The following is a 72,089-nucleotide window of genomic DNA, read 5'->3' as shown; positions in this document are numbered from 1 at the left end:
TTTCCTCTACATGGGAAGAGCATGTGGCCCAGGAGACACAGTTGTGGCCTTGGGAAAACAAGCTGCTACCCTGCAGATCCTAAAACTGGGCGTCTTTGCCTGTTGGCTGCCATGTTATACCACACAGTAGCCAAGAGTCTTGACTGACAGCACTTTCTGTTGAATTAATTAAATGATAGTGAGCTTTGTTCAGGGTCTGGCTTAATTTCAACCTGATCTTCATCCTCACCAGTACTCTGCATCATGAAATCCAAATCCTGGTTTTGCTGTACCTCCAGCATGTTGTCAATCACCCCGAGAGTTGTCATAAATATCCTAAAATATTAACATTAATTAAGTGACAAATATTTACCATTTATGCCTTTGAGGATTTCAACATTGTTACAGCTGCAATCAGACAAGCTATGACAGGGTATCAGTCTCAACTCTTAAAGAAAAAAAAAATCTGAGAATCACAGATGTGTACCCTAAATGCCATGAATGGCTAGAATTCAGAGGGAATAATTTTTTCAGGGGTTGAGGTGAGCACGTGGGTAAATTTCTCTAAATGCAACTAGTTGTATTTCTTCAATCGATTTTTTTTTTTTTAACTAAGAATTTGACCTTTTTTTTTTTTTTTTCTTGTTAAATGATTTCAGCTCAGGCTTTGCCATTCTGTTGTTTGCTATGAGCAGAGATTAGGTTGTTCCCGTGCGTGTTGATGAGAGCGAACGCCGCCATCATGGGCTGACACCGTGCCACTGCATGCCCCGCTCCTGGGGGCGGTTCATAAACCGTCTTTGATGATTTGATGACATAACCTTTAGATCTGAAATTGCACTTGCACTGGACTGTCAGGAAAAGCTCTTTTTGCCATACATTACCTCTGATTTTTTTTTTTAAGAAAGCATATATTGCTCTTTGGATTTTTGAAGTCTTTCTGGTGTATTTAAATAATTTCTTGAGCAAATGTTTTAGGAATCCATTGAATTGTTTCTATTATCTTGACTAAGCTTTTTCTCTTTCGAAATTGACATAAAGGTGTTTGATAGCTCAAAGAATAGATTGAACATTTAAATATCTGGTGCATTTAGATGACAGTTTTTCTTTTTCTTTTCTTTTCTTTCTTTTTGTTTTTTGTAAATATAAATCTTTCACAAATTTCTTTCTAAAGTCTACCAAATATAGTACTACTCTAAAAATACTCTCAGATTTTTGTAATTAAATGACTGGCCTAGAGTATACATTTGGTAGTATCATGCCGTAGCTTTGTTCTTACTTCCCTTACATCTACCCACCTTTTTGAAATGCCGCTTATTCAGAGTCAGGGTGGGTTAGTATAGGAACCATCCTTGGGATGCTACTTGCGTGACAATTTCCTGCTTGGTTCTGTCAGTTTGGGAAGATGAGCTAGCAGAATATTCTGCAGGCCCGTACAGTTATGAAACTTTAATTAGCACTTTTCCACCGAGAGAACACGGTGAACGGAGAGCCCCAAGGGAATAAGACGTTCAAGTCGAATGCGAAGGGGTTGAGGGTGCTGACGCTCCAGGATATGCAGTGCTTCCTCAGTGACCCGGAACCCAGTGCGTCCAAGGGAAGACCTTCCAGTTTGCTCCATCAGATGAAACTGTGGTTCTTTTAAAAGGCAGCACCACACACCACTATGAAGTTTGTTTCCTACCTCACGGGTCTTGTGAATCTTCAGAGAGGATCTCCTCCTTTTTTTTGGTCAAGTATGAAAGGGGTTGTGGGGGGAAGAGCCAGAAAGCTCAGTTTCATCATTTCTGGCCCCTCTCAGTACAGTGTGTAGGACCTATGGCACATGTGTTGGATTTTATATATAAAATTCCCTTTATCTGAAAATTTCTTTTGCTTCGATTTCAATATTTATTTTTTTTTCCTGGTGTATGCGTGTGTATGGATGTATTCTCAAAACTACTTTGGAATTAGTCAAATTATTGAGGACGAAAGAAGTCATGAGCTTTGTGAATGTTTAGGACTTCCACGCTGTTATGTAGGGGAGGAAAATGCAAGATGTGAATGGGGAGAGTGGGGTGAGCTTCAGCCCAGGGAGGTTAATTCCTAGGTGGGTGCAGACTGGTAGAGTAATGAAATTTCAGGGCAAGTGAGGGCTACTTAATGTTTGTTGATTTTGATGGTTTCGAAGAATCAGCTTTTGGTTTCACTGTTTTTCTGTATTTTCTATTTAATTTCTGTTTTAATCTTCATTATTTCTTCTGTTTGATTCCTTTTTTTCTAGCTCCTTCAGGTAGAAAGCTGGGTTATTGACTAGATGTCTTGCTTCTTTTTTACTGTAGACATTTGCAGCTACAAATTTCCTTCTGTGTGCTGCTTTAGCCGCGCCTCCTGAACTTTGGTACGTTGTGTTTTTGTTTTCACTTACAACAAGGTATTTTCTAATTTCTCCTTTCATTTCTCCATTGACCCATTGGTTATTGAGAAGTGTGTTGTTTGATATCCACCTATTTGTGAATTTCATACATATCCTTCTGTGCTTATTTTCTAATTTCATTTGGTTATGGTTGGTGGGCATACTTTATGTTATTCTAGTCCTTTCAAATCTACTGAAGCTTGTTTTATGGCATCCTGTGGTTGTTCCGTCTGTGTGCCCTTGAGAAGAATGTCTATTTTACTGTTATTGGGTAGAGTGTTTTATAGATGGTGGTTAGGTCTAGCTGATTTATAGTGTTGTTCAAATCTTCTGTTTCCATGTTGATCTTCTGCCTACTTGTTCTATCCATTATTGACAGTGTGGCATTCAAATCTCCAACTACTGACCTTGAATTGTTTATTTTTCCATGCAGTTCTGTCAGTTTTGCTTCCTATATTTGGGGTCTGTTGATAGGTACTATCTGGTTTCTTTTAGATAGTGTTTTATTGTTCCTGCTTATTTTTCATTATTTATTATGCTTTTGATCATATTAATCTTAGTTGGTTTGTCAATCATGTCCTATATCTGCATTATCAGGTGTTTTCGAACATCTAAACCTACTATCTACACATCATCGTGTCTAGTGATCTCATGAAACTAAATAGTTTCCTCATACATTTTGTGATTTTTCATTGCAAGCTCATGCTTAGAGGACTTAATTTGTAGGAAAGTTATGCAGCCTGGATTGAAAGTATGTGATTTTTTTTTTGCATCTGTCAGATGCTCTAAGGATATTACCAGTTATATGAAGCCATACAACAGGCCATTATTTTATGTATATTTGTGTTGTAAAGGGGTCCTGCAGAAAGCTTATATTCCATCTCTAAAACTGTGTAAGCATAAGCCCCATGAGATACTTTCTTCCCACCGAGAGGCCAAACCAAAACAAAAAAACCTTCTTTCCTTTATCCTTGTGCTATTGGGTTGATATTTTCTAGTTGACTCTTTTACAGAATGTAGAGCTTTTCCAGGAACTTGGCTTTTATACAAAAGTCTTAGTTCTGTTGCTCACCATAAGAAGGATCAAGATCTCATTTCATTCTCCTCTGAGGTCATTAAAACCAAAATCCCTTAGTTACCAAGACCAAAAAACACCCTTAGGGCCGCTGCAGGATCAGCTCAGGTCCTTATCTCTTTGGGTTTTAGTTTTCTCTTTGTTTTTGACATCTGGGAATTTCCTTCCCTAGGATCATGGCTACGCATATAATAGGATGTTTGTAATATTTGTAAAGACTTTTCAGGTTATCTAGTTCAGACTATTGCCAGAAATAAAAGTCAGGTCACTTTCTTTTTATTTTTTGAGAATAAAATTGCTTTAACAAAGAAATTCAATTCAGAATGAGAAATAGAAAATCACCTAATCACAACACTAATAATAGCTGTGGGCGAGATCCACCGATGAATATCTACCAAGAGCCAGAGGGAGCCACCAATAACACCTCCTTTCCTGACAAGTAGACCCTGCACACTCTGTTCACACATTTGCCCCTCTAAGAAGCCCTCACTGCAAAACTCAGGCTGGCCTCCTGTGAGGTGGCCCCCCCACACCTCTTCCTTCCTTGATAGAAAAGCACAGAATTTATCCTCTCTCAAGACCAACAAGAATTGAGTGTGATTATGGACACAGCCCAGGTTATTAACTTGTTCTTACAGAGCAACATTCACTCCTAGCTTTTGTTAAGAGCCAAAATTCTTCTCCCACCTGTGAGCAATATATCATTGATGACATTGGCAAGAGAGGCTCCCTTGGTGGGCATGGAGGTGGGCCTCATGGTTCAGGTGGTCCAGATCCATGGAATAGATATCAGGGCTATTTCCCAGGAACCTGAATATGACTACTGCTGACAGCCACAAAACTGATTTATGTCTGAGGACACACAGAGGGAGAGGGACATCTGCTTCAACAGCCATTGACAGCTTCCCCCAAGTTTTGGTGTGTAATATTTGTGGTATAGATCCAATAGTTTCTGAGAGATTTACTTTTAAATGTCCCCAAATTTTAGTGTTTTATTAATTTCTCTTATGATCCTCTCTCTTTTTTTTTTTTTTGCTCACTATATTTATTATTGTGTACTTAAATAGTTTATCTCTCTCATGAGTAAAACTAATGGCTTCCCAGATGTCTTTCACCACTGAATTGTACCAAGCATTTAGAGGATTGCTACCAATTCTTCACAAACTTTTTTTAAAAAATGGAAGAGGATGATGCCCTTTCCCTCCTCATTTTATGAGACTAATCTTATCCTGATACTTGAAGCGGACAAAGATATCACAAGAAAACTACAGATCAATATCTTTTATAAATATGGCTACAAAAGTCTTCAATAAAATACCAGCAAACTGAATCCAGCAGTATAGAAAAGAATCATATGCTATGGCAAGTGGGATTTATCTTACGGATGTAAGACTGGTTCAACACCTGAAAATCAATTAATAAAATACATCATATCAATATAATTTTTTAAGTGACATGATCTTTTCATTAGGTGAGAAAAAAAAGCATTTGACAAAGTCCAAAACCCTTTCATGATAAAAACATTCAACAAACTAGGAATAAAAGAGGATTTCCTCAACTTGATAAAAGACATCTCTGAAAAATCCAAGGCTAATTTATATTTAATGGTAAATGACTTGATGCTTTTTCCCTAAGACCAGAAACAAGACAAGGATGCCCCCTCTCACCACTTCTATTCAACATTGTATTGGACATTCTAACCAGAGTAATTAGGCAAGAAAAGTAGATAAAAAGGGATCATTTTAGAAAGAAAGAAGAGAAACTATCTCCATTCACAACTATAGGAAATCCTACAGAATCCAGTAAAAAAGTATTAAATTAATAAACAAGTTCAGTATATACAATATTAATGTACAAAAATCAATTGTGTATGTATACATTTATAAGAACAATCAAAAAGTGAACTGTATTCACAATAGCATCCAAAAGAATAAGTTACCTAGAAATAAATATGACCAAAAAAGTGCAAGCATATACCTTGAAAACTTAAAAGCAAGCAAATAACCAACCAAACAAAATATTGTTGAACGTAATTAAAGAAGGTCTAAATAAATGGGAAAATGTCTTGTGTTCATGGATGGATCAGAAGATTTAACATTTTTAAAATGACAGTATTCCCAGCCTACTCCATAGACTCAACACAATCCCTATTGGAATCCCAGGTGACTTCTTTGTGAAAATTGCCAAGCTGATTCTAATACTAGTATGAAATTGAAGGGGCCTCAGAATAACTAATACAATTCTGGAAAGGAACACAGTAGGAGAACTCTCATTTCTTAATTTTAAAACTTACTGCAAGGCAATGGTAACCGGGCAGTGCAGTACTATCATGAACACAGACATAGAGGTCAATAGCAGAAGTCAGAGTCAGAGGCCGGAAATAAACCCACACATCTCTAGAGAATTGATTTTGACAAAGTTGTCAAGACTACTCAATAGGAAAAGTGTCATCTTTTCAACAAATGGACCTGGAATAAATGGATATCCATGGACAAATGAATAAAATTGTGCCCTTACCTCATACCACATACAAAGATTAACTCAAAATGGATCAAAGATCTGAATTTAAGAGCTAAAACTATAAAACTTTTGGAAGAAAATATAGAGGTAAATCTTTATGACCTAGGGTTTGACAAAAGATTCTTGGATAGAACACCAAAATCATGAGAAACAAAAGAAAAAATAATTGCATATCAGCAAAATTATTAACTTTTGTGCTTCACGGATCACCACTAAGAAAGTAAAAGAGGCAAACCACACAATGGGAGAAGATGCTTGAGAATCATATATCTGATATGGGACTTGTAGCTAGAATATATAAAGAATTCCTTGAATTCTTACAACTCAACAACTTAAAAAAAAATTGCAATTCAAAAATGGGCAAAGGAGATGAAGAGATAATTCTCCGAAGAAGATATAAAAATGGCCAATGCACTCATGAAAAAAAATGCTTGATGTCGTTAATCATCAGGGAAATGTAAATCAAAACCACAATGAGATACCCCTTCATACCCACTAGGATGGCTAGGATGGCTAGAATAAAAAAGTGAGATAACCACAAATAGTGATGAGGGTGTGGAGAGACTGAAGCCCTCCACAGCAGGTGAGAATATAAAATGGTGCAGCCACTTTGACAGTTTCTCAAATGATTAAACATACACGAACCTCATGACTCAGGAATGACACTCCCAGCTATATACCCGAGAAATGAAAGCATATGTTCACACAAAAAACTTGTACGCTGATGTTTATAGCAGCATTATTTATAGCCAAAAGATGGAAGCAACCCAAATGTCCATCAATGAATGAGTGAAGGGATAAATGAAATGTATATTCACACAATAGAATATTATTTGTCCACAAAAAAATTTGTCGACCAACACATGCTGCAACTTGAATGAATCTTGAAAACATGGTAAGCAAAAGAAGCTAATCACAAAAGTCCTCATATTTTACCATACCATTCATGTAAAAGTCCAGATAGAAAGTAGACTTTGGTTGCTTAAACTGGAGGGAGACTTAGGAATGAGGCTTCCTTTTGAGGTGATGAAATAGTCTAAAATTGTGGTGATGTTTGCACTTACCTGTGAATATACTAAAAACTATTGAATTACATATTTTAAATGGCTGAATTGTATGATATGTGAATTATATTTCAATAAAGCTGTTAAAAAATAAGCTGTAAAAATGCTATGGGTCTCTGGGGGCTTAAGTGGGTACGAGAAGAATAAATGAAACAAGATGGGATTGGGAGGGAGACAAACCATAAGTGACTCTTAATCTCACAAAACAAACTGAGGGTTGCTGGGGGGGGAGGGGGTTTGGGAGAAGGGGGTGGGATTATGGACATTGGGGAGGGTATGTGCTTTGGTGAGTGCTGTGAAGTGTGTAAACCTGGTGATTCACAGACCTGTACCCCTGGGGATAAAAATATATGTTTATAAAAAATAAAAATTTAAAAAAAAATGCTATGGGTCTCATTATATCTTGAAAAAAAAATTTTATTTTTACTCAATTCTGGGTGTACCTGGGTGGTTTAGTTAGTTAAACATCCGACTCTTGGTTTTGGCTTCAATTACGATCTCAGGGTCGTGAGATAGAGCCCTGCCTCAGGCTTCTCGCCGGGCATGGAGCCTGGTTAAGAAAAAAAAAAGTAATTCTAACTGATAGTAATATATGTATAATAGTGCTCTTTTAGCTTGAATTTTCTTGATTATCTTTTTTCATATTTGATTTTCAACCTCTCTGTTGTTTTTACGGCTTATGTGTGTGTGTGTGTTTTAAAATCTGCTTGGCTCTTTGTAAATCCAGGCTGACAATTTTATTTTAATTAGAAAAGTTGATTTGTTATTATTGATTGTGACTGTGTGTGTAGAATATTTTTTGCCATCTTATTTTGAACTACTTGCCCTGGTTTGTTTCTCCCTGCTTCCTTTTCTTTCATTCTTCTAGATTTATTTGTCCCCCACCTCTTTTATGTTTTCTTCTTTTACTAATTTGATGTTCTACACTCTAATTCTATTCTTTTATTAGTAACTTAGACATTTTAATATGCATATTTATTTTAATAAAATTTAAACTAAATTATCAATCGTGTACTTACCTATATCTTGAACAACATGAAGAGGTTCAAATACCTTAAGTTAATGATCACCCCCTTGATATCTATAGTTGATCAACATTTTAGGATTTTTTTTTTATTTCCACACTTTAGACATTATTCTTATTTTTAAAACAATAATTTATAGCTAGCTCCAAGTTTGCCATTTTCTTTTAAGATTTTATTTATTGATTTGACAGACAGATCACAAGCAGGCAGAAAGGCAGGCAGAGGGAGAGGAAGGGAAGTAAGCTCCCTGCCGAGCAGAGAGCCTGATATGGGACTTGATCCCAGGACCCCGGGATCATGACCTGAGCCAAAGGCAGAGGCTTTAACCCACTGAGCCACCCAGGCGCCCTGCCATCTTTTTGTTACTCTTTTTTTTTTTTTTTGCATCTCAGACATTTTCAGTGATCATTATTTTCATGATTGAAGTGTGTCCTTCTCTCCAGTGAGTGTCGGTTACTAGTCAGTTACTACCAGATGGGTTTTTGTTGTTAGCATTTGTCTCAAATGCCTTTATTATCTTGTGTGTGAAAAATAACTGTGCTGAGTGTAATGATGCTCAGTTGGCACTTATTTTTTCCCAGAACTTTGAAAATACCATTTTACAGTTTCTTGGCTTTCCCCTCCCCTCACTCAAGAAATCAGCAGTGATTCTCTTGCAGATAATCTATCTTTTCTGTCTGACTGATTTTAACATCTTCTCATTGTCTTTGTTCTATAATTGTGCTTAATTTTTCTATGTCTTTCTCTTCATTCTGTTGGGAATTGTTGGACTTCCTGATTCTGAGATTGGTGACTTTCTTCAATTTAGGGAAAAATCTCAGCCATTCTTTGAATAATAACTTTCCTTTATTACTTTTACAAACTCAAATATAAATTACAATTAGATGTATGTTGGAATTTTTCACTTTATGTCCTATATCCCTTAACCTCTACATCATATTTTTATTATCTTTGCAGAATACTTGGGAAACATCTCCTGTGTGTTATCTAGTTCACAATGATCTCTTCAGCTGACATTCAATTTAGAATCTGTGTAGTTCTAGTTTCATTTATATTTCTTATTTCTGGAGTTTTGTTTGGTATTATTTCCAACCAGGTATTTTGGTGATCTTTTGTTCCTTCATTATGCTTTCAGTATCTTATTTTTTTCTTAAAATATTAAAAAATATATATATATTCTATTCAGTCTCTGATAATTCTAACATCTGCTCTCTTTGCAGGTATTATTGTATAGTTTGTTTTTCCTTGCAGATTTTTGTTCACAGAAGCATTCTTGTTGTGCTTCATGTATTTTTATTGTAAATACATGTTCTTTGCAATACATTTAAAATTTTTTTGCTGAAACAATATAGTATCCTACATTTTTTATACTTTGTATCAGGAGGGTTTCTCTACATATCTAGTCTTAGATATTGCCAGAAACAGAAGACCAGTCATCCTTTTATCTTAAATTTATTACATTATTTTGTTTCAAATGTGTCTCTTATTAAATATTTGCATTTTGTTTACTAAACTGATTTGAGATACCTTAGTAGATGCTTAACCTTAATACATTCAACATATGTCTGATATTTTTTGTTCTATTTCTGTTATTTTAATTTGTTATTTTTATGTTTTCTAATTTTTCTTTGGCTGCTTTTTGCAATATTACTGTGGCCTGCCTTGGTCTTTTTGGGAGCATGTTTTGTTTCACACTTACTTTTATTCTACTGGTGTTTGATGAAAAAAATCATGTTTCTCTGAATATATTTACTCTCTTCCTATACAAGGTAGGAAATGTGTTATGTTTACCTATATATTTTCTCTGACATCCCTTATGCATTATATCTTCATGAAATGATTTAGCCATCTAGATGTATACTTTTAAATTTTATTTTTATATTGTGTATTATATATTTTAAGAATTATCTTTTAAATGTGCATTAAATATACTTACATTGTATTTGTTTAGACATCTCTAAATTTTACTGGATTTATCTACTCACTACTTGGTGTTGTTCCCAAGAGCACTTCCCAAAGAACCACCTACATGCAAATCTCCATCCCAGACCTACAACGGTAGGGCTCTCTCTCAGCTGTGTAGGGCAAATATTTTCTACAAACAATTTAATTAAAATTTTTATTATGAATTTATGTGCCCATGTGAGGGATAGTGAATTGTCAATGAAGATTTAGAGCAGTGGGTAGAGAGGAGGGACTTAAGTCTTGTGGCTTATTACCCAGTGAGTACATACTAATAGTCTCCGCAGTGGCCAAGCACCATATCTTCCTGAACATGTCTTGAACGCCTCTCATCCTGTTCTTTATTAGTGTTCTATTTACTGTCAAATATAGAGTGCCTGACTAATTTCCTGTCTCTCACCAGGAGAAAAAGCCAGTTATTATGTTATTTTATACGATGCTATGTCTATTATATACGATGCTATGTCTCTTCCGAACCTGTTTGTAGTAAAACCGTGTAGATCTTTTTGACTCTAAAGTTCCCTAATGCCTTTGTCTTGTGTTGGTTATATTGTTATTCATGATGCTGCTTTATCCAGAGCTGCCTGTCAATACTGGTTTCCAAGGACTCTCAAAGGCTGTTACTGTGCTGTGTTTTAGCTGCCCACAAACACCAAGTCTTCCTCCGAGTATGAAAAAAATTGTGAATAATTTGTTTTCTGGTCATGTTAAATTTACACCTTGAAATTTTGTAGCATAAATGGAGAATGACACCTCTTCCAACCACATCTTCCCTTGAACTCTTTAGCTGTGTTCATTACATTCGCAGAATGTGATGTCTTTCAATGTTGACAGCACCCCTGCTACAAACAGACAGGATCGCTGAAGGACCTGTAAGCGAAGCAAGAAAAGTGGTCCCATTCCCACAGGAGTGTCTGCTTCTCATCCAGCACAGCTTCAGACTGATCCAGAAAAGCATGATGCCACCAATTCCATTCAGCAAGAGAGGACACTGAGAGGCTCTTTGGCATTTTAGAACAATGATCTCAAAAGGCCTTGGAAGAGCTTGGCCTGGCCACCCCCAGATGATGGCCTAACACAAGGTGCTGAACCTGGTGGTGGCCACACAAGGTGAAGGATGCCTGCCTCCACACTTGTCGGCATGTGGATACTGGATGGATAAACATGGATGTTTGGTTCCCTGTATGTAGCCTAAGCCCAAGAGTTGATGGTAGTCCAGACACCTGAACTTAGTGTGTACCCAACAAGAGTGAAGGTCACCCAAAATCAGTGTGTCAGCACTATTCTGGTGGTTCAGTTTTACCCTCTGCCATGGAAGAAATAATGCACTGGCCAATGGAAGTATTCTGCTCATGATGTTACTCTTTTAGAACCTGAGGTCCCAGGACAATTCCAAAGGTGTAAGAACCAGGGGGACATCGTGTAGATTTCTAGGAGGATTGTCTCTGGACAAACTCTGAATCCACTCTTAGAGATTCAAAAGAGCAGTGTTTCCTCCACCAACTGTTCCTTTGTTCCCCCTCAGTTTTAGGCTGTTTCTATGAGCTTAGAGGTTTGGGGAGGGAACATTCTGCTGGGAAATCTCACCTATCCTAGCTTTCCAGGGAGGTTTTTCCTTCATTTGTGGTGGAACAGAAATTGGTGTTGAATTCCTCCACCTGGATAATTAAAATTACCAAACACCCTCAAGGTCTTCCCTATTTTCTCATAGGGGTTTTTGTTGTTTTTGTTTTTCCTCTGTCTTTTGACTATTGCAGTGGGAATTCGGGGAAAAAAGAATTAAATTCATGGTCTTAAATGGTAATTAATTATTGTTATTTCTTATTTTATTAGTGAGTCTATCCTATCCATACCCCTGTCTCCCATTTTTGAGGGGTTCTATAGTGCTTGCCATTTGGCACTGAGCACTAGACTGGTCTTCAAACTTAAGCAGAAAATCTGCAGAGATGGATCCTATATCTTGCTGAATATGGGTACCTTCTCAAAGTAGAGATACCCAGCCTAGCACCTGATCTGTGGATCTAAGAATTTTAAGGTAACCTATGGTGATCATCCCAATGGAACCTTCTTATTGTCCGGAATTCCAAGATGGCCTGGATTCTCATGTCCCAAAATGATGGGGGTGGGGGGTTGTCTTTGAATATAATTTATTTAAATATACTCCTTTTATTCATACACAATTCAGGGACATCTTTGACAAGATATCCTCAAACCGCTGATACCCTCTGAGGTCAGATAATCCCCATGAGGTAAAATTGTTAATTGAATAAGAAGGATTGGCCATAGAAAAAATGCTTGGGGTTTAGCCTTTGATCCATAGGAGAGCCCCATGTAATCTGCCTCCAGGCCTCCTTGTGTCTTAGGGGACTGACTCTTCTCTGGGGAAGGATCTGCATTTACTTTCTGAGCGTGCATTAGGAGGCAGAGTCAATCTAATCAGACTCCTCTCTTCTCTCAGCCCTGCTTGGACCCCCCGGCCCACCAGCTGCCTGCGGAACATCACAGCAGAGGGCCCGATTATGCCTTGGAGCCACTGTCACTGCCCCTGCCTAGCGGCTGTGCTTGAATCTCACACTCTGGCATCCTTTCACTTACTCTTTCAAGTTTTCTGACATTTTAAAAAAAAATTGTCCTCCCTTCTTATCATTAATGTGCCTTATTAGCATCTTGATGAAAGATTGAATGGAACCTGCATGGGTTCATCTGCTGCACCTACCACTGGGACCAGGCAGGATAAAGAGAGGCTCTAAGGCTGTCCTGGCTGTGAGGCAAAGGTGGATCAGCTGGAGATGCAGGCGTGACATGGGCTACCGCAGCCACCTCGGGTCATGTGACTCCTGACTGCAGCTCGGCGAGGCGAGAGGAGTCCCGTAATGAGCTCAGACCGACCCTCCCTTCTCTGTGGTTAAGTTTATTTAGGGCACCTCCAGCCTGTCAAGTCTATTTGTTCTTTGCCGAATGCTTTTTAGGGGTTAAAGAGAGAGTTTAGGAAAGACCTAGTGCATTCAAACTGAGGCCTTTTGCTAGCGATTCCCACACATAAGCCATTTGGGTGTATCCTCTCTCTGTCTTTGGGGTTCTTCCTTGGAAGTAAGGAAGGCAAACTCCAAAGACAACCATAACTCTTTCCACCTGCCTTCATCTCACTAGTCTCTTCTTGCACTTTGTATGTGAGGCCATCTTGAACAGTTGCCCAGCATCTTGGGACTTTCCAGGAGATGATGTCATTCTCTCCTTAAGTATTAAAAACAAGGCCCTTAATTTTTTTATCTTACAAACAAAGCAAATGTTTGTTGTAGAGAACTAGAAAATATTAAAAAAAAAAAAAAACTAAGAAAATCACCTTGGTTGCACTATTCAATTATTATGAATGTTTCAATATTGTTGCCTTCTATTTGCTTTTCCATGTTTATATTTAATTTTTACCCATGTAATATTACCCTAAAAACCATTTTGTAGTTTTTACTTAACAATATGCCCTGGGTATTTTATCATGATTTCCTTCCTTCCTTCCTTCCTTCCCTCATTTAAAATAATATCCACACCCAACATGGGACTTGAACTCACAACCCAGAGATCAAGAGTCATATACTCTACCGACTGAGCCAGGCAGGTACCCTTGTAACTCCATTTTTAATGGCTGCATTATATTCCACTTACAAAGATACCATAAGGTAATTTTCCAATTTTTGGTTGTTGAATATTTAGGTCTTCTTCCTTCTTTGATTTTATTATTATAAAAATGCATTGTGATGGCATAAGCCCCATTTTGTATACATCCTTGATCAGGTCCTTATTATAAATTCACAGAAGTAAATGCTGGATCATAGTGCATAGACATTCCATGCTTTTTAAAAATACCAAATTGTCCTTCAGGAAGTCTATACTAACTTCATATCTCTGCTTGAGGTGTTCAGCTCACTGGGCTAAAGTTACATTATCAACTTTTACATACTGAAGTTTATACACACACACACACACTAAATTTTCTATAAAAAACATTCAGGAACTCTATTGTTTTAATTTATATGAATTTGATAACAGAACATTGGACATTTAAAAATGATTTATTTCTCATCTTTTGTGCCACATCTATTAATGTCCTTTTTTAAAAAAGATTTTTATTTATTTATTTGACAGAGAGAAAGATCACAAGTAGGCAGAGCAGCAGGTAGAGAGAGGTGGAAGCAGGCTCCCTGCTGAGCAGAAAGTCCAACATGGGGCTCAATCCCAGGACCCTGAGATCATGACCTGAGATGAAGGCAGAGGCTTACCCCACTGAGCCACCCAGGCATCCCATGTCCTTTCTTTTATTATCCCTATATTCATATTTTACATAATGATTGATTTGGAAGAGCTTCTATATATTCATGATACTTCTTCTTTACCTGTTTCTGTATTTCCTTTACAGTTTTTTTTGACATGTCCTAAACTAATTTTGAAAGCATTAAGTTCATACCAAATTTGTTTAACAGACAAATTTTAGATTCTATTACCTGCTGGGCACTGTCCCAGACAACAGGAACATAGCAGTGACACAGGAGACAATGCCCTCTCTCCTGGGTTTCATTTCTCCTGGAGTGTGGAGTCTTCACACAGTAGACAAATAAAACACGTGAAAGGTCGGATAATAAACACCAGGAAGCAAAGCAAAGTGGTGCAAGGGGGTGGTGAATGACCTGAGTGTGACTCTAGCTGAAGTGGCCAGGGATGATGAAAGCTTCAGAGCAGAGAGTGGAGGTAAGGGGAGTCAGCTGTGGGGCCAGCTGGAGAAGTGTCTGAGGCGGAGGGAACAGCAAAGGTGGACATTCAGAGGTGAAAGAGTGCTGGATGTGTGAAAGGGGGCGAGGCTCCCAGTGTGGCGGGAGCAGTGCGAAGATGACGGCGAGAAAACCAGGAGGTGGTGTGTGGGGGGCTGCTCTCACCTGCTCAGTGGAGCCCTACGTCGCATGCTCAGGACGTTCGCCAGCCCATTGTTAAACAGCCATTGCTAAAAATAAAATTAGGTAAACTAATAACTAATTACATTGCATTAAAAGGGAAGGAACAAATACTCGGATTTCATCACTTTGTAACAGTTTTTCTACATTTGACCATTTTTTCTGCGTTCGAGGCCAGCTGTGTCTACCGCACCACGGGGTGTGTTCCCGCGCCTGTCTTCACCGCTCTGCGCTCAGTGACATCATGTTGGTAGCTTGAAGTCTGTGCGGGGGAGAATGTTTGCACCACGGAAATCAGCATCTACAAAGCAGGGCTTCCCTTGTTGTTTTGTGTGAGCAGACTCACAGCGATGGGGGAAATGTTAAGGATGCGGATGAAACTAGGAAGCGTGTCCTGTCTGCACCTGCCGTGCTGTGAAGAACACAAAAACATGGAGGATATAATCCTCCAGGACTTAAAAATTATTATCAGCAAAAAACTGTTTGCATCACTGATGAACAACAGAAATTCCACCTCATATTTTCCCTTTTTCCCTACTTTAATGTGAAGATTTATACCAACCAACATTAATTTCAGAACTATCTCGTTGGTCCAATGCAGGCATAGGTTTGCTCAGGATGCAGGAGTCTGGCAAAAAAACAAAACAAAAAATGGAAGCATTCTGTGAGAATTAATTTGGTATGTGGAACTGACAATGGTGAAAACTGTAGAGTTTATTAGTATTTGCAAATTGTGTGTCATACATCCTTTTTATCAGTAGAATTTATAATAAACAGGAATGTATGGACATACTTTTTTTTTTTTTTTTTTTTTTTTTTTGGAGAACTGGTTGTCCATCTTTTACCAATACACCACTAGAGACAGGGGCAGAATGTAACGGCCTTTGTGGACCAAGGTAAGTATATTTATTCTAAGTGTGATTGGAAGCTCTTTGGAGAGTTCTGAGCAGAGGAATGGTGTGGCTGGGTCACTGGGTTGCCAAGAATTATCCTGGCTGCCATATTGAAAATTGGCGGAAGGAGGTAAGAGGGGACACAGGGAGACAAGTGTAAAGGCTCTTCTGGTGATCCATAGGAGAGATGACAATTGGGGTGACAACAAATCAGTGATGAGAAGTGTTTGTGTTCAAGATACATGTTGCAGGTATGTCCACAAGATTTCCTAACGGGTTAGGTATAGGGTTCAAGAGAAAGACAGAGGGATTAAAAATCTCTCTAGGGCTTTTGACGGGAGCAATAGAAAGGATGAAGGTGCCTGCACTCAGTTTGGGGAGCTAGGGAGGAAAGTGTTTGCGATGTTTATATGGCATCCGAGGAGAATGTCAAGCAGACACATACTCAGGCTTGAGAATCTGGAGTTTTAGGAGAAATAGGAGCTAGAAATGAAAACTTATGGTTCAGACACTCAGAGAAGGTCTTTGAAGCCTGCAAAGAAATGAGACCCCCCCAGGGCTGAGTGTAACAGAGAGGAGAGAGTTTCAGGATGGAGCCCTGGAGCACCCCAGCTCTGAGACTGCAGACGTGGAGGGGATGCAAAAGCGCTGAGAGGGCGTGACACCTTTCATTCTTGCAGGTAAACGATCTTTGGTGTCTGACTCTTTCAGCTCTTTCTGCATCAATAATAAATCATCTTAATTCCTCTACTTTATGATAGATTTTAATATCAGGTGGAGTAAGCCCCTGTCATCGGCTTTCATAATTTTCTTAGCCAGTCCTTTGTGTCCGTTTTTCTTTATGGTAATTTTTATGGCTAGTCTGCTATGTTTGTTTTTCTAGACAATGGTGTTCCAGTTTTACACATTTGGAGGCTGAATTCTAAATCATTTATGGGTTAATTGGTACTTTATGACATTAAGTCTTTCTTCCTAAGAAATGTTATTTCTCTATGCTTATTCAAATATACTTTTATGGGCCTTTGTAAAGTTTTAAATTCTTTTTTATAAAGGCCCTAAACAATTTTTGATAAGTTTATTCCTATACATCTATTTTTTCTATCATAAATTGAATCCTTTCTCCTCATTGTTTTTCTAGCCAGTTATTGCTAGTATATAAGGAAGTTTTTATTTTTATATATTCAATTTTTAATAACCAACTTACTGAATGCTCTTACTCATAATAAAGGATTTTTAGTTAACTGGGATTTACCAATGATAATCATTCATAATAATAATGTGCAATCTTATTTTTAAATATTTATATCTGTTCTTTATTATTTTGTGTTTTTTATTTCAATAACCAAACTTTTTCACAGTTGAGAAAACTGGGCTGAAAACAGACACCATTTATATTTTTCCTGAGTTTCAATGTAAAAGGCTTCTATTATTTCAGTGTTAACTATGCCATTAGCTAGTTAGGTTTAGATTAGTTCTCAAACTTTGGTGTGTATAAGAATTTGTTGGGTTTCCATAAAAAAATGGAGGATCTTGGAATTCATTGCCAGGGTCTAGGTTTAGGATGAGGTTCAGGATTCTACATCTTTGGCAAGCAACCTGTTCTATTCCAGGTTGGACCATTCTGTCTAAGACATAGTCTTGCTTTTATTTAACTCCATGCTTATTTGAATCTTTTTTTTTTTTTTTTTTTAATTTTTTATTTTTTATAAACATATATTTTTTATATACATATATTTTTATCCCCAGGTCTGTGAATCACCAGGTTTACACACTTCACAGCACTCACCAAATCACATACCCTCCCCAATGTCCATAATCCCACCCCCTTCTCCCCAACCCCCTCCCCCCGGCAACCCTCAGTTTGTTTTGTGAGATTAAGAGTCACTTATGGTTTGTCTCCCTCCCAATCCCATCTTGTTTCATTTATTCTTCTACCCACTTAAGCCTCTATGTTGCATCACCACTTCCTCATATCAGGGAGATCATATGATAGTTGTCTTTCTCTGCTTGACTTATTTCGCTAAGCATGATACGCTCTAGTTCCATCCATGTTGTCGCAAATGGCAAGATTTCATTTCTTTTGATGGCTGCATAGTATTCCATTGTGTATATATACCACATCTTCTTGATCCATTCATCTGTTGATGGACATCTAGGTTCTTTCCATAGTTTGGCTATTGTGGACATTGCTGCTATAAACATTCGGGTGCATGTGTCCCTTTGGATCACTACATTTGTATCTTTAGGGTAAATACCCAATAGTGCAATTGCTGGGTCATAGGGCAGTTCTATTTTCAACATTTTGAGGAACCTCCATGCTGTTTTCCAGAGTGGCTGCACCAGCTTGCATTCCCACCAACAGTGTAGGAGGGTTCCCCTTTCTCCGCATCCTCGCCAGCATCTGTCATTTCCTGACTTGTTGATTTTAGCCATTCTGACTGGTGTGAGGTGATATCTCATTGTGGTTTTGATTTGTATTTCCCTGATGCCGAGTGATATGGAGCACTTTTTCATGTGTCTGTTCGCCATCTGGATGTCTTCTTTGCAGAAATGTCTGTTCATGTCTTCTGCCCATTTCTTGATTGGATTATTTGTTCTTTGGGTGTTGAGTTTGCTAAGTTCTTTATAGATTCTGGACACTAGTCCTTTATCTGATATGTCGTTTGCAAATATCTTCTCCCATTCTGTCAGTTGTCTTTTGATTTTGTTAACTGTTTCCTTTGCTGTGCAAAAGCTTTTGATCTTGATGAAATCCCAGTAGTTCATTTTTTCCCTTGCTTCCCTTGCCTTTTGCGTTGTTCCTAGGAAGATGTTGCTGCGGCAGAGGTCGAAGAGGTTGCTGCCCATGTTCTCCTCAAGGATTTTGATGGATTCCTTTCGTACATTGAGGTCCTTCATCCATTTTGAGTCTATTTTTGTGTGTGGTGTAAGGAAATGGTCCAATTTCATTTTTCTGCATGTGGCTGTCCAATTTTCCCAGCACCATTTATTGAAAAGGCTGTCTTTTTTCCATTGGACATTCTTTCCTGCTTTGTCGAAGATTAGTTGACCATAGAGTTGAGGGTCTATTTCTGGGCTCTCTATTCTGTTCCATTGATCTATGTGTCTGTTTTTGTGCCAGTACCATGCTGTCTTGATGATGACAGCTTTGTAATAGAGCTTGAAGTCCGAAATTGTGATGCCACCAACGTTGGCTTTCTTTTTCAATATCCCTTTGGCTATTCGAGGTCTTTTCTGGTTCCATATAAATTTTAGAATTATTTGTTCCATTTCTTTGAAAAAGATGGATGGTACTTTGATAGGAATTGCATTAAATGTGTAGATTGCTTTAGGTAGCATAGACATTTTCACAATATTTATTCTTCCAATCCAGGAGCATGGAACATTTTTCCATTTCTTTGTGTCTTCCTCAATTTCTTTCATGAGTACTTTATAGTTTTCTGAGTATAGATTCTGTGTCTCTTTGGTTAGGTTTATTCCTAGGTATCTTATGGTTTTGGATGCAATTGTAAATGGGATTGACTCCTTAATATCTCTTTCTTCTGTCTTGCTGTTGGTGTAGAGAAATGCAACTGATTTCTGTGCATTGATTTTATATCCTGACACTTTACTGAATTCCTGTATAAGTTCTAGCAGTTTTGGAGTGGAGTCTTTTGGGTTTTCCACATATAGTATCATATCATCTGCGAAGAGTGATAATTTGACTTCTTCTTTGCCGATTTGGATGCCTTTAATTTCCTTTTGTTGTCTGATTGCTGAGGCTAGGACCTCTAGTACGATGTTGAATAGCAGTGGTGATAATGGACATCCCTGCCGTGTTCCTGACCTTAGCGGAAAAGCTTTCAGTTTTTCTCCATTGAGAATGATATTTGCGGTGGGTTTTTCATAGATGGCTTTGATGATATTGAGGTATGTGCCCTCTATCCCTACACTTTGAAGAGTTTTGATCAGGAAGGGATGTTGTACTTTATCAAATGCTTTTTCAGCATCTATTGAGAGTATCATATGGTTCTTGTTCTTACTTTTATTGATGTGTTGTATCACATTGACTGATTTGCGGATGTTGAACCAACCTTGCAGCCCTGGAATAAATCCCACTTGGTCGTGGTGAATAATCTTTTTAATGTACTGTTGAATCCGATTGGCTAGTATTTTGTTGAGTATTTTCGCATCTGTGTTCATCAAGGATATCGGTCTATAGCTCTCTTTTTTGGTGGGATCCTTGTCTGGTTTTGGGATCAAGGTGATGCTGGCCTCATAAAATGAGTTTGGAAGTTTTCCTTCCATTTCTATTTTTTGGAACAGTTTCAGGAGAATAGGAATTAGTTCTTCTTTAAATGTTTGGTAGAATTCCCCCGGGAAGCCGTCTGGCCCTGGGCTTTTGTTTGTTTGGAGATTTTTAATGACTGTTTCAATCTCCTTACTGGTTATGGGTCTGTTCAGGCTTTCTATTTCTTCATGGTTCAGTTGTGGTAGTTTATATGTTTCTAGGAATGCATCCATTTCTTCCAGATTGTCAAATTTATTGCCGTAGAGTTGCTCATAGTATGTTCTTATAATAGTTTGTATTTCCTTGGTGTTAGTTGTGATCTCTCCTCTTTCATTCATGATTTTATTTATTTGGGTCCTTTCTCTTTTCTTTTTGATAAGTCGGGCCAGGGGTTTATCAATTTTATTAATTCTTTCAAGGAACCAGCTCCTAGTTTCGTTGATTTGTTCTATTGTTTTTTTGGTTTCTATTTCATTGATTTCTGCTCTGATCTTTATGATTTCTCTTCTCCTGCTGGGCTTAGGGTTTCTTTCTTGTTCTTTCTCCAGCTCCTTTAGGTGTAGGGTTAGGTTGTGTACCTGAGACCTTTCTTGTTTCTTGAGAAAGGCTTGTACCGCTATATATTTTCCTCTCAGGACTGCCTTTGTTGTGTCCCACAGATTTTGAACCGTTGTATTTTCATTATCATTTGTTTCCATGATTTTTTTCAATTCTTCTTTAATTTCCCGGTTGACCCATTCATTCTTTAGAAGGATACTGTTTAGTCTCCATGTATTTGGGTTCTTTCCAAACTTCCTTTTGTGGTTGAGTTCTAGCTTTAGAGCATTGTGGTCTGAAAATATGCAGGGAATGATCCCAATCTTTTGATACCGGTTGAGTCCTGATTTAGGACCGAGGATGTGATCTATTCTGGAGAATGTTCCATGTGCACTAGAGAAGAATGTGTATTCTGTTGCTTTGGGATGAAATATTCTGAATATATCTGTGATGTCCATCTGGTCCAGTGTGTCATTTAAGGCCTTTATTTCCTTGCTGATCTTTTGCTTGGATGACCTGTCCATTTCAGTGAGGGGAATATTAAAGTCCCCTACTATTATTGTATTGTTGTTTATGTGTTTCTTTGATTTTGTTATTAATTGGTTTATATAGTTGGCTGCTCCCACGTTGGGGGCATAGATATTTAAAATTGTTAAATCTTCTTGTTGGACAGACCCTTTGAGTATGATATAGTGTCCTTCCTCATCTCTTATTACAGTCTTTGGCTTAAAATCTAATTGATCTGATATAAGGATTGCCACTCCTGCTTTCTTCTGATGTCCATTAGCATGGTAAATTCTTTTCCACCCCCTCACTTTAAATCTGGAGGTGTCTTCGGGCTTAAAATGTGTTTCTTGGAGGCAACATATAGATGGGTTTTGTTTTTTTATCCATTCTGATACCCTGTGTCTTTTGACAGGGGCATTTAGCCCATTCACATTCAGGGTAACTATTGAGAGATATGAATTTAGTGCCATTGTATTGCCTATAAGGTGACTGTTACTGTATATGGTCTCTGTTCCTTTCTGATCTACCACTTGTAGGCTCTCTCTTTGCTTAGAGGACCCCTTTCAATATTTCCTGTAGAGCTGGTTTGGTATTTGCAAATTCTTTCAGTTGTTGTTTGTCCTGGAAGCTTTTAATCTCTCCTTCTATTTTCAATGATAGCCTAGCTGGATATAGTATTCTTGGCTGCATGTTTTTCTCGTTTAGTGCTCTGAAAATATCATGCCAGCTCTTTCTGGCCTGCCAGGTCTCTGTGGATAAGTCAGCTGCCAATCTAATATTTTTACCATTGTATGTTACAGACTTCTTTTCCCGGGCTGCTTTCAGGATTTTCTCTTTGTCATTGAGACTTGTAAATTTTACTATTATGTGACGGGGTGTGGGCCTATTCTTATTTATTTTGAGGGGCATTCTCTGAACCTCCTGAATTTTGATGCTTGTTCCCTTTGCCATATTGGGGAAATTCTCCCCAATAATTCTCTCCAGTATACCTTCTGCTCCCCTCTCACTTTCTTCTTCTTCTGGAATCCCAATTATTCTAATGTTGTTTCGTCTTATGGTGTCACTTATTTCTCGAATTCTCCCCTCGTGGTCCAGTAGCTGTTTGTCCCTCTTTTGATCAGCTTCTTTATTCTCTGTCATTTGGTCTTCTATATCACTAATTCTTTCTTCTGCCTCATTTATCCTAGCAGTGAGAGCCTCCATTTTTGATTGCACCTCATTAATAGCTTTTTTGATTTCAACTTGGTTAGATTTTAGTTCTTTTATTTCTCCAGAAAGGGCTTTTATATCTCTCGAGAGGGTTTCTCTAATATCTTCCATGCCTTTTTCGAGCCCGGCTAGAACCTTGAGAATTGTCATTCTGAACTCTAGATCTGACATATTACCGATGTCTGTATTGATTAGGTCCCTAGCCTTCGGTACTGCCTCTTGTTCTTTTTTTTGTGGTGAATTTTTACGTCTTGTCATTTTGTCCAGATAAGAGTAAATGAAGGGGCAAGTAAAATACTAAAAGGGTGGCAACAACCCCAGGAAAATATGCTTTAGCCAAATTAGAAGAGATCCAAAATCGTGAGTGGGGAGAAAGGGGATAAAAAGAGGTTCAAAAAGGAAGAAAGAAAAAAGAAAAAAAAAAAGAAAAAAAAAAAAAAGAAAAGAATTTTTTTTAAAAAAGAAAACACCTAAGAAAAATGTAAAAAAAAATATATATATATATTAGATAAACTAGTAAAAAATCGTTAAAAAAGAAAAAGGTAACAGTTAAAAAAAAAAAAATTTTACCCGAAGGCGAGAAAAAAAAAAAAATGAAAAAGAAAAAATTAAATTAACTGCAAGACTAAAAAAAATCACAGGAAAAAAGCCATGAGTTCCGTGCTTGGCTTTCTCCTCCTCTGGAATTCTGCTGCTCTCCTTGGTATTGAAACCGCACTCCTTGGTAGGTGAACTTGGTCTCGGCTGGATTTCTTGTTGATCTTCTGGGGGAGGGGCCTGTTGTAGTGATTCTCAAGTGTCTTTGCCCCAGGCGGAATTGCACCGCCCTTACCCGGGGCCGGGGTGAGTAATCCGCTCGGGTTTGCTTTCAGGAGCTTTTGTTCCCTGAGCGCTTTCCGTAGAGTTCCAGAGGACGGGAATACAAATGGCGGCCTCCTGGTCTCCGGCCCGGAGGAGCCGAGAGCCCAGGGCGCCACTCCTCAGTGCGCCCTCAGAGAACAGCGCCCAGTTACTCCCGTCTGTCTGACCTCCGGCCGCGCTCCGAGCTCACCGAGCCTGCGACCGGTTCAAGGTAACACGGAGCTGCGAGCTTACTGTCGGCTCTGTCTCTGTAGCCGGCTTTCCCGTTCCAATACCCGCAAGCTCTGCGACACTCAGACACCCCCGATCCTTCTGTGACCCTGCAGGACCTGAGGCCACGCTGACCCCGCGTGGGCTTCGCCCCGGTTTAGCCTCTGGAGCGATGTCCCTCAGCGGAACAGACTTTTAAAAGTCCTGATTTTGTGCGCGGTTGCTCCGCCGCTTGCCGGGAGCCGGCCCCTCCCCCCGGGGTCTATCTTCCCGTCGCTTTGGATTCACTTCTCCGCCGGTCCTACCTTTCAGAAAGTGGTTGTTTTTCTGTTTCCAGAATTGCTGTTCTTCTTCTCTTCGATCTGCCGATGGATTTTCAGGTGTTTGCAATCTTTAGATAAGCTATCTAGCTGATCTCCGGCTAGCTGAAGCAGTCTCAGCTTGCTACTTCTCCGCCATCTTGACTCCTCCCCCCATGCTTATTTGAATCTTATCAAAATGTTTTCTTTTACCTTCATCAAATATAAATTCTGTCTTTTAGTGAAATAACATGATGTATTATAATCTTGAAGTAAATGTGTTATTAAAAAAGTCCTTTTACTTGTACTTAAAATTGTTTTGCATCTGTTTTCAAAAGGGAAATTAATTGGTTTATAGTTTATACTGGAGGTTAACTTTGCCAGAATGTTTTTCAAAATCAGACTTTTTCTAGCTTCCTAAAATGAATCAGAAATCATAAAATGTTACATTTTATATAACATTGGAAGTTTTCTGCCTCTTTAAAGTTTGAAATACCTTAGCTTGTAAAACTCCTGGGGCCTGATGTTGTTATTGAAGGCAGTCAATTTTTTGAGAACACAGCCAGGTTTATTTCTGGGTAATTCATCTACTTAGGTTTTTCTCATTTTAAGTCCGTTTTCATTTATTTGGAATTTCCCTTTTTAATTCTGTAGCTAAAAGGGGAGATATTTTCACTCATAGAATGATGAAAGCATTTGAGATTTATTAGTTTTTTTCTTTAAGATTAATTTTGGATTCATCCAGTATATACTAACCAGAAGCCTTGCTATTATTGTTCTTTTCAAGATCGTGTGCATATGAAAATTTTATTTCTGCTTTGACCTAAAAATTATTTAGGAGAATGGATTTTAAGATCATTTCAATTTAAATTTCATTATAAATTGTGGAATTAAATTTGTTCATATTCTCTGTGATTTGTACAATTTTTATTTTGTTCTTTTTTGTAGGCTTATACATGAAATGTGATCAGTATTTGTTAAGTATGGCATGGGCCACAGAAAGGAATTCTGTAATCTCTGCTTTTGGGGTATAGAGTCCAGTTATATAGATATCACACATATGCATAAATACATACAAACAAATACATGAAATTGAATTGTCCTTGTAATATATTACTCACATCACCAGATCCTTGTGCTGCTCCTTATTTGGTATGTCCGGTAGTCACAAAGGTATGGCAATGGTTAATTTAATGTGTCAAATTGTCTAGGCCATAGTACCTGGATGTTTGGCCAAACGTTATTTTGGATGTCTATAGTAAGGTATTTTTTTAGATGAGATTAACATTTAAATTAGTAGACTTTGAGTAAAGCAGGTTGCTCTCTATGACGTGGGTGGGCTTTATCCAATCAGTTGAAGACCTTCATAGGAAAAGACTGACTCCCCCAAGGGGGAAGAGAATTCTGCTAGCACACTGCTTCTGGTTTCAAACTGCAACTGCTCCTTGGGTCTACAGCCTGCTGGCCTACCCTGAAAATTTTGGACTTGCCAGCCCTATAATTACAAGAGCCAATTTCTAAAAATAAGTCTGTCTAGCTACATATCTCCATATTGTTGTTTCTGTTTCTCTGGAGAAACCTGACTGATACAGATGTGTTCAAATTTCCCAACTCTATTGTGCTCTTATAAATTTATTCTTCTGCAAAGTGTATTTCTAACAGCTTGTACTTTACATATTGGTGCAAGATGGATGACTACCATCTTTTCTCTGTAAAGTATCTGTTTATAAATATTATATTCATATTTTTCTTCATATTATTCAATATTAAATTCTTATCATTAATGTTAGATTTATATCCTTTAATGCCTTTATTTGGCCTATTTTGACTAATACTGATTTCTATTTTGTCAACTGTTAATATCACAACCCTTTTTTAAGATTTGCATTTGCTTTAATATCTTTGACTGTTTTTCTGCTTGCAACTCCCTGTATCACTTGTTTTAAGGGTGACACCCAAAAGCATAGTATTTTGCGGGTTGCTTGGGTGGCTCAGTGGTTAAGCATCTGCCTTGGGCTCAGGTCATGATCCCGGGGTTGTGGGATTGGGGTCCTGAGATCGAGCTCTGCATCGGTCTCCCTGCTCAATAGGAAGCCTGCTTCTCCCTTTCTCACTCCCCCTGCTTGTTTTCCCTCTCTTGCTCTCTCTCTCTATATCAAATAAAGTCTTTAAAAAAGACCATAGTATTTTGCTTATTTCTTTTTTAACAGAGTCCTAATGTCTTTTTCAAATAGTAGGAAATTTAATCTATTTGCATTTATTCTTACCATGCAGGAGGGGTTAAGGTGGCAGAAAAGTAGGGGGACCTGGGGCTTTCCTAGTCCCTTGAACACAGCTGTGGTCTTACAATGTGTCTTAAGTATGCTATCTTTCTAAATGGTCTTAGTTAGCTGTGTGTCTTAGCTTTTTTTTTTCTTTGTTTTGTTTTATTTTCTTTTATTATAAGGACAATGGTGCCTTTCATCTTGTCTTGAGGTTGGGAGGTATGTAACTCCAATTTTCTTAATTTAGTAATTACCATTAATTTTTTTTAAAAAGTAGTTAATCTACTTTTAAGGATAAAGTGGTATCTTTTGAATTTCTACTTTAAAATAATGAATTAAGTGTCTTCTTTTGCTTCCCCTAACCAACCAAGCACTCTTTGGTCCGTGGTCAATATAATCTAGGGTTTTAAATATAATAACGCTTAATTATTTTTTTTAAAGATTTTATTTATTTATTTGTCAGAGAGAGAGGAGCAAGAGTGAGCACAGGCAGACAGAGTGGCAGGCAGAGGCAGAAGGAGAAGCAGGCTCCCTGCCAAGCAAGGAGCCCGATGTGGGACTTGATCCCAGGATGCTTGGATCATGACCTGAGCTGAAGGCAGCTGCTTAACCAACTGAGCCACCCAGGCGTCCCAATAACTTTTAATTATTATTCAATATGTTAGAAGTATTTTTCTTCAAGAATGATTTTTGACATTGTTATTCAATTTTGTATACATGCACAATTATTAGTCTTTTAGCAATTATGACTATTTCTGTACTAACCACCTGTCCACCCTTACCTTGATTTTATAATCTCTGAACTCTCTTTTTTATTTATTTATTTATTTATTTATTTGACAGAGAGAGAGATCACAGCAGACAGACAGAGAGAGAGAGAGAGAGAGGGAAGCAGGCTCCCCGCCAAGCAGAGAGCCCAATGCGGGACTCGATCCCAGGACCCTGAGATCATGACCTGAGCCGAAGGTAGCGGCTTAACCCACTGAGCCACCCAGGCGCCCCTAATCTCTGAACTCTTAATCTACTTCTTCCCTTAGTTGCTCAAAGTATAGCTGTGAGTAGACCTTTTAAGATTGGCACTTCCACAGCTAAGGATATCTTTTCTTTGCTTTTATAGCTGAAAAACAAATGGGCTATGTGTCATGGAGGAGATCTTTCTTTTCATCAAAACTCTAGATATTACTAACCGATTTATGGACTTTTGTACTGCAAAGGAGATACCTTTTAAAAATTTTTTTAAATTTATTTTTTATTTTTTTTCTCACCATAGCACATACCCTCCCCAGTGTCCATCACCCATCCCTACCATCCTCCTCCCCTCCAGCAGCCCTCAGTTTGTTTCCTGAGATTAAGAGTCTCTTATGGTTTCTCTCCCTCTCTGGTTTCATCTTGTTTCCTTTTTCCTTCCCTTCCCCTAAGATTCTCGGTCTTGTTTCTCAAATTTCTCATATCAGTGAGATAATATAATAATTATCTTTCTGTGATGGACTTATTTTGCTTAGCATAATACCCTCTCAATCCATCCATGTTGTTGTAAATGGCAATTTCAGGGTTTTTTGACAGCTGCATAGTATTCCATTGTGTGTGTGTGCGTGCATGTGTGTAGGTGTGTTACACACACCACATCTTCTTTATCCATTCATCTGTTGATGGACATCTAGGCTCATTCCATAGTTTGGCTGTTGTGAACAGCACTGCTGTAACTATTTGGGTGCACGTACCCCTTTGGATCACTACATTTGTATCTTTAGGGTAAATACCCAGTAGTGCGATTGCTGGGTAACTCTATTTTCAACTTTTTGAGGAACCTCCATGCTGTTTTCCAGAGTAGCTGCACCTGCTTGCATTCAAATTGCAAACAATGTAGGAGGTTTCCCTTTCTCTACATCCTTGCCAACACCTGTCATTTCCTGACTTGTTAATTTTAGCCATTCTAACTGGTGTGAGGTGGTATCTCACTGGGATTTTGATTTGTATTTCCCTGATGCTGAGTGATGTTGAGCACTTCTCCATGTGTCTGTTGGCCATTGGATGTCTTCCTTGCAATGTCACTCAGTGGAGTGAACTTTTAAAAGCTCAGATTTTGTGCTCCACTGCTCCCTTGCTTGCTTGCTGGGAGCTAGTCCCTCCCCCGATGGTCTGTCTTCCTCAGATTCACTTCTCCGCATGTCCTACCTTCAAGAAAGTGGTCGCTTCTCTGTTCCTAGAGTTGCTGCTCTTCTTCTTTCTGATCTCCTGTTGAGCTTCTAGGTGTTCAGAATGGTTTGATGACTATCTTGCTGAACTCCTGGAACGGGGTGATATTTAAGTGTTCTACTTCTCTGCCATCCTGCTCCTCTTCTATTGCAAAGGAAATACCTGAGACCAGAATGATCTTTTGTTTTGTACATGACCTGTGCCTTTGTCTCTAGAAGTTATTTTATATGGATGTTAGAAGGACAGAATTTGGAGTAAGATACCTGTGGTCAAACCCAGGATGTGAAGTTGTGTAGCTTTTGTGCTTCTGATTTCTTATCTGCAAAGTGGGGATAATAAGACTGTTTTCTTTAGTGGGTTAGATGTGTGCACGCACACATGGGTTTGTGTGTGTGCATTCATGTTTGTGTGTGCACATATGTGGTCATGTATGTGCCATGCAATACATTTGCTTGTGTATGTGCGTGCATTTCCACATATTCACGTGTGCTGATGCAATGAACATGAATCCCTGTCTGTGTACACATGTTTGTATACTTCTAACATATCAGAAGCATGTGTGCATGCACCTGTGTGTGTTGTTACTTGCCCAGACGTCATGCACCATGGACCAGGAGGCCACACAAGGCCTTGCAGAGACAGCACTAAGGGGATCAATTTTAGGATGCTGAAGTCTGATCTGGGTTATTTAGCTGGTGCCTCTCCCCTCTGCTTATTCCTCTCTTTAATAGTTTTATTTTGGCTGCTTACCTTTCTTTAAGTAATTTAAAGGAAAGTTATCTCCTCCATCCCTACCATCACTTCTTTCTTCATCTCTTGCCTCAGTGAATGCAGAGGCTTATTGACTTGTCTCCCTTCCTCCACGTGTGATCACTTCCAACCTTCTGCAGCGTCAAGGGTGATTTTTTTTTTTTTTTAAAGTACACAGCTCTCCACAGACCACGCTGAGTGCCAGCTGCCCAGTGACTTCCTTTCACATACACATGATGTTCCCATTCATCCTCTCCACCCGCCTGTTCACCCTTCCCCACCTCTCAGCTTCTCCTACCACCCACCCACGTTTCACGGACACTATCTTGCTTCTCTCCCACATTCTGGTTCACTTTTTAAAAGCCAAGTCTGGCATTGCTCTTCCAGGGAGCCTCTCGGGCCCTCCCACCTGATGAATAAGGTAGTCCCCTTCTCTATATGCTCGCAGGACGCCACCCTCATCCCCCATGCGCTCCTGCCTGAAAGTGTACGTGATTGGCTAAATTCCACAGAAATAATGAGCGATCGGAGGAAGCTTAAATGCTGGCCTTTAACCTGGAGTTCCGTGGTGGTTAATTGAAAGCGTGGTGCTGCCCTCGAGCAGGTTATGATGTTGAAAGCTGGGTTTTGAGGTCCTGGTGCTCAGGTGCCAAACGTGACAGCTGCTGCCCTGCTCCCCCGCCTCGTTCACTGAATGCTCTGCGGGGTCCAGCAGGAGAGGGAGACTTGTGCACACTCACGGGAGGAGGTGGGTGGAGGTGATGGGGGTCTTTGCTCGTAATGAGCCGTGGGCTGGGTGGAGCACCAGGGAGGGTTAAAGGTGATGTCCCAGATGGTTCCACTGAAAATTCCAATTCGCCCACTTAATTCAGGTAGCTCGGCAGGCCGAGCCAGACCGGAGCAATTACAGCCCCTGGCGTCCCTCAGGAGAGCGTTAACAATGCAACTCAGCAAAGATTACTCCGGGAGCTCTTTATTAGGCCACCTCCGAGCCTTGGGGAGAGACGACCGTTGTGTCGTGGGCTCAAGAAATAGTTTGTTCCCTCTGTCTCTGAGCCAGGAATAGTTTTTGGCTCTGGTTTAATATAACAATGATGGTAATCATCATCATAATGAATTAAAACAGATTAACTTTATCAGAAACCGTAATTGGCTTCAATCCTGTGTTGAATTCAGCTTCTATTTAACAGCTACTTTTAAGCTACTGAAGATGTCGGGATGATTCGCTTTCGGGAGGTCGGAGGAGGGCTGGTGAATGAATGACTTAATATATAAGGAGGACTAGCATTTACATTTCTCTGTGATGCGTGTTCGTCGGTTTCCATCCTCACTGCAGCCCAGCGGAGGCGGCCTCGCAGGGATTGCTGGGGTGAGGGCACAGGGGTCTCAGGGCAGAGCAGCAGTGCCAAGGGTTTCTGGACACTAGCTCACGTTTGAGTCTTAGCTCTGCCCCTTGTAGCTGTGATTTTGTGCAAATTACCTACCTGGGGAGGGCTGCCATCTCCTCCTCTTTAATGGGGATGACAATGATTTATGATCAGGCTTGCATGAGACAGTGCCTGACCTGTGACACGCAGGCAGTGAATGCAATTGTTATGACGAGCGGCTAGTCCCAGGTCACATAACAGTAAATGGCAGGACTGGGATTTGAATCAGAGTCTTTGAATTCCCAATTTGTTACCTACCTAATATACCTAATCAGAATTCTTTAACCTCAGTTCTTTCCCCTCACCTCTTATTTTTCTAAATCTCCATTTGTTTATCAAACATATACTGCCTGCTGCTACACTGGCCAGGTGCTGTGGGATAGAAGTGAAGTAAACACAAGCCTGTTCTTAGAAAGGTTGGTGTCTAGGGAGAGACAGGGAAATCAACACCCCAGTGTATGGGAGTCTCGCAGGATCTGTGATCAAAGCCTGTCTGGGGTAGAGTGGATACAAGGGGCATCTAGAGACTGAGTCCATGAATTGTAGCTCTTGGTGCAGGCACAGAGTGGGTGAAGCTGGAATGGGGTTTTCAGAGCTGAGCTGGAAGAAGCATGGAGTCCTGCTGGGAGATCGGGTGAGGGGGTTTTCCTGGCAGCAGTATTGATGTGGTGTAGGTGTGTTTCTGTTGTACAGTACAGGTGCATTGGGGGCAAGTGGGGAGCAAAGTGCATGGAAGGCTTGAGGGACAGGGGGGACCAGTCCATGAAGGGTCTCCTAGGTCCTGCCGAAAGGTCTTGTCATGCTGCATTTGTGTTTGACTCTATAAGGAATGGGGAACCATTGAATAGATTTTAATAGATCAGGGCCAGGGTCAGATGAAAGTTTTAGGATTTGTTTATGTATTTATAGATTTTATTTATTTATGTGGAAGAAATAGAGAGAGAGAGAGTTTGAGTCTGAGGGAGGGGCAAAGAGAGGGGGAGAAGCAGATTTCCTGCTGAACAGGGAGCCCGGTGTGGGTCTCCATCCCAGGACCCTCGGATCATGACCTGAGCTGAAGTTGGAAGCTTAACTGACTGAGCCACCATGGTGTCCCCCGAAGTTTTAGGTTTTAAAAGGGAGCAAGATGGAAGATGAATCAGGGTGGGGGGACAAGGCCAGGGAAATGAGCAAGTGTCCAGATTCCCAGTGTTCAGAATATGTTGGACCTCGCAGCTGGGGCTCTCAACCTTTGCCCTGGGGACTTTCCTCAGGGGAGCCAAGGCAATGAGGGAGAAGAGAACTATGAATCCAGGGCAGGAAATGAAGTAGGTCCTAAATGGGAGAGTTCTCAGGAATTGTAAAATCCGGGGTGGGACCCTAAAATAGGCTGCAAGAGTGGAACATGAAAGATGTTATAACCAAGGAGAAGAAAGGACTTTGAGGCTGATGCTAGATGGTTCATTAACAGAGACTGAAATCACCAGGACAGTGGTGGGCTTGGCACGGAAGTTCAAGATGGAAGTCAGGTATCAGTATTCTAATGAGCTCACGTCAGTAAGCAGCAATGACAGGAGAGGTGGAGCAGGGGTTTTGCAAGATGGAAGACGAAAGGTGGCAGGGGTGTCCACTGCCCACCACCTTCCATGGCAGTGAGTTGTTATAAAGTCAGGAGAGGAAAGAAATCCCCGATTCAGGCTCTGGACCATAAGAGAGTCAGGATGTGGGAGAATGAGCACCCTCCCTTGAGAAAATTCCCGGCAGCTCTATTTGTGTAAGAAGCTGGAGGTGAAGGCACATGCCCAGATTTTAGTAATGTCAGGAAGTGGCTGGTGGGATGGGGAAGAGGTTGAGGCCATGGGGAAATCTGCTTATAAAAAACTGGGGATTCCACAGGACCTCCCCAAGAAAAGCCGAAGGGAAGCCAGTAGTTAGAGCAGGAAAAAAAAAGGTGTGTCCCTATTTTTTTTCCCTGCCATGGCTCTTAGCATATTTGATGAACATGACCTTCCTTTCTGAAACTTTCCTTTTGTTGTCTTCTTAGTGCTCCTCTCTCCCGGCTGCTGTCCGTCTCTCAGGCCAAATCTTATTTATTTACATTCACTAGACATTTATTGGAAAATTCCCTTGTACTTGCTGACCCCTTCTCTACTCCTCTCATTAAAACCAAGGAACCTTCAACTCTTTCCACTTCTCACCCCACTGACTACCTCATGGGTCTGCAGATGTCCTTACGGCTTCAGTTCCCACCTGTGCATGTGAGTTCTCCATCTCACCCACATCCCTCTCCAAGCTCCAGATTGGGTTTCATGCTTCCTCACCAGCCTTTCCTCCTGAACATCAGCTGTCCCAGCATCCCCCAGACTGGGGGCGGGGGGGTGCTCCTGCCCCACGCATGGAAACTGCTTCTCCCCACGTGGCCCCTCTCTTGACATGTAGCACCCAACTCGTCACCCTCGAGTATGGGAAAGATACGAATTCTAAGTGGTCAGGAATTTTATGTCCTGTTAGTGCTACATTCACAGCACCTAGAACAACAGTGCTTGGCTCATGATGAGCTCGATAAATACTTGTTGAATGAATAAGTGATCAGATTCCTGATGTCCCTCCCTATCACTGCTCACATCCAAAGAGATGCAAATTCTCTCAGCTCTGCCCTGAACCCACACATTCTTCTCCAGCAGAATGCAGACTGTGTGGTCTTCTTACTGCAGTGTCCACCTTCCTGGCCCCCCAGCTGTGCTGCAGCCTATCCTCCGCACTGCCACCAGATGGGGCTGTAAAAAGAATGGTTGGTTGTCAAAGTTGCAAAGCACTTGGAAGTAAGTACTTTACTCTCCACGGAATACTGTAAAATATCGTTCTTCTTTACAACATCAGGCAACTTTGGATCCACCCTTCTTAAAAAGATGTTATTTATTTATTTGAGTGAAAGAGCATGAGAGAGAGAGCATGAGCAGGTGGAGGGGCAGACGGAGAAGGAGAGGCAGACTCCTTGTCTAGTGGGGAGCCCAATGCAGGACTCGATCCCAGGACCCTGGGATCATGACCTGAGCCAAAGGCAGATGCTTAGCTAACTGAGCCACCCAGGCACCGGGGATCTCTTTCATTAGACTTTATGGGCATTTCCCACAGAGGGCTCTGCAGAATAGAAGTTCCTGAAGGTGTCCTGGAAGACAAGTTTCCATGACCCAGTGTGTTTAGAAAAAAGAAATACCTGATCCTTGTCTTGAGGAATCACACTGCATGTGACAGTATTAAAGGATTTAATAATTCCTCAAGTAAAATGAAAAATAAAAAAGTTTAATTCAGTATTTCCCCCCTCCAGAATTTTTTTAAAAAGCAAAACCCCCTTTTTTCTAGGTAATTCCAATGAACACTCAATGGAATTAACCTTCTGTGAAAAATTATTTAGAAAACGAGGAACTGCACTACTGTATATTAAAGCAGTCTTGCTTTTACCAAAAATACATGAGACATTTTTAGACATCACATTGGGGTAGAATAACAGTAACAGATATAAGTCCAATTATCAAGTTTAATGTGGAACTGAGGCTGGCAGGATGCATAATGTTACTGACTTTGGATGACAACTGGCTACGTTAGCTTCCACTAGTGACTGGGGGCTGAGAGCTACACTGTGCCCAAAGTTTAAGGAAATGATCTGGGGGAAGAATTTAAACTTCTAAAAAAATTGGAACCCATTAACTTAATCTTTTGGAAAGTGGAAATAGGACACCATTATTTGATGCGATGGACTTCTTAATCTGACTGTTAAATACTACAAATCACCAGGTGCACAGTAAGCAAGCAGGTGCCCTGAATTACAGACTGACCAGAAACACACATTGTGACCCTGACCTTTGGTTGCTTCCCGGTTCTGGAGGAGTCAGATGGGCTCCAGTCTGTCATGACCGATCTATGACTGGACCTTGGTGGATGCCGCCCTTGCCCCTTAGGTTTCCTGATTTGGCCGCCTTGTCTCTTTCCCTGGGACACTGCTCTTAGCCCCATGCTGGCAGTTGGTGTGGCAAATGGAATTCTCCTGTTATGGAACACTAATGGGTTAGTAGTTTCAGGGTCTGAGGTGAGATCTTTTCATGGTCCACATTTCACAGGTCAGCAGTTGAACCGTATGCTATTACACGAAAATAGGTGTATTTTTGCTGGGCTATGGTGAAGATATTTTGGAAGGACCATTCTAAACTTCTCACATTGCATAACTTACAGCAATTCTAAATCTGGTGGCTCTAGATCTTTGGGTCCAAGGGATGAAAGGTTGAGGGTCTAAGAATTATTCTGAATTTCAGATGATAAGTCCTAAACCGTGGATTAAGAAGCCACAGCTGGGTCTTATCAAGACCAGCACTCTGTTCACACTGGTGATATCCTCAATGTCACAAATGAAAAGCAGTGGCAGATAAGTTATAAAAAGAAACACAGGATGCCAACAGGCTCAAACGCCAGAGAGGCATCTCCTTGGGCCTCAGGAAGCAGAAAGACAATGAAGTGAGCAAAAGCTGAAGGCACGTGCCTGCTCATCTCAGGGTGTGTCAGAAAGCACAGAGGTCATCAGTTGCAGCCGGGAGTCAGTTAGTTCATTAGCTATTGGGTAGTAGAATTGAGGGGCCCCATGTAAGATGAAAAGCCAGCAATGGCCTACTGCCAGAGACCAGGCCCTTGGGGAAGGACATCTTAGATCAAGAAAAATCTCAAAGAAAACAGAGCCAAGGAGTGGTGGCCTCAGCCCCCTTGAGCCTGAGCGGCTATGGTTCAAACACAAAATCAGCCTTGTGGCCAGAAATGGACCAAGCCACCCATCATCCTTGTGACTGGTCATATCCTTGTGACCTCTACCCCCAACCTCCTTCTGGAGCGGGGACTCTGCCCACCAATGTTAGACCAGAACTTCTGTATTGAGGTCGGCCCAGTGGGAGCACTGAAGAGAAGCAGCCACGAAACACTACCCACTAGTGTGAGCTCACAGAGGAAAGAGAGAAAGGGGAAAAATACACATACCATTCCAAAGCTGCCCTCTTACAGTGAACCTAAAATTCAAAATTCTAACCAATAGGGAGGAAACCTCAAGCCTGTGAAGTTTAGTAATCATATCTCTCAGAACAGAAAATTTATTCCTGGTGAAATGCCTTTAAGAATCTGAAAAAAACGAGTTGAAAAATTGGTTTAAAAAATCCGTATAATGAAGGAGATAATGTTCATTAAAATTAAAAAAAATTGAAACAAAGCCAGTAAAATGAAATAAGAACAGATGTTCATAATAAAAATTAAGCAAAAATATTAGAAATAAAAAGTATAGTCACTGACATAAAAACTCAGTGGGTGCGATGAGTCCTAACCCGGGTGTGTCGAGTCCTAACCTGGGTGCATCTGAAGAGAAACAGGATGACTCAGAAATGGCACCAAGGAACACATTCAGGATCCAGGACAGAGGGGAGAAAAGACATAAAAATTAAAAAAAAAAAAAAAAAGTGTAATTAAAAGACACGGAGGATAGTTTACAACGATTCCACAAACATTTCCTAGGGATTTTAAGAGAAAATAAAAATTATAGTAGAGAAACAATCGCCAAACAGAAAATAGCTGAGACTTGCTCAGTATCAAAAAAAAAAAGACAGCAGCCTTGGGAGCTAGCTTAGCTTTGGAGTACTCACGGATAATTCCATGTGAGTCCACAAAGAGACGCATCCCACGAGACCATGGAACTTAAAGGGTAAGAAGACGATCTCAGAAGTTACTAGAGAGAAAAGATGGAGTGCGAGGGAAACAACGATCGGTTGACAGCAGACTGCTCCTCAGAAACAAATAGAATAGAGAAGACAGTAATGTATTTAAAATCCTGAAATGCCAGATTTTTATTGTACACCTAGGCAAATTTTCACTCGAGAGAAAAGACAAAATAAAGGCATTTCGAGATATCAAAAAGTGAAGACAGTTGGCCACGCACATTTCTCTACTAGCACAAAGCCAGTGAACAAACAAACAAAAATCTTAAGAGGGACTGCTGGAATAAAGTAAGAGAGGCAGCCAGGAAGGAAGGCATGGGCATGGGGAGAGACAACGGGGATCACAGAAGGTAGCAAGCCGTGTAGGGGAACATAATAAACTAATCACTACAGACAACAATGTGGCAGAGGTAAACAAAGTAAACTCAAGAAAAAATTGTTTTAAGAAGCAAGCAAGATTGAATCATTTTATATTTTATTATAATACTTATAAATTATGGATGTTAAATAATCCGTTGGCTCCATTTCATCTCTGTAGACTTCATAGTCTTCTTTTTCCTTTCAAGTGGCTGCTCTAAGGTGTATAGTAGAAACCTTTAACGTATCAAAGTCTGTCTTCAGATAATATTATATCACCCAAGTACAGTATAAAAATAACCTCTCCAAGAGGAATTCTCCACTCCCCCTCTCCTGTTCTTTGCACTATTGTTACTCCTGCTATGTTATAAACCCTCTAGTTCATTGTTAACACTTTGGCTTTAAACAGTCAATTATCTGTTAAAGAGAATTTTTAAATAAGAAAAGAAGAATCTCTTGTTTTACCCACTGTATTGGTTTCCTGTGGCAGCCGTAACAAATTCTCACAAACTTGGTGGCTTAAAAGAAAGAAATGTGTTCTTTCACGGTTCTGGAGGTTGGAATCCTGAAATCTAGGTGCTGGCAAGACGAGGCTCCCTCCGGGATTCCGGGGGAAAATCCATGTTCATAGGTTGGCTCTCTTTAGCTTCTGGCAACTTCCAGCAATCCTTGGTGTTCCTTGGCTTGTGGCCACATCTCTTCAACGTCTGCTTCTTTCCATCATGTCACTTTCTTTGTTATGTGTCTTCTCATTTCTCTCTGCCTCAATTCTATAGGGCACTTAGGGCTCATCTAGGTTATTTAAGATCGGTCTCATCTTGAAATCCTTGACTTAATTTTTCTGAATAAGGAAGCATTCACAGGTTCTGGGAATTAGGATGTGGGCATATCTTTCTGGAGACCACCAGTCAACCCACCAACATTAGGAAGATGTGAAGAAACGGGAACTATCACAAGTTGCTGGTGAGAACAATTTGGCAATATCTAGTTTATCTGTCTATCCATCTATCTCATGATTCATTTCTTGAACCAGAAAGCAAATATATAGAAGACGGACATGCTTTCCAAAGCTAGGAGACTCCATCCAAGTAACGGGCCAGATGTTTTTTCTAGTCCTCTTCCTGCTGACTGGGGAGCCCTGGAAAGTTTTGCCTTGACATGGATGCTTCTCTCCACTCTTCTGTCCAGTGTCCACCATGCTTCCATTTCCACTGGTTTTGAAAGGCAGTTACCTTTAATAATTTGGTGTTTATGTTTCTCTACCCTTTGCTCCTTCCGCCCATGTTAAAGTACTCTCCAAATGGACTCCCTGGTGGTGACCTGTGGCTGCTGGGGTTTACAGAGATCCCCTGGGCAGGGACGGGCGAGACAGTCCTGCCTTCCTTTAGCTAATTTGTTCAAGGGGTTTTCTGTAAATAGAGTTTTCTTAAAGCAAGGTCTACCCTGCCATTATTACCCAGAGCAGAGCTGTCAGAGGCATCAATGTTTAGGAAGAACACTGAACTGGATGAATGAGGCGGTGTAATTGGGCCCTGATGCAGCCTTGAATCCCACAGCAGGAAAGGGGGGCCTTTCATCCTCCCACAGCCCTGCCTCCCTCCTCTGGCTTGCTGGGAGACACCAGAGTGCTGTCAAGGGAGCCCAGCCCAGAGAAGAGAGCTCGCAAATGAGATCTGAGGCCTTTAAAGATCTTGCATCTAACAGAGGAGGATTTCCTCTAACAGGCAGGAGACAGATGCACAGCAGGCCTGGAGAGAGACATCAGAGAAGGGGGCTCTCCCCTGTGAGGAGGGCATTGAGGGATGGAGCAAGCGGGAGCGGGGCCGGAAGCGCTGCAGCTTGCTGTGTGTCACCCAGGCCAGGCTGACAGCCCGGTCCTAGAATTTCAGGGTCCCAGAAGGCAGAGCCAGCTGGGGCCCTCATTCGCACTTGGCTCTGGAGGGAAAGGCGTTGGCATGGTTCACATAGTAGGTTAGCAGTCCGGATGCGCAGGGCCTTCCAAATCATGGAGACACAGACTGAACTTCTCTGTTGCACACTTCTTTCTGTTCCTCTTTTAGATCTCAGTCTCCAGCTGCCCAGGGCTGAGGAGTGTGTCCAGCTCTGCACTGCTGCTAGGCCAGGGACAGACGCCCTCTCCCCCACTGTGAGATCCCCTGCTCCTCTCACCTCTCTCCCTCTTGCAAACAGCCTCACTCCTGGCTTTCGGTCAGGCATGCTCTGATCCCAGGTTCCTGTTGCTGATGCGCAGCATCCCCTACTGCCTCAACGTGAGGCAGCTGGCGCACTGGGTAGATGGTGGCCGTGTGGGGCTTTGTCCCAGAGGTTTATGGCAAATGCCTCAGTGAAGGCACTTCAAGTTCAGGGCTACGCCAGGGGCTGCTCCAGCCCCTTGCTCTGAAGCCCCCACCTTCTCTAATGGTGATCCTTACCCACAGGCTCTGGACAGGCCTCACCCTCTTGTCCTGCCCACGGCACCATTACAGACCTGCTTCCCCCATGCCCTTGTGACTGAGCTGGCAGCGGCCCCCCCACCACACCCTCACAGCCTCCACCCCCGCACCCACTCCCGTTTTCACTCAGAACAAAGCCTAGGCTCCTCAGTGAGGCTCACCAGACCCGTGGCGTTCGGGGCTACTCAGCTCTCCGGCTTCGGCCGGTACGCAGTGTCCTCATCACTCGGATCTGGTCAAAGTCAACCTGGAGCCCAGGGTGGAGATACCCCCCACCCGCTGCATCCACGCAGTCCCCTGCCAAGACTTCTCTTCCCATATCTCCCTCTTCACCCGGCTCACGCCACCCCTGCCGGCCTCGTCACCCCAAGGGCACTGGGGGACCCTCCTAGTCAACACGCCCACTCTGAACACGAACACCTGGGTGTGGAGGCCTGCGTCAGGACCCCGGACTCAGACCACTTGACCTCACAACCTGAAATGTCGCCCTCATGCCAAGCCACGGGCCCTTGTACGTGTGTAGGAAAACTGCTGCCCCCCACTTGGATGACTCATCCAGACCGGTCACATCATGGTGAAAGGGCTTTTGAGGCTTCCACCCTGGTGCTGCTCTCTCACTGCCCAGGGCACTTAGTGGGAAAGGTTGGCCACGCACTTCGGGTTTTTTTCCTTTTTAAAAAACTTTTCTTCTATCAATATTTGATGAGGGTAATTTCAAAGACTTGTTTAGTATGATCTGCACATAAGGAGCCCTTCCGAGTATTTATCACGCTCGGGGTATAATTACATTCAAATCCTGAGACACTGTTGCTAGGTTACTGTTGCTGGAGGTTCCTCTGACTTCCATGCTCGAGGTGCTCTGCCTCCCCCTGGTGATATTAGGGTCAGGGGACTGGCAGGGCAGGGCTTACCATCCCCCTGACGATGGCAAGACTCTGGGGTCTCTCACATATATCTATATGACACATTTATCTATATGACAGAGAAAGAGCACGCATGCGCGAGAGGACGTGCATGGGATGTGCAGTATGCATGGGCACTTTGCATACCTCCCCAGGTGGGGCTGGATGTGCAGGTCACGTGGTTTGTGCAAAGAGGCAGGGAGGGGATAAAGAGGGCAGTTGCTGCCTTGAGAGACTCCCTGGGAAGGAATCATCTCTGAGCCTTCCCTTCCGCCCTGCGTTCTCGCTGAGAACCTAGCGCTCATCCTGCATCCTTCGAGGGCCCCAGGAGGAGTTCCGTTCTGCCGGCAGGAGGCTGCCCTTGTCCAAGGACACAGGCTGCTTTCTGGGGAGAAGCACCTGTCTTCTGGGCTGAACAGCAATCCGAGGCGAAAAATCAGGATGAAGAACCCAAGGCCAGCCCTCCTCCTCATGAGACTGCCCCAGCATAGCAGCACAGTGGCTTCTAGGAACTGGGGGAGGGGTGGATGGAGTCTTGAACTCAGCTGCTTGTCCCAGTGCCCGGGGTGGTATGGAGCAGGAGGCTGGGGAAGAGGCCCTTCTTTCAGGTTTATGTTCCCCAAAATTCTCAATTGTAGACTTTGATGTTATTTCCAAATGAGGCTAAATCAAAACCATTGCTCTTTCCCTTTTTGTTTTGTTTTCTTTCTCTCTTTTTCTTTCTTTATTGTTTGCCACAGTTAAAGGAGTCAACTTACTAAATGTAAGCCTTTAAAATATGCCATACATTTGTAACTCTCTTTTGGCATTTATGTCTCTTGTCAATCAATAAGACCTCTCAGCCTTAAGAAGTGGCCGGCGTCCCCTTCTACCCCTGGAAAGACTGGTTTCCTTTCCCCCTGCGTGCCTGGCACCTTGCAGTAGATTGCTAATCCATGGCTGCTGCCTTTGTGGCTGCACATTGATGAATGGCTGGCCAGGTCCAAACCCACACATTTGTGTTTAATGCACTAATGAGTCAGCATCACTGGCCTTGGGGGAGAAAAAAGGCAAATAAAATCCACGCAGATGGGTTCAGGACTGAGTTTAGCATTGGATTTGCATTTCCTGACTCTGCTGCCCAATCTATTTCCCACTGGCCTTTAGAAATGCACTAGATTGAATTGTGTTTCCTATTGCAAATTTTAAATAAGGTGGATGATACAGTAGGCATTGCTCTCCACAATCCCCTGGGTATAGCTGCAAATACGCTTTTAAACCTCAGAGCAATTTCCCCAGTCATCACAGAGCAATAATTGCTATTTAAAAAGAACACACACACACACACACACACACACACACACACACAGTGTTTGTAGCTCATTGGTTAGAAATATCGATTGTTGTCAATTTTTAATGCAAAAAATAATTAAAGACTTAGCATCTGTTCAAAATATTTACAAAGAGATTAACTATTAGTGTTTATCTTCAAAACCACAAGCAAGATCTGGAGATAATTCTGTGAGAACCAGCGGGGTAAAACACATTTTGTTTCAACGTGAAAACTTCCTAAGCCTTTGTGTCAGAGAATGCCTGCTGAAGGCAGATCTTCCCAGTTGTTGAGAAGGTTAGCTAAGCTGGTGATGGCTGATTCTGTACAAGATGACAAAAGATTCCTGGATTCTTCTAAATGACACTGGGGAGTAAAAGGTGAGGTCACACTGCTTAACTGTGAGATTATTTGTTTTAAAGACTCACACATCTGATTCTTGTATTTGCCAGTTGGCTTGTTACCAACAAGAACAGTCATCTCTGGTTTTGCTGACCCCAGGGCTTTGACTCAGTCTCTGCTCTTGAGATCTTCCCAACCTTGTAAGAGAGGTTAAGGTAATACAAAAATAACTATCTATATTATCCAAGAAAACAGAAATCTTGCCATTTGCGACAACATGGATGGAACTAGAGCGTATCATGCTTAGCAAAATAAGTCAAACAGAGAAAGACAACTATCATATGATCTCCCTGATATGAGGAAGTGGTGATGCCACATGGCGGCTTAAGTGGGTAGGAGAAGAATCAATGAAACAAGATGGGACTGGGAGGGAGACAAACCATAAGTGACTCTTAATCTCACAAAACAAACTGAGGGTTGCTGGGGGGAGGGGGGTTGGGAGAAGGGGGGTGGGGTTATGGACATTGGGGAGTGTATGTGCTTTGGTGAGTGCTGTGAAGTGTGTAAACCTGGCGATTCACACATCTGTACCCCTGGGGATAAAAATATATGCTTATAAAAAATAAAAAATTATATATAAAAAAAAAAAAAACCAGAACCCAGACTAGATAGTTCAGTTGAGGAAGTTTGCTATGGAAGAATAGTTACAGCAGAGTTGGAAGAATTGGAAACAGGATGGTGGGGCCACCCACGGATTAACAAGAGGTCAACGAGAGAAACCACCACCACTCAGGCTGGTGCGGCAAAGGATGAAGATGAAGGCCTTAGAGCCCAGGAACTGGGGCTGCCTGGTGGGAGCTGAGGCCAGGTGAGCAGACCTCTTGCCCGTGATGTCCCTCCCCAAGGTGGAGAGAGGGAGAAATTCTCTGGATTCTCTCCCTTTCCTGTCTTCCACACTCTTGTGCTTGCCTCCAGCTGGCAGAGCCTAACCACAGCCAGTGAGTGTGTGCCCTTGGGAAAAGTAGTTGGCAGTGTCAGGCTTCTGAAGATCAGTGCAGTGAGGGGGACAAGGACGGATCTGAGGTCATTGGGCAATTAACTGGCTCACTAACTCGGGCCCAGTGTCAGAAGAGGAGAGGGAGATAGGCAGTGAAAGAGCCCAGAGGAGGGAGTGGATGTTGTTTATGAAGAAATCAAGAAAGGCTTTCTAGAAGAGGCACCACCTGCAATGGGCCTCAAAGTAGAAAGAGGATCTCATCCATGAGGCTGGGGATGGGTAATGGAAAGACAGATAACACTCATCTGTAACTGAAAGTAACATCCAATTTGAGGAAGAGATTGTCTTGAGATGATAAGACATGGAATCAGACATTGATGGGACCAGGTTCCATGAAGTATATAGTCGAACAGGCTAGGCTTGCTTGAAGATGAGCCGAAGAAAAGGGCTGTGGTGGGTTGCGTGGTTCAGGAAGCTGACTCAGACAGATAACTGTGTGCACGGAGGTTATGAGAGGGTGCTCTCAGGGTTAGCACAGATAAAGAAAAGGAAATGAGTCAAGACTGGGCAGAGGGATGAGCTGGACTGCGAGGTGGCCTTTACAAGGCCTCATCCAACCCCTCAGGGAGCTCCAGAGCTGGGATGACCATTCAGAATTGTCCTGAGTTGGGACAAAGGAGCTGGGCTCTTCTCTCTTTGCATCGGCCAGTCTCTGGGTACACGCTACCCCACGAGAGGTGTGACTCTGTGGGAGGCAACCCACTTGGGTCACGGAGAATGCCCGGCGAGGGTGGGCAGCCCCAGGAGCACTTCCATCTGTTGGGGGGGACGAAGCCCTTCAGTTCCCGTGTGGACAACACACCACACTGTCCTTAGGCCCGGCTCAGGGAAGGAAGATTCAGGGTACTGACTCTGCCCCAGACACTATACCTACATTTCACACAGGTTACTCACTTCTGCATTGCTCCCAGCAAGATCTGGGTCTCCAGCTTACTTCACAGGCAAGGAGGCTGAGGCCCAGAGAAAGTAACTTGCCCAGAGTCCCCAGTCAGTAAATGAAGGAGTGAGAATGTGAACCCAGGTCAGCCTGACCTTAATGCCCACAGGGCCGGGCAGCACTCTCACGGAGGGGAGCCTCCATTCTCTGTAGAAGGAGATCAGTGCCTGGCCACGAGGGAGGGGTCTGTGGTGAGACAGAGGACGGTCTCTGGGAAGCTGAAAAAAATCAGAAAGAAATGACTATGGAGCTGAATGGGATAACAGACTAAAAGGATCGATTACGAAGCAATAGAGAGAGCCAGGAGAGATAGTAAGATCGCACGGATGTTTTCTGGCACTTAATGGTGTTCTTCATTCTTTCTGGCTCCTCTGGAAACTAAGCTCTCTGACTTATGTTGAGAAGTTCTCCATCTTATGAGCCCAGACGGGAGAAGCTGAGAATAGCAGGTTGTCACTTTGCCAGGCTCCCCTGCGGCCCGGAGGTGCCCAGGATAGAGGCTCCCCTACTCACTCATACCCCCCAACTCTGGTTCACACAGCTGGTAGGGAAGCAGGAGCCTCAAGGGTTTGGGGATGGGCACTGGGACCTTGGTGGTGGTCCCAGTAGCACGATTTTGGGCACATGCCCAAATCTCCTAAGTCTGACTCCTGAGAATAGCAGGTTGTCACTTTGCCAGGCTCCCCTGCGGCCCGGAGGTGCCCAGGATAGAGGCTCCCCTACTCACTCATACCCCCCAACTCTGGTTCACACAGCTGGTAGGGAAGCAGGAGCCTCAAGGGTTTGGGGATGGGCACTGGGACCTTGGTGGTGGTCCCAGTAGCACGATTTTGGGCACATGCCCAAATCTCCTAAGTCTGACTCCTTAGCCCTTCTGCCAATTTTGTGAGTGACCCAATATCCTTTAAAAAACATTATCTTGAAACAATTTCACATTTGTAAAATACTGCCAAAATAATAAACCCATAAACACTTCACCCAGATTCCCAAAATGCTAACATGTTACCACACTTGTGTGTCCTTCTCTCTCTCCCTCATTTCTTTATCTTTTTATCCCACTACAGTAATAATTGTTTCAGTTAAGATTCATCAATAGATGCCAAATTAATGGCTGAAAGAATGATAAGAAATAAGATATTTACATCATCTCAAAATATATCCCCTTAGTTATAGAAAGGAAAGAGTAGCTTTACAGTAAAGAAATCGAGAAGACGCCCCCTTCACACAGAGATCAGACTTAACATCATGAGCAATGGGACAGATCAATGCTGTGTGCATCTTGATAGGACCTGCCAGATGGACGCACCGTGATCTTTCTGCAAAGATATACAACCTGAACTTACTACTGAGGAAACATTAGAAGAAACTGAGCCAAGGTTCATTCTACAAAATAACTGGCTTCTTTTCCCTATATGATTTTAGTATTTAAGGCAACCCTCTATCCAAGTGTTTTGTAACCTCCATAGCACCATATCAATGTAAGATTATTCTCGTAGTTTTTTTCCATGATGAAGTCTCTGCTGCTGAGGAAATGCCCAAACGGGGCACCAATCCAAGGGCCAACTGCCATATTCCAGGGTGCCCTGGGAGCAGCAGGTGGACAGAGGCAGAACAGGGGGACAAGTTGTTGAATATGACATTCAACATCCAACCAATGTTTTTGTGTCTCAGTTTTCCACTCACCCCTGCGCTTGATGGCTGCACGATTATGACATGTTTACTCCTTTTTCTGTCAAAAGTTGAGAGTGAGGTATGGCAAAGGCATAGGCTGTGAGCTAACACTTTCTGAGCACGAAATCTGCCCGGCACTGTACCTGTGTGGTAGGCGACATTCTCCCTATTACAAGCCGCTACGTGGCAGTGGTTAATGGCCAAGGCTCTTGAATGAGTTACTTCACCTGTGAATGGGGGAAATGATAATGCCTAGTTCACAGGCATGAGGTGAGGATTACATGGGACGCAGAGTGTGAGGCGGTTAGCACCCTGCACGGCCACCAGGAACACATGAACGTTGGCTGTTAAGTATGACCAGAGGGTTTTGGGTCAGATGATGTGCTCGAGGTCACTCAGACCTGAAACAGGTATGGAGCCCAGGCTTGCATTTTCCATACCAGCATTCTCCTCTTTGTGAAGCACAGAGATGAGAACTCATGGAGGGGGCTGGGACTGGAGATCAAATGTCCATTTCACAGACAAGGAAACCAAGGATGAATGGAGAGCTCCGGTTTCCCCTGGATCAGTGATTCCCTCTCTCCTTTGCCAGCTTCCTCTCTCACCTCTCACTTCCACTTGTGCTAACCTTGGTGCCCAGGGAGGTGGGTAGAGAGCTCATAACTCTGTAATTGCCTTGTGGGTTTTATGGGCCCATATAATGGTGTGCTGTGCAAACTTTTATGAGTATTTATTTTACAATGTCTACTGAAATCATTAATGCTTTCATTAGCTAGATTCAAGGGCCATGAGAGGCTGGGCTTCCCCACTAAGATCCCTTTTTATCTGTAGATTTTAAACAAAAGTTTATGAAAACATTGCATGCTCATCCCAAGGCAAGGAAGTATTCTCCGTGTCTTGTGGATGGAATTAGAAATCTAGGATCAACTATTTATCCTTTTCAGTTCTGTGCTGGCTGGAAGGGGACAAGTAGAGATTACTAGACCAGTCAGCCCACAATACTTATTACTTTTCCTTGAAACTTGGATTTTGCCGGCAAAGCTGATTTCCGAATGACCTCATGTCTTCTGAGATTGCATTTTCATTTTGGATTCCATAATTTTTGGCAAGCTAGGAGCTTGAGCGTTAGGCACCAAACAAAGATAAAAATATAATTCTTACTTCCTTTGAAATATGTGGCTATACATTATAGGTGACTCTATCTGATAAAATTAGGATACTGCCTCTAATGCACTTAAAATCTGTGGTAAAGACTTATAGTAGCTTATCAGATTTTTTAAAAGTGATGTCTTAAGCAAATGTTGCTAAGAGAATTACTGTGCCTATGTGGAGTGTTCATTAGCAAGAAGTGATCGGGCAGAGAAGCCAGTACCTGGAAATTTGTCTCTGGTCACGTAAGATCAGGTTGATTTTCTCCGTGCTGAGTCCTGTCAGGGAGCTTACCTGATTAAAGCACATTGTTTGATTCCCCCAACTACATGCAAGGAAATGTCCTAAGAACGATGATAGAGATACAAAACCGAATTGAATCCTACTTGTCTAGGGTACAAGTTTTTCATTGTTGTTGTATTTTTGCTGCTTATGGACTTTGCTTGCAGTGGGTGGAGTTTATCCTCCTCAGTTCATGGCCCCCTTATGATGACTGCTGCATGCCCACCCTTCTCTTCCTTTACTTACTTTCTGGGGCACCTGGGTGGCTCCGTCGGTGAAGCGTTTATCTTCAGCTCAGGTCATGATCCCAGGGTCCTGGGATCAAGTCCTGCGCTGGGCTCCCTGCTCAGCGGGGAGTCTGCTTTTCCCTCTACCTCGGTCCCCCAACCCCTCTTGTGGCTCATGCGCTCTCTCATAAATAAATTTAAAAGATATATTTACTTTCTCCCATTGTCCCCCATACCATGTTCCCATTTCCTTCCTCCCTGGAGACAATTGCATTTGTGAATTTGATGTCAATCTGTTTTGCTTCTATATGTTTTCATAAAATGTTTACTGTTGGCTGCATGTATTTTTAATGTATGTAAGTGGTATTGTGTAACACAATCTCCTTCCCTTTCTTACTCTTCTCACTAAATACTCTGTTTTTAAAATTCACTTATGCTGCTGTGTTTAAATCTAATCTGTTTCTTCTAATTGTTGCATAAAGCTCCATTCAGATTTCATTGTGCAAACGAGTAAACTGTTTTGAGGATGAGGTCTATCTGAACTTGAGGAAAAGTAATTCTGCAGATTCTGAGGAGAACAGGCTGGAGTCACTGGGGTAGGGGCAGCTAGGAAGCAACTCGAATCACCCAAATGAGAGGTCACCTGGGCCAAATACTGGGAATGGAAAAGAGGGGGAGTGTGTCAGGCTTATTTAGAGGTAGACGATGTATTTTGACTACATAATGGACAGAAGGAGGGAGGAGGGAAAGGAATCAGAGATAACATTAGAATTTGAGCCTGAGGGGCAGGGTGGTTTCAAGTACCAGCATCAGAGTGAGGCAACAACAACAACAGAACACAAAAATATGGTGGGGAGAGGAGAGCGGAATAAGATGGCCTGAAACCGAGACTCACATTTATTCATTCAGTCAATGTTTATTGAGTACTTATTATGTGCCCGGCACTGAACTAGCTGGCTAGCAAACCAGGTGGGGATGGGGTGGACAGCGATATCTATCTCCATGCAGAGAAAGACAGACATTAACAAAACATCAAGCTAACACAAGGGGATATGGGAATATGAAGAGCCCTGATTCAGGTAGGAAATTGGGACAGTGTCCTCTGGGGACATTGCCCTTCAGCTGAATCCTGGATGGCTAGAAGCTACCCAGGTGAAGAGTAAAGGGAAAGGCATGCCACACTGATGAACAGCACCAGCAGAGGTCTGGAAGTGGGAAGGAAGTTGTCGGCACACGTGAAGTGCTGGAAGCAGGTCAGAGTGATTGAGGCACAGGGATCAGGGAGGCCTGGCAAGAGCTCGATTCTGCAGCATCTCCGAGGTCATACTCAACTTTGTGAACCTTATCTGAAGAGGAATGGGAAATATTAAATGTTAATCACGGACTGCCATGCTCCAGTGAGCTGTTCAAAACTGGGCAGCGTGGAGAAGTTTCTAGAAAGACAATGTGGAAGTACAGGAAGGTTTTTGGGGGTGAGGACAGTGTTCAGACAGAGAGGTGGCATGTAGGAAGTCCTGGATGGGGGAACCAGCTTGGTGGATTGGAGGAGTGAAAGAAGTGATTATGACTCACGTGTGGACAATAAGGGGCACACTAGCTGAGTGGTGACAGAACTCAGACACCCTCAGGGCTTGGAAGCCATTCCATGGAGTTTCTAGAAGGAAGCCATTGAAGGGCCTGAGGCAGGAGGGCCCCCTGTCTGAGGTGGAGGTTAAAATCTCATTTAGGCTGCTTCATGGAGTAGACTGGACAGGGAGTAGGAAATAGGCAGGAGTGGAAACAGTTCTCCAGATAAGGGTGGGGATGGCTCAGACTGAGGGTGGCAGAGGAGATGGGGAGAAGGAGATTGATTTGAGAGGTTTGAGGTCAAGCTGACTGGGCTTGATGATGGATTAGGATGGGGGGGGCAGGGGACTCTGTCAGTGTGGTGGTGACGGGTTGAGCTGGAGCTGCCTGTCGGATATGCAAATGCAGATGTCCCCGGATCACTTGGATATGACACTCTGACATGTAGGAGATGGTTTAGAGGCTGGGAGATCAATTTCAGAATCACTCGTGCTGTGGGGAAAAGGGAAACCACCGCAATAGGTGAGATCTTCAAGGAAGATTGTATAGGGACATAATTTGGGAAATATCTGTTTAGAAAATACATTTTTATTGGGGACTTTAAATTTTGTTGTTCATTTTGAGACATTAAAAATGCAATTGCAAGCAAAGAAAATATAACATAATCTCATATTTTCATCATCATGAATATATTTGATCCTACCCGCTACACTGAGGGGAAAAAAAAGGAATAAAATATTACAACCCCAAAGCCCAAACTCTCAACAAGCACACCCATGAGTTTGGTGGCAGGAGGTGTTTTTAAGATACCGATACATCTTTTCCACCTGTTTTTCCTTCCCTAACCCAGGCAGGTCGCAGATGCACTGTGCTTATGAGGTGGGTTCTAGATGTTTATGAGGTCAAGGCTGTCTGAAGACAATGGGCAAGGTAAGGATAAGGAGGATTTCCCGGTGGTTGAACAGAGATACCTGAGCAAGTACTGTGGTTCTGGAGGGGAACAGCAGCCTCCTTTCCACTGCCCCAGCCGGTGCTCCAGACAAGAGTGGCCTGGTAGCCCTGCCGAAGCCTCCCCTGGGCAAGTATGGTGGGGACTGAGGGGGCCGAAATTGCTCAGCCAGTGGAGTTCGCAGTGGGAATCCAGAAAAAACCAATATCCTATGACCAGACTGTTCTCCTCTGTACTAGTCCTCTGTACTAGTCCTGTGTCCTGGCTGAGGACCATGGCATAACTCCTCAGGGCAAGGCAAGGAAGCCTTGAGAATAACTGAGGCTGAACTTCCCACCAACCCAGCCGGAGGAGAGCTCAGAGTTGAAATCCAGTTAACTAACCGGAAATCAAGAAATGCAGTATTTCTTGAACTCTTCCATCTCTGGACAGAAATTCATACCCAATGTAAGTCTACTAAATGAGAGGAGAACATGAGGGAGACGGAGTAGGAGGAGGACGAGGACCAGCAGCTTCCGGGGAAGTGGCAGCTCTAAGGGAGAGAGTGATGAGCGGAGAGGTGGGAGGGCCCTGGATGGGGCCGCGATTGACTTGTGGTGACAGGAAGCTTTGACGGGAAGTTTTTGAGAGCACAGAGGGCAGAAAGTGAGGGGCTAAGAAGACAATGGGAAGGGAAACTTGAGTAGACTTTGGTGGAGAAGCTTGTTAGTGGCCAGAAGAGAAGACTTTTTTGTTTGGTTTGGTTTTGCTTCGGGCTGGGAGCCTCTTGAGGTTGGGGGGGGGGGGTGTGTGGCATTTCAGTCCTGAGGGAGACAGAGAAGGAGGAGAGTCTGGATAAGAAGAGGGGACCGCTGGTGGAGGGAGGCGCCTGAGCTTATGGCAGCCAGGATATCCTGCAGAAGGGAGGGCTCCCTCTGTGAGGAGATGGTGTTCACCCCCTGGGCCTGCAGGAAGGAGAACTGCATAGTTCCCTGTGGAGTGACCCTTGAAGTATGGAGAGGTTACTGAGGAAGCATATGGTGGATGGCCTTGATTCTCGTAAAAAACATACATAGAGATCAATGTCTGCCCATTAGAGACTTGAGAATAATAGAAATATTTAAGTTCTGCACAGAGAAGAACCCAATATGAAATCATTAAGGCTGGATATAAATACAATCATAAAAGGTTACTGTTTTGATTGCATACTCTATGGCAGGTGCTGTCCTATGCCTCCTACATGATAATTCAATTCATTAGTACAATTCTCATACATTCTTACTATCCTTACCCCCACTTTTTGATGAGGAAACTGAAGCTTAGAGAGGTTAACTAATATAACCTCATCAAATAACATCACCTTGCAGGCATCGACTAAGGAAATAACAGAGCTAGGGTTTTAACCAGGACACCAAACTCAGCCTTAATCATTTGAAACACAGCACTACAAAGCCCTGAGTTGAATTGAAAGAACCATGTCATAGAATGCTCTCCAAGAGCTTGGAGTCAGGAAAATGGCTGGACGCTATGGCGGGAACTGGTTTAAGAAGTCTCTAAAACCAGCTGGATGAAGATGTGAGTGTGGTGGTCTCTGCGGGCTTAAGGAAGAGCTGTTCCAGTGGAATGATGGTGTCTAAAGGCAGCTGGGAGTAGGTTGAAGAAGACGGAGAAGTGTAAGGAGTAAGCAAGAAGCCACCTTTCCCTGGGGTTTGGTATCAAGGGTAAAGAGGGATGAGGCAGTAGCTGAAGGGGTATGTAAGGTTGAGAGAAGGCAGTGTCGGAGTGGAAAAGACTATGGGTATTTAAAGATTATTTATTTATTTGACAGAGAGGCAGCTGGAAAGAGAGAGGGAGCACAAGCACGGGGAGTAAGAGAGGGAGAAACAGGCTTTCTACCGAGCAGGGAGCCCGACCAGTTCCCTGGGATCATGACCTGAGCAGAAGGCAGATGCTTAACAGAGCCCCCCAGGCACCCCAAGACCATGGGTATTTAAAGTGGGTGTTTTTCCTTGGGAGAAATCCATTTGAGAGAGAACTTGAGAAAGGAGGGCTTATGGATAAGTTACCTCTCCTGATAAGCCATGGGGACAAACTAGCCTTTGTTGGTGGGAGGGAGAAAAGGCCAGGGAACAGGAGGGAAGGGGTGGGCTTGTGTGCTTGGTGGTGGGCGAGGGTTCTGGGGAACAGACTCAATGTTCCCTGTGAAATAGGATGTAGGGTTGTGAGCCAAAAGTGAGGCAAGAAGTGAGGGCGTCAGAGGTTTGAGGAGGGCATCCCTCCCTCAGAGCTGATGAGAGGAAAGTAGCGTGCTTGCCGGGCGGTGTTGGGAGTCCATCTGAGAATAGTTACCAGGAATACATGGTGAAATTGATCTGCCTAGTGGTACTTTCTTTCTTTCTTTCAAATATTTTATTTATTTATTTGACAGACAGAGATCATAAGCAGGCAGAGAGGCAGGCAGAGAGAGAGGAAGAGAAGCAGGCTCCCTGCTAGGCAGAAAGCCCGATGTGGGACTCGATTCCAGGACCCTGGGGTCATGACCTGAGCCGAAAGCAGAGGACTTAGCCCACTGAGCCACCAAGGCGCCCCATGCCTAGTGGTACTTTCTTAAAAAACTCAGCAGCTTGCACTCTGTCTCAGGAGTCCTGGAGAGCTGGTGCTTTCACAGCTGGCTTTTTGCCAGATGGTTGGGCTATAAAGCCAGAGAGACAGAAGAAGAGAGCGTCTTGACCAAAGTGTTATGAGTGATGGGCCATGAGCTCGAAGTTTGGTAAAAAGGGGAATGAGAGAAGCTAGCAAATGGATGGGCACAGAGTAAAGGGAGTTAATTATCTGAAGGTTCCAGTGAGATTCTAAAACCACTGGAGAGAAGCTGATCAAGCTAACTGGAGAGGAAATTGAGACCTGTGTAGAAAAGGAATCATGATGACAAGATTTAAGCGGTTTGGGGAGTAAGTGACCAATGTGGAATAAGGAAGAAGGTCACTGGGGAGGAGGAGGTCAAGAGACTGAGAGGTCAGAGTACTGGAACGGCATCCATAAGGACCCTGGAGTCACGTGACTCCTGGGCCAGAGTCATCTATGAATGAGGATGGCAGGGAGATGGTGGCCCTGAGCCAGGGAAGAAGGTGGTATAGCCAATAGCCCTGGAAAGGATACGCTTATGCCTGCAATGCCACAATTTGAGATTCCGTTTTTTTTTTTTTTTTTTTTTTTTTTTTTTTTTTTAAGAAAGAGAGAGAGAGCACACGTGAGGGGTGGGGAATGGGGGAGGGCACAGGGAGAGGGAGAGAGAGAATCTTAAGCAGGCTCTATCCCTAAGCATCGCAGAGCCCCACACAGGACTCCATCTCACATCCCTGAGATCGTGACCTGAGCCAAAATCAAGATTCCAACGCTGAACAGACGGAGCCACTCAGGCACCCCTGAGATTCTGTTTCTGACTTAAGATGTCACCCCCTAGAAGCTGCAAAGATTCCGAGGAGGGGTAATACACCGAGCCTTGTGAATCATTTACTCTCTGGTATAAATGAGTTTCTCAGTAGTTCGCAGAGAACGCTTTTTGGCCAGGAGAACTAAAAAGGCATATGGAGTGAGAGGAAATGGCTAAGCCTAGAAAATGTCATCACAGTCAATCCCAGGAAGCAACACAGGGCACTTGGCTCAGTGCAGCACAGAAGTTGTAGTCAGGCAGGTGGAGCTCCGCTGGCTCCCCACAGCCCTGTGAGCAAGCAGGGGGCACCGTGGGACTTAATTCAGGCTTCCAGCTCCTTGGAGTTGTGTGAAACTTAGTTGGACAACTAAGACAAACCACAATTTGCCCCAGTAAAGGTCATTTCTAGGCTGCTGTCTGCCAACCCCGCTGCCACGGGTGCAGAGCAGTGGATTTTCTAATTGGAGAGGGAGGACTGTACAGACTTAGCTAGTAAATTATAGGCCCCCCCACCATTACGGGAAGCAGATCATATCTGTATATTTTGAGAAACAGATCATATTGTACTTGGAGGCCCATGTATTATCCATCAGTCCATCTATCCCAAACCAAACATAGATCAATTTCTATATGCAAGGCTTTTGGTGAAAAGTATGCAGAGATATGAGTAAGACCTGATTCCATTCTTCAAAGAGATCATCAGCTGGGCAAGAGACAGAAAGGTTAGATAAATAAAGAAATAAAATGCTGTTTGGTAAATTCCGTAACACTGATAAAATAGCTAGAGAACATAGTAGAAGAAGTAACTATCTTTGCATACAATTTTTATTTTCTAAATCAGAATACAGGCAAACTAAACTAAAACATTGGTCAGAAATGTCCTAAAAGAGTCAATGCCTGTTTGGGTAGGGAACAAGACATAGGTGTCTTCTCAAAATTGCTAAAAATAAAGAAGGTTTCAGAAGGTCCTAGTACCAGGACAACTGCCCTGTTGTTGGTATGAATGGGATGTGTTTTGCTGAGGTTTTGAGTTGAAGAATATTCTAAACAAATAGCAGAAGCATTTTGTGAGTGTGCATACCTATACAATGAGGAGAATCCAAGTGGTTTTCCTCCTGCTTAGGCAGGTGTCAGAGCATCCTTGAGGCTGATAGGGAAGGGATCCCAGAAATAGCTCTGTACTCCATCCTTGGGACATAGAGCCCAAGATCTCAGCAACACCTAAACACCTAGAAGCTTTCTCCTTTGTGTGACTTTCTCTTTCATGTTTCTAAGAGCATGTTTTCAGCTTGAGGTCACAGCACAAGGATATGTGGCCACACCTGTAATAACTAAAAAATGATTCACATGCCCACCTCTCAACAATAGTTTCAGAGTTATTTCTATTATGATACGATGCTCACTCATACTTGAATCCTTTTCCAGGGACATAGAAGGGGATGGATTTACAGCTCTGAAGGCAATTCTGCATGACCCATGACCCATCACCTGTCTTATTTCTAACACATCTTTCCTCCCGTGAGGACCATTACTGTCGACACGCGTCAAGGGTGACACAGGGAAAGTTCCACTGGGGGACTGGAGGGGTTCCATGGTGTCTCTTCTGCAGGTATAAATAGTGGATATTGCAGTGAAGTCCTATGATCTAGTCATTCATGATTCTTCTATAAAAAGACAAGTTTAAAAAAATGATATGCACTAATTAACTTTACTCTGTAGGAGGTGAATAAGTTCAAGGTTTCAATGGGGTCTAGAAAGAAATAGAACAGTGAGGCACGGCTTGGAGGCTTCTGAGTGGGAGCTGTCATTAATTGCTGCTTGACCTGAGGTTTCCTCTTACCCTCCAGAAATCCTTTAAACACTCTTTTCAGCTCCTGCCTGTCCAAGAACTTCTGGCCTCCAGATCCTTTTGGCTTAGCTTTTGCTTGGGGTCCCTGCTTCCTTATATCTCTTCAAGTCCATTTAAGAGACAATTGACTTTTTCTTGCCTTTCCTTTTGTGGTCAGAGCACAAAGAAAATGAAAAGCCGCTGTGGTTCACAGTCTGGTTCCCTTCCAATCAGGTTGCGGTTACCTGATGACTGAGTCACTGACACAGGAAGTCTCTGCTCACTGCCCTCTGCCCAACTCCCTCCACTACCCTGCCCTGCCTTTTCTGGTGAATAGCCCCTGCTCAGACCCGCTGAAGACTGTCTGAGCCCTGGAGCCTTCAGGGAATGGGATCAGACTGCCTTCCTTCTTCTGACAGCCCTTTTCTTAAAGAAGCCAAACTCTTTTGGCCTTTCCAAAATTTAAAAAATAGCTTAAATATGCCAGAGCATGTGTTCAGTGAGCTTCATAGTACTTTTCATATATCCAAGTTACTAATTTTCGGGGACCTGCCAACATTTCCATTTTAAGCTTGTAAGATTAGGAAGAATAATTTGAAAATATGTCAAAACTTTACATTTCTCGTATAGGCCCTGCGTGCGGATCGACTCGGGGTGGGCTTTGTGGTTTTTGGCAATTTCCTTTTTTCCCCATGGGGTGCCACCCTTTGTCCATTCACTGGAGCATCAGGGGTGGTGTCTAGCACAAGCTCAGAGCAGTGTGCATTATTTTAGTGAAGTAGTAGCTGCAGAGAGAATGGAAGATGGGAAAACTATGAAACCATGGACTAAAATCCGATGTTACTTGCAGTTACATTGCATTCGAGAAACCTCGATAGCTGATACTGAGCATTGTAAGAGGAGTCAGGCAGTGACTCTGTGGTGCAGTCCACAGAAGAAGACATGAGCCCCTGGCTCAGTTTCCCCTTGTCCCCCCATTCATCATGCTTTCCCCGTAACACACATATTCACACCCTTTTGCACCCTTAAGGCACACCCTCATCTCTACCCACCTCCTGACACACACATACATACACCCTGTCACAACCACAGCACACTCTTACATCTACAAATACAACCACACACGGGTGCACACTCAGACACTCAAACACACATATTAACACGCACACATACACACCTTCTCAGAAGTGTGCTCCAGAGGGCAGGGTGTTGACCTTGAGCAGCAAAGCAGCGGAGACGACCCTAAATAGAAATGAGAAGATTTGGTTGGCTGTATGACCTTGGGCAGACCTTTCCCCTGACCAGGGCTTCAGGGTCCCTACCTGAAAATTAGGGGCTTGAACCGTGGAACGCTGAAGTTGGCTCCCAATCTCCATGCCAGCAGGAAGAGCGTCTCTTTTTCACAAGATGCATTCCCACCACTCCTGCACTGAGGGCTTCTCGGAAACCAAAGAAGAAGCTGAAATGATTAATGAAGGAAGAGAGATGAATCCATTTCAGTCTTTCCAGTTAATGATTTTGTAACCTGCTGAGCTGGTCTGGCATCTTCAGACCTGCTATTTCAGGTGTTTTTTGTTGGTCTTTTCCAGGCTTCCAAATGACTCCCCTTGACGTGGCACCCATCTGTACTTTCACTCCCTGGCCGGCTGGGGTGGCACTGGAGGCCATTTGAGCTGGCAAGGCTGCCACTCTGGCTGCAAACACCAGCAAAGCGAGTCACTCTGGGGCACTGACCTTAAAGAGAGAGACATTGGTGACTGCTTCTTAGCGGTGTCTCTAATGGCCCAAGATGCACACAGTCGCTCCCCCTTTTCCATCACTTTGCCACAGGCAGTGCACATTCACACCTATTAATTACATCATTTGGTTCTTACAAGAGCTCTAAAAAGAAGAGAGTTCAAATATTCTTATTGCAATTTTTGATAAAAGGTTAAGTGACTTGCCTTATGGTCACAGCTAATGAGGAGCAGAGGTGTGGCTGCACGTGGTTTTTCCTGATTGACAGACCCCGGGCCTTTCCTGGGGCTTTTTATCTATCACCTCTTGAGAATATGGATGTCTGAGACTCACCCCGGGAGTGAAGGGGCTCACGGTGTCAGGATGGGGGATGGGAAGCTAGCTGGTTAGCTGGAGCCCCTGGGGGGGGTCTGCCATACCCCAGATTCAGACATATGTCATCCAGATGGTGGGCCAGGATTGGTGGGAAAAGGAAGCTGGGAGGTGTGGCAGGGACCATGCATTTATAATGCTGATGCCTGACTTGGAATTCTGAGGGACACTAGACTCCCTCTGGTTGCTCTCAGTTTCAGTCCTTTGATCATGAGGAAAAGGAAGCCTGGGCTAGCCCCTCACCCACCCCCAACACACAGAGGTACCCAAGTATTAGCTCAGGAAGATAGTATTTGGGAAAGCACTTGTTATACACTTGAAAGTTTGTATTAGTTAGCGTTTGTTGTGGTAACAAAGATCCCCAGTTTATCAGGGGTCTAGAAACATCAACCACGTATTTCTTAGTGACTTTACATGAGAGTGCCAGTTGGTGTAGTTTTGGCTGGAGTCTGCTGTGCTGGATTGAGCTGGGCTCCACATTCAGGCTGAAGAGGTTAGCTACTCTCAGGCTGGTTCTCAGGATAGGGGGTAGGATCAAATTGGGCAGGGCCAAATATCCCCCAAGAATAGTTAAACTCTTGCTCAGACAAGACCTATATCACATCCACACTCTCATTTCATTAGCCAAACAAGCCTCTTGCCCAAACCTAAAATCAGCGTGGTAGGGAATTATATACTGTGCCTATAGGGAACCATGGCTTGGGTAGAGAGGGAGTAAGTAATCATCAACACATAATACAGCCTAGCATAGGGTGTAACTATATTGCTCACACTTACAGAATCATGAGCTTCGACTCCAATGGTTGAGTTAAGCTCTCCTTTGTCTGACTGGGCAATTATCTTCCAGCCTGAGTGGCTTCAATGCATGAAGCAGACCCCAGCAGATGCCCATCAGAGATGCATGAGCCTTCCCCACAATGCCATAGACAAGAAGTTCACTTCTCCAGCTGCCTTGCCTCCTTTTCCATGATGATAACAGCAACCAGCATATCAGGAACACATCAGTCTCTTTATTTTACTTTCTCCATGGAAGCAGCCCCAGTGCTAGTATACTGGGTAGTGGAGCAGCACGAGAGATAAACAGTCCTGGAATTCTAATCCTGGCTCTGCTACCTATTAGCTACGTGACCCCCATATCAGTTATTTAACTTTACTGAGCCTTACTTCATCAGTGGTAAAAGTGGGATGATAATATCTTCTTTGGGGGACTCTTGGGAAGATTAGAGCCAAAATGTTCACATTGCCTACAATAGTCTGTGCACAGTCCTTGAATAGCATCTACTTTCAGAATTACCTATATTCTAAATTTGATCACTTTTTATCAACCTCACTGTAACATCCTTTGCTAGTTAGATGAATACTAACTGCTGCAATAAATAAGCCTCTTAATTTCAGAGGTTTCACATAATCAAAGCTATTTCCTCCACATATTAGAGTTTAACAAAGGTTTTTATGACTGGCAAGAGGCTTTCCTCCCTGGAAGCTTCAGGATCCCAGGACACTTCCATGCCACTGCCCCTCTATCCCCTAAGTCTTCAGGTACCACTCCTGGAACAGATGGGCAAAGCGAAGGAGGAGACAACATACTGCTTCCTAACCACCTGGGCCCAGAAATGAAGCACATCATTTCTATGTCTATTTCATTGGCAAGAAGAAAGAAAAAGAAGAAAATGGCCACTATCAATGCAAAACAGACTGAGAAATGTAGCCTCCTTGTGAACCAAGGAAGAATAACTTCCAGGTGGTCTGTGGCATACCCCATCTCTCCCTCAGATCACTGAAAATGGTCCCCTGAGCCCATTCTCACCAGGAGAGGCTCTCTCCACACTAGAGCCAAGAAGCGTCTTGTAAAGTGTGAATTACTTAGTGTGCGTTCCTATTCAACACCCTTCACATCTTCCTTTGCTCCTAGGATGAAATCTGGAGTCCAGTCATGGTCAGCAAGAAATTGCAGGAAATGGCCCCTGCCTATCTCCCTGGTCTCATCTGTTATTCTGCCTTTTACTCACCCCACTGCAGCCCTAGAGACCATCTTTCTGTTTTGGAACATGCTGGACTTATTAATAACTTTAATCCTTTGTACTTGCTGTCCCCATGGCCTGTGACAATCTTCCTACCTTTGATTTCATTTAGTTCTCTGCTAAAATACTGGCTCCCTGGAGAGACCTTGTTTGACCACTCGATGATGATCAAGGGTCAAAAATGTTTGACACTCATCTTTTTAAAAATGTTTATTGGGACGTATTAGAAATAAAAAAAAAACAATAGAAATGATAAGATGAACACGTGAACCACCATCCACCTTTATCAAGACTTAACGTATATGAGTTTGTTAAAATGAAGATCATTTGAAGTCTGCTTTAACTGGGATCCAGTAACAATGTGGTAAGTGCCAAGTAACCTCACATTCCAAAGCAAGGTGATAAAGTTAGCTGATCACCCACTGGAAGCTTTTTTTTTTTTTTTTTCTTAATTTAAAAAAAAAATTTTACCCACTTGCAGCTTTAAAAAAGGAGAAGTCTGGAGAGGTTGGAAGAGGAAATTTCTATGGCAAGAGTGGTTGGAGTAGTGTGGCATGTCCCCTTGTCTGTCTGTGGGAGAAAGAGGAGAATGTTTTCATCTCCCCTTCACCTAAGAGATGGAGCCATTAGAAGAACCACTAAGAGCTTCTGTCCTGTGTCTCCTAGAGTGGGGAGACATTCTGGGATGGAGAAGCCTGAAGAGAAAACCTGGCTCAGAGCTGAGGACTGTATAGTGGGGAGAGGTCTTCTCTAGTGTAAGCTGCTAGACAGCAGGGTAAGAGTGACATTTTCCCTATCAGGGGATGATCTGAGGAAGGAAGCAAGTGTGCGCCCTGCTCAAGGTCCTCTCTCTCTTCCCATGTACACGTGGCCACAGAGAGAGAAGGCAACTGTCTTTCAAGACGGGAAGCAAGTTCTCATCAGGAACCAAATCGGCTGACACCTTGGACTTTGCAGCCTCCAGACTGTGAGAAATAAATGTCTGTTTTTTAAGCCCCTGCTCCCCTACCCCGGTCTGTAGCATTTTGTTATAATAACCCAGATGTTATAAAACCAATTAAAACAATAAGTGGTAGTAAGGACTGGGGAGCTACCATCACAAATACCTAGAAATGCAGCTTGGGAATTGGGTTGATGGGCAGAAGCTAGGAGAGTTTTGAGGTGCATGCCAGTGAGAGCTCGGAAAGAAAAGAGGAAAGCTGTAGAGAAAGCCTCTATCTTCTAAAAGACTACATAAAGAATTATGTACAGAATGTTGGTAGAAATATGGGCAACGAAGGCCATCCTGATGAGGGCTCAGACAGAGATGAGTAATATGTTACTAGACAATAGAGCAAAGGCCATCCTTGTTGTAGAGTGGTAAAGAACTCAGGTGGATTCTGTTTGTGTTCTTGTGTTTGTGGCAGATAGAACTTGTGACCAGTAAAATTGGATATTTAGCTAAGGAGGTTTTTTTGTTTTTGTTTTTGTTTTTGTTTTTCATTTTGTTTTAGGTAGGCTCTATGCCCCACATAGAGCTCAATGCAGGGCTTGAACTCATGGCTCCAAGATCAAGACCTGAGCTGAAATCAAGAGTCAGACACTTAGCTGACTAAGCCACCCAGGCTTAGCTGAGGAGATTTCTAAACAAAGTATTAATGGAGAGGTTTGGTTTCTCCTGATTGCCTATAGTGAAGTACAAGAAGATAGAAATAAATTGAAGAAGGAATGTTTGATGAAATAAAACCACAAGGAAGCTTGATAACTAAATCTTGGTTAAAGAATTTAAGAAACAAGATTTAAAAATAAAGGAACCAGACCTTAAATATTTAGAAAATTCTCAGTCTATCCATACGGGGGGGGGGGAAAAAAAGTGAGAAAGCATGTTTGGAAGAGAACACCAAGCATGTGGCTAACCGATAACGAGATTAGTGTGAGTGTGAACCAAGGACCTAATCAGTCATCTCAACAGAAGCCAGGAGTAGAGACAGGATTTTACCTGCAGAAATACTGCAAGCTGGAACTAAAAGAAATGGAAAATGAAATGAAATGAAATGAAATGAAGGCAGATTGTAAACATGTGTGTTTTTCCAGGAAAAGGAAGAAAGACACCAAAGGTCATTGGGAGATCATCATAGCTGCCATTCCCACCACAGGCTCAGGGGATGGGGCTAGTTCTATGTTTCAAAGGGTGGGGCCACCTCTCTGGCTTGGAGGGCTAGTAACTCAGGGGCAAAGTCATCACAGAGAGCTGTGTGAACAGTAGCCCATGAAGCTGAAGGGATAGGGCCATCTTAATAAGCTGTAGGGGGGCTTCTGTCACCCCAGGGCCTAAAGGGCAGAGCATTAAACCTAAGAGAATTATTCTCAAGCCTTAAGATCTCATGGAATATGCTTTGATAACTCTAGGATTTGCTTGGACCTGTCACCCTTTTCTCCTTCCTATTTCTCCCGTTTAGCTTATCCTATACCTGTTCCATCATTGCATTTTGGAAACACATAACTTGTTTAGTTTTATAGATTCACAGACAGAGAAGAATTTACCTCAGGATGGATTTTACTTCAAGTGTAACCCATATATGACTTAGATGACATTTAATAAGATCTCAGATTTTGGAGTTCATGCTAGAATGAGTTATGACTTTGGGGCTGTTGAGATAGAATGTATGTACTTTGTGTGGAGGAAGGACATGAATTTTGGGGGATCAGGGGCAGAATGTGGTGTTCTGAATGTTTGTGTACTGCCCAGATTCATATGTTGAAGCCCTCACTCAAATGTGATTGTTTTAGGAGATGAGGCCTTTGGGAGATCATTAGGTTTGCCTGAGGTCATGAGGATGGAATTCTCATGATGGGATTAGTTCTCTTATGAAAAGAAACCAAAGAGTTCTCTCTGTCTCTCTCTCTACCATACAAAGACACAAGAATAGGACAGCTGTCTGGCATCCAGACTGTGGAGATTCACAGCCTCCAGAACTGTGTTGTTTAAGCTGGCCAGCCTATGGTATTTTGTTATGGCAGCCTGAACAAATTAAGACAGGACCAATTGGTCAGAATCAGGAAGCACATGTTATAGCTTTGCTATAAATAACCTTTATCAGGTTGAAGAATTGCCCTTCATTTTGAATTTTGTTGTGAGTCTTCATTATAAATAGGAAAATCAGGAAACAAACTGTTATTTATATTCATGTAGAAAACTACTCAGAAATAAAAAAGAATAAGCTACTTATAACTACAAAAACATGAATGAAGCCCAAAAACATTGAGGAAAACATGACAGACTCGAAAGAGTACCTACCACACAATCTCATTTTTATGTAGCTTAAGAATAGGCAAAGCTAAGCTATGGTGATGAAAACTGAATAGTGAATCCCTGTGAATGGGGGAAAGGGGGAGTTGATCAGAAAGAGGCATGAAGAAACTCTAAGAAGTCACAGAAATGTTCTCTACTTTGTTTCTTCTTCTGAAACCACAATTATACACATGTTAGGGTAGAGAAAGCCAAAGGAGGACTCCTTCGGGCTAAACTGTTTTGGTGCCTTTTCACCCAGTTCCACCTGTGCCTTTAAGGAGCCTATATACCTCAGGTCTCCATCCCAGTGATGAAGGGTCTCATTTCTAAGTCAACAAAGAGTTACTTTTCAGAATTCATTACAGGGGTAAAGACTCAAAATGTGGCCATCCATTTGTCTCTCTACCCCATGGAGAAACTGCAGTATAATGAAAAGTCTTTATGCCACAAAAGTATCCTGACCCTGATAGGGTCAGATGCATTGGCAAACTTTTCAGATGCCTAACCAAGCAAAGGGAGTCATTAGGCAGGGGAGGTTACAGGTTCTGTCCACTTGGACAACCACCTTGCTTTCCTCTTTCAAAATCTAATCTCATCTAGGTCAATAAAAGTGTGTTTGTACATAATTTCATAGTTTGAAAAGTAGTTTTCCTTATTGTTTAAATAAGCTAGTATTGACAGCGTAAGCATAAAATATCTTTAATTTTACAGATGAGGAAGGTGAGGATCAGAGTGCATCTTGAGTGCTGAGCACCTTAAAAACTTTATCTCCTTGACTTATCAAAAGGCCTGTAGAATGTGAAGCTTCCCCAGCCTGCTCACTGGGGGTAAGCTGGTTCCTTCTTGAGTATAACACAAAAATCTACCACTTTTCTTCACACCACAACTCCTTGGAGTCATAGGGTTAGTAAACAATTTTGACTAAACCTAAGAGTAAGATCTTTCTTACTCAAATATTCTTTTCCTCCTTTTTTTCTTTCCACTTTCCCCACTTGTATATTTATTAAGCAAATAACAGTATAAGAATATAGAAAAGGAAGAAAGAGAGGAGGAAAGAAAAACGAAGAAGTAAATTTATGTATCAATCACCCTAAATCAACTATTTTAATTTTCCTAAGTCTCCTTTGAGTCTTTATCCAAATAGCTTCATATTTTATGTTTCTTTCATCATACCCCAGGTATCACCCTGGATTCAGCATTCTTCTCCTGATGTCACATCATGAAAATTTTCCCATATTATTGGAGACCCTTGAGGTAACCATGCTCAGGGGATGTAGATTGCTCTTGTAGTACCCCTAAGCTTTCCTGCCTCCCCAAACTCTGCCACCCCACAGACTCCCCCAGCTGCACTTCAAGAAGAGGGCCCCATGTCCCTCTGCATGCTTAGAAAGAAATGTTACGCTGAGAAGTCACTTTTTTTAAAAACTCAAACTTGACCATCTTAAACTATCATGCATGCTGTGCCAGCAGTGATTTTTAAGGACTGCTCATCAACAGGTGCATCTATGTAAATCCCTACTTAAAACTGCTATATTGAAGTCCAGGAGAAGGTGGAGGGAAACAACTCTTTAATGCCTTCATTTGCCCAGGCATTCAGAGGGATGGCAATTTCATTTAAGGGAAATTTCCAACAGGAATCAATTTTTCTAAATCAAATACAGGGGTCACTGATTGTTAAGGCAACCATGGGTACACTAATGATGCTATTTATAGTTTGCTTAATACGTATGCATAATAAGAGAAAATTATTTACAGAGATGATGAATTTAATGCTGGGAGTGAAGCAGATTTACAGCCTGGAAAATGTAATTGCTTTTTGATATCAATTAAAGGACTGTTTCCAAAATCAATAAGAATTTTAAAGAATAGCATGAGCCTGAATGAATGATAAGTAACTTGGAAGCAATTTTAAAATCTTAGCAGTGAACAATTCTCTTGAGCCCCATGAAGGACTTTATGGGCCTTTGAGGAATAAGGTAAGATTTTTTTTAAACTTCCATTGATTCAAAATGAAAGCAAAACTTGCACACACCACTGAACTGCCACTTGTATCGCTACATAAAGCCATGTTGAACATGGAGCTCCGGATGTGATGAATCAGAGCGAATGAGAGAGCTTGGGAGTGGGTGCCTCATAAGTTGGAGCCAGACAAAGAAACACCTGCCAAGCCCAGAGTGGGTAGCCCCTCAGCTCCAGATATGGGGAGTGGAGGAGGCAGAGTCTAAGAGATGCCAGAGGATGAAAGGCATACAAATCCATCCCTCCACAGACATCTGTTATGCATCTACTTGGTGAAAGCACCTTGATAGTTGCTGAAGAGACACAGATGAATAAGAAAGGGTCATGTCTTTGAGGGGTTTGTCAGACCAGAGGAAAAAGCAGATGTGCAAAGAGCAATAGGGCAATATAACGTTTGTTGCCATTTATGGAGAACTTACTATGGGACAGGCAATGCCCCAAGCCTTTGACAGGCACTGTCTTATTTGATTCTCACCTGTAAACCCCATTTTATAGATTTTTTTAAAAATGAGGCCAAAGAGTTATATAACCTGCCCAAGTTCATCTAGCTAGCTAGTGCAAGAGCTGGAAATCAAATCCAAGCATTGCACATTTGTTAAAGTTGCCAACACTGTTTCCAGTTTGAGTCATGGAGTTTGAGCCATGGACCTTTGGTCCTATGGTGACAAGGTAATGGCCACAACGCCAAAGAGAGCCCCATAAGTGTAAATGCCCAGAGCTGTGCAGCTGGCTAGGAGGAAGACTCACTTTACCTGGGGAAGGTAGGGAGTCTCAGCCAGCTAGATTTCCCAAGGTAATCACCAATTCTTCAAGGGCACATGGGCTTACAAGAAATGTAGGGAAGGATGCTTTACAAGAAATGTAGGGAAGGATGTTTTACAAGAACAGAATTGTAGCATATTCAAGAAGGCAAATGTGGGCCACAATGTAGTCCTGCTATTTGCAAAAAACTTCCTTAGGTCATCTCAAACACTAGGTGTCATCGCTGTTTTTGATGATTCCTGTGGTGTTTGCCTGTGACAAAATCAGTTGGCAAGTGATCACTGATTGTATAACCCGAAGAGTGCTTGCTTCTTTACTGAGCCCTAGCTTAGGAATCTGATGATTCTGGAGTATAAGTTCTGTCACTTCTTCACTGGGTAACAGTGGGAAATTTGCTCAATTTTGCTGAATCTCAGTTTCCCTATTTGTAAAATGAGAATGTAACATCAGTTCTAATATTTGTCATGAGGCATTATATACAATCCTGAATCCAAAGCGAATGATACAAGGCTTGGCACAGAATAAAGCTAAATAATTCTAAGTATCTGCATCTATATTAATATCTGTGTCCATATGTATATTTATCTTTTAATACTTGTCCCCAAAGAACATGAGTCCAAGTTGACATGACAAAATTAAGTACCATATTATCTACTGATACAGAGAATCACAGGACTGTACAGACTTGGAACTAAGGGACCCCCAAGAGAAATTTTCTTGGAAGATTGTTTCATGCTTCTGGATGTTGTCTGATCCTCAGCTAAGCAGGCTTTCCAACACACCACATTTTAGGGTCTAGCATCACACCCAGTTCCAGTGAAAAATTGTAAACAATAAGCAGAAGATACACACATGACCCAGTTAGGTTCTAGCACATGGAATCAGCATGTAAAAGCTTGAATTTTGAGTCCATTACCAACTACCTGCAGAAGCTTGTATAACCTAGTAAACGTTGTTGTGCCTTAGTTACTTTAATTTTGAAATGGAAGTAATAATTACAACTACCTCTTCAGATTCTGGGGAGGGGTAAAAGAGAACATTTGCATATCTTCTAGGGCAATGGTTAATCCATAGTGCATCCAAAAAATGTCCATTAATATTAATATCAAAGCACTGGTAAGTTGCAATAAACAGCTGAATTCTTCCAATCGGTCATCAAAATAATGAGTATGGCCTGATCAACATAGATAAAAATTATGTGGGCAGTGGTCTGGAATTTTCAGCCAAAGGGTTTAATCTGTATTGTTTTCCACATGGGCTTGTAGAACAGAACTTCCATTGATCCAGAACAAATTTAAGTAAGCTTTATTGGTACAGAAATTGATCTTATGGAGTGCTGGCTTGTCTCCCATTACAATGTTACCAGGAAGAAATCAACATCTTCTTGGGATGGGGGAGGTATAGAAGGATCAATCCTAAAATAGCTGAAAAGAAAACCCAAGAAGCAAATTCTTCTGGAGAGATCCTCATTTGTCTGAGAGTTGACAAACCAAAGGGTTAAGTGATTGGATTCCAGAAGCACTGTGGGCAAGTCATCTTGCTTTGTTTTGCCTCAGATATTCCATTTGTGAAATGGGGATTAATTATATTACATGACTCAGAAGTTTGTTGTAGATTAAATACATGCCCATGTAAGCTTTTGGAAGCTAATAAATGCTGAATACTCATCAGATATTATTGTGGTACACAGACCAAGTGCAGTAAGCTTAAAAGTAGCTCCATGGGGGGTAGGGGTGCAAGAGATGGGAATTCTCTTCTTCATTTCTGATTTATCTCACTATTCCAATAACATCATTTTTGTTGTTGTTGTTAGTCCCTTGCAGGAGACATTTACTGAGGGCCATCTGTGGGCCCAGCAGGGTCTATAATTCCAAAGGGGACCCACAAGGAGGAACAAGAATTAGAGGCATCATCACCTCCAAGGAGTGGGCCATCTGAAAGGAAGACACTTCCGTGCAGTGTGTACTTGTCCAGTTTAGATACTTGGTATTGAACTAGCTCAAGCGAAGAGAAAGCAGGAGTTAGATAGATATTCTGCTCTAAGTAACAATCCAGGATGGCGGGAGGGCATTCCAGGTAAGAGGACATCAAATGCAAAGTCAGAGAGGCATGGCATAGTGTGCTAAGCTGGGCAGTACTGTATAGAGACCATGCTGGCTGGTACAAGGGTCAAACTTAGGGACTGCTATAGATAATGTTGTTAGCTGGGCAGATTCAACCAGTGCCTATGGTAGGGCCATACTGCTTGTTTAAGTACTGAAATCTGCCCATGTACTGTCATCAGTCTTGAACAATGAGCCCCATCCCACAGGAGTCCCCCAAACCCAGAACTAAAGATTAATGTCCAGTTCTATTTGGGGGCCTCCAGAGTCACCTGGCTTTAACACTATGGCCAGTGATCAATTTTGATTAGTCCATGGAATATCACCCTGATTATCCGTGCACAGAGGACCTCGAGGTGTAGACTTATTCTGGATGACCTTATTCTGGAGACCACAGAGACTCACTGGTAGTCTACTGTCCTAAAAAAATTCCCTTTGTCGTGCAAGGGCATAATGGAACTCCTGCTGCAAGGACGTTTATCTCATCCAGAGTATGGCAGGCATTTGCTCTTTCCCACGGGTTTCCCCACAGGTTATCTGATGTCCACACTGAGGTCCCCACACAAACACAGGACAACAGAGCTGCTTGCCTGTCATGCCCCTGATCCCAATTTTGTCACTGTGATGGCTGAGCAGTCACCTCTTCCATACTTTAGGAAGGATATTGGTCATCGCTTTGGATCTGCCTCTGTCTTTTGCTTTCCCCAGTGCTGATAGTTGGTTTGTCCTTTAATTCTTTTACAATAATTTCTTGTGTGTGTCTCCTCAACTTCAGGACCACCCATCTCCCTGACAGGTCCCCTACAAAGCTCTTGATCAGTTAGCACACCACCTGTGGCTGAATCTCCTCTTAGCCTCTGACACTTTGATCTTGTCTTCCAAGGCAGAGAGTGAGTGTCTAGGGGCAGGAGGGAGGGGTTTGGGGGGCACTCAGGGAGGGAATACTGCTGCTGGCTAGTCCTAAGTTGACACATCTGTTGATGAGGAGGACAGTTCTGAGGAAGCACTGATGCCCTAGAGCATACCATGGGTCAAGTGGGAAAGTTTCCTTGAGGACAAATTGGAAATTGATTCCTGCTGCATTTAAATTGAAAGAGGGAGATTCTTCTTATTTTCTTGAAATAAGTCTGGGGTATTTTTATCAAGGAGGTTGATTATATTGGAATTTTTGATTGATTCAGAAACATAGTTATTTCAATTAAGAAATGTAAAAAATACATTGTATAAAACAATCATTTTCCTAAGTTGTGTTTAAACATATTATAGAATTCTTTGTCCTCTTCTCTGTAGTTGGTTATTGAGCACAATCTGGATCTCCCAGATGCTTGATTTGCTTCTTTCTCAGACTCAGAACACACAAATGGTACTTTCTCTTTTCTCTCCAGCCCTTCAGAGTCCAAGAGTTTGAAGAAGTCCAAGGTAGACTTTTCTGAAAAATCCTCTGAAGAACCACTAAAAGAATAACCAGAAACCATCTCCCAGATAAACAGATGACCCAGGAGGAAGATGAGAATGAGTCACAGATTTGTCTTTTTGTTTATCATAACTGAAGTTTTTGGACTATATCATTTTCTCCTTGTGGGCTCAGTCATCTTCCAACCCAATTCCCATACCTGAACTCTGTCTCAGCCTTTACAAACATTTTTAGCTACTCTTCCCATATTGGCTCTCATTTTTTCCTATATATTACCCGTCAAATTACCCCAGGTCATTTACAAACTCCTTGAGGTATTGGAAGCTCTATCCCACCAAGGGACCCAAAGAAATGGTCACACATCCTTCTTGACAATTTGTTCTTTGACATTTACATTGAGGGGAAACGGTCCTTGTTGAGGGGAATTCAACCCAAGGAGATTGGTTCTATATGTTCAACCACAATGGACAGTGAAAGGTAAGATTTTCTTTTCTGTTGCAATTGTATTGTGACCGTCTTTGTGTAAATGGATGACTGAGGGTACAGTTCTACACATCTATTGCCTTGGAAAGCCACCATCAGTAATCTGGACAGGGACCAAAGAGACAGAAGAGTGGTCCAGCGGACAGTCTGCCCTGGCAGAGGAAGGGAGGCAGGGTAGTAGCACATGGGAGCACTAGAACCCTGAGGTCAACCTGCCTGCACTTGAATCCTGATTCTGCCCTTGATTTTCTGAGTAAAACTGGCAATGTTTCTAGATGTTCTTTCACTTCATTATAAGCATTTATTGCTGAATAGTATTCCAGGGAATGCTAACTAACCAACTGTTGTTATCCTTTTCATGTATGGAGGATCAGCGGTGATAAGAGCTTTCATTACTAAATTGGGGATATTCTTTCTTTTAGGATTTTGGCTTGATCTCTGTAGTTAGACTTGGTTGGTTCTGTTGAACTTTTCAAAGACCAACTTTTCATTCTACTCATTTTCTTTACTCTCTCTACTTTGGGTCTACTTTTCTCTTTTTCTAGTTTTTTAAGTTGAGACTCTGAGTAATTGATTTTGCATTTTCCTTTCCAAGTACAGCTTTACCTAGAATCTATTTTGATGTGTTGCATTTCTGTAGTGTATGCTGCGGATCTCCTGCCTCTTTAAGGCCACGTCTTAAAAGCTGAAATCTAAAACGGAGGTATTGCTGCACGCCAAAGTGATTTTGGAATGGGACCATTCCCTGAACTTAAAAACAAAACAAAACAAAAAAACCCTGATTCAGAGGACTGAATTCAGTGACTATTATTTCCTTGACCCTTGAATTATCTTTTTCCTTGAAAAGATAATTGTATCTTTTTTGAGAGAAAGAATTCTGTAATTGTTTAACGCATGCTTCAGTTGTTGACTCTCTAGCCCAAGTTGGGTGAAAATCCCGTCTTGAATCGTCCGTTACCTCCCTTCTAACTAAAAAGAATGATAGGGATCAGCTCTGCCAGGGTCTCCTGAATGCACGTTTCCAGCTCAGCTGTTAATTGACTTTGTTTTTCATGGTGCCGATCTGGCTACTTCCTGGGCCACTTTGCTGTATTAAATGGGATGTACATGGACTCCAGGAGTCAGTATGTGCTAGCAGAGAATGATGCAAAGTGGAGCCAAGAGGCAGCACAATTTTCTGAGTAGAGAAGATATAAAGTAGGGGAAATCACCTGGGGCCAAAAGTCAGCATCTGGGTTTTATCACTCTGCCTAATACAGAGATGTGACAGCGAGTCCTTGCTTCCCTCTGAGTCCATCCTGCCAAGAGCATGGGCTGTGTGGCCCTCAGAGTGTAGTGTGGCTGTGGAAGCCCCTTAGAGGCTATACTGAGCCAGGGTGACTATTTTCTGGCCCGGTTCTGCTTTAACCTCCCTATGTCTTGGTCCCTATTTGTCTGGCAGGTCTTGCTTTTTCCAGGTGCACACAGGCCCCATATTCAGAAGAGCCTGCACTTGGTTTCATGTTCTGCTATTGCTGTCTTGAAATTCTTAATAACTTTTAGTAAGGGGTCCTGTGTTTTCATTTAGTGCAGGGTCCCCCAAATTCTGCAACAGATCCTGTTTACCTGGAAGGCTCCATGAGGTCAAGGTAGTGGTTTGACAAGTAAAAGGGACACACACAGCGAGGTTCCAGGGGTAAATTTCATAAGCGGTCACAGATAAACCGGGTCCAATTCAGGATGACGTGTCACGTTTCTGTGCCTCCCTAAAACTTCCAGACGCACCTCTCCCGCCCCCATACCACCTTGTAAGGAGAATTTTTGGAAGGCTGGATCATATTTTGCCGGATATTCTTTACCATACACCTGCCCCAACAACTCCCCCAGTGCTCATTCACATCCAGCAACCCAAGAATCAACAGCATCCATATGGTGCATCCTCTATAAATGAAAGCTCTTTTAATTAGTGATGGGACACCTCAAATAATTTCAGCAGATGCTTCCATTTCATGCAAACAGGCACATGTCTTTGCAATTGGGCAATATTGTTCTAATTATATCATAGCCTGCAGCCCAACTGGGTATGTCTCTTAGACAGTCTTTCCGAGGGAGAGAACGTGGGTTGGAGGAGATCTATTTTATTCACTCTCCCACCCCCGACCACACACACTATATCTCCTTGCAATATTTAATTTTTGTTAACTGTTTTTTGTTTTGTTTTGTTTTTACTATTTTGATTTGCAAGTGCTTTCAACAGTCCGGAAAGGAGGAACGGGAAGGACCTAATTATTTGGCACAAGAATGGGAGAGTAGAGAAGGCTCTAGGATTTTCCTCCTATTTATAATTTCCTTAAAAAGAACAGGTCTTTTTCTTCAAGGAGGCTGCAGAGCAGACATGTGACGCAGAGATTGCTTTCACTCTCCCCCGGTACCCTGGGATTCCATGGCAGAGATGACAGGGCTGTTTGCTATAATTAAAGCTCCCCTAGGAGAGATGGGAGAGAGTGTGGTCTCTGAACAGACTGGGTTTGTATCTGGAGGTGTCAGCATGGTTCTACGTAGCTCTTGGCAAACGGTGTGAGAAGGACCTGTGGGCTTGCTGTGTTTGGGAAAGTGTGTTGTCTGGGTCCAATTGAGGCTGGTTATGGTTGTTCACCAGATATTTCTAGCTCATTCACCACCTTTTGAGCACATAATAGCACCATGCTTCTGTCCTTCTTTGAGGGCTTCTCTATGGGGCTCCATGTACTTCTATATCTCCCTCCATATGGGGCTGAGTGATTTACTTTGGGCAATGAACTATGAGTGAGTATGAACTGTGCTCCTTCCAGGTAGAAGACTTCAAGAACCTGACTTCCTTCCCATTGCTGTGGTGATCATGGAAGCACAAGTCAAGATGAAGCTTCTATCACCATGGGTCAGAGTGTCTAATCTGAGTAGAACCTTCCCATGGGCCCAAGACAATTTTGTCATGTGATGTCACAGAGATTTTGAAGTTGCTTGCTGGTGCAGCAAAACCTGGCCTAACCTGACTCATAGGATAGTGGGTAGAGCTAGCCCAGGTTCCCTTTCTGAGGAGTTCTCCCAGGTCACTTTGAGCTGAGGAAAGGGGGGGGGTCCCCAGAGGAACAGTTTGGGGCTGGCAATACCAAAATAAGCAAGAGAGGGCCTGTTAGTAAACATCCATTTTAGGAACACTTCTCTCCCAGTCTGGTACATAGGAATAGCCAACCGTGAGGCTTTGGGGCTATTTTAGGCAAGGAAGAACAGCTGATTCTGGAGCAGGGAGACACAAATAGGATGACTCATGCCAAGTGGAGGAACAGGTTGAATGAAGCTGCGGTTGGGGCTCCTTCAGGAGAACCCAAAGTCTCCTGGCAGA

General features: G+C 42.5%; 1 long non-coding RNA gene across 1 annotated transcript; it reads left to right on the top strand.

Moving 5' to 3' along the window:
* Positions 1-49,346: 49,346 nt before the first annotated feature.
* LOC131825835 (uncharacterized) lies at positions 49,347-68,529 on the top strand. The gene is made up of 3 exons (XR_009351326.1): positions 49,347-49,754; positions 66,543-66,805; positions 68,217-68,529. It is a non-coding gene; the product is annotated as an uncharacterized LOC131825835 (long non-coding RNA).
* The last annotated feature ends 3,560 nt before the right edge of the window (positions 68,530-72,089 follow it).

Source organism: Mustela lutreola, chromosome 2 (assembly GCF_030435805.1).
Source record: "Mustela lutreola isolate mMusLut2 chromosome 2, mMusLut2.pri, whole genome shotgun sequence".
In the NCBI taxonomy this organism is placed as follows: domain Eukaryota; kingdom Metazoa; phylum Chordata; class Mammalia; order Carnivora; family Mustelidae; genus Mustela; species Mustela lutreola.
Note: the sequence above shows the minus strand (reverse complement) of the source record. Positions and strands in the feature narration are given on the sequence as shown.